This window comes from Chionomys nivalis, chromosome 15, assembly GCF_950005125.1.
Source record: "Chionomys nivalis chromosome 15, mChiNiv1.1, whole genome shotgun sequence".
NCBI classification, from domain to species: domain Eukaryota; kingdom Metazoa; phylum Chordata; class Mammalia; order Rodentia; family Cricetidae; genus Chionomys; species Chionomys nivalis.
The window spans coordinates 39,955,849-40,027,937 of record NC_080100.1 but is presented as its reverse complement, the minus strand read 5'-3'; positions in this window follow the sequence as shown (position 1 = coordinate 40,027,937).

The following is a 72,089-nucleotide window of genomic DNA, read 5'->3' as shown; positions in this document are numbered from 1 at the left end:
CTCACAATATGGGGGTCTACCAACTGTGGATTTACCAGCTTCCAAAATTCTATAATAATAATAATAATAATAATAATTTCTCTAACATTTCTAATACCTAATCTAAAATATTTTGTTATAGTAGCTTAAATTAGAGACACATTCCAGGCCACATTTGATAGGATTCCTATTTCAACATTCATAATTCAATAAGAAATGATTTTATCATTAACATGTTAGACTCATTTCTATGTTATAAGACTTTTGAGAATAGCAATCATTTCATATAGCGCCACTATGCAGCATAATGACTATAAATCCATGAGCACGTAATGATTTAATAATCTCATGAATTAATATTGCTTACATAAGTATACTCTCACATGGAAGACAGAAAGGCCAATAAAAATAGTCTCTTTATACTGTTCCCACTTTCAGAGTATCTATTCCAAAGCCATATCTCTTAATTTGTGTTTGTTTGTATTAATCCTATTCTAAAGAAATATTTGTGACATTAATTACAATGGCTGGTGATTTAATTCAAAGCTTCTGCCTTAACACTTTCTCAATTCTTGGGGGAAAAAAACCCAGCGATATGTTATTCAAATGTCCAAAACCACATGACCCTGCAGATGGTAGAATTTCTTTAAATGGCTTCACTAAATTTTGTCAGGTTTGCTAAAACATTTAATGTATTTTGTCTGCAATCCTTGCATTGACAGGCTGATGACATATGAGTTCTCTGAGAATTTCACATTATTCATTAAAGTGGATATTATGGGATTATGAAATTGCCTTTCTTTGTAAACATAATTCCAGAATATATCTCAGTGTTATCTTCACCATGTGTAAAAAAGAACATTTAGGAATTATTCATGTGAGCATATGCTAAAATGCATTGCTAGTCATTGATTGATTTTGACATGAAAGTAACATAGCCAATGCTCTCCATATTTACCATGGACCTCCACACCACTGATGCACAGGAAGCAAGACTTATTGTCTGGAATAAATGAAGTGGGGCTTTACTTGTGCTGTAATGCTGTAAGAATGCCCCTCTCTAAGTGCTGGATACAGTGTAAGAAAAATGTAGCAGTGATTGCATGGACAATTGTCCTCATTTCTGAAGATGACTGACCAATAACAGAAAATGGAGGGAACAGTAAAAGATACCACTCTTAAATAAGTATGAGAAGGTATCACTCTGTATAAAAAAACCAAGGGTACTCGAAGCATGGCCAGTTAATATCACAACAATCAGCAAAAAGTGAGTTGAAATGTCCCTACAGAAACAGGAAACCCATCATACATACCATAATGATCTGCCTTTCAGTCCAGACCAAAACAAGTGACTCCTGATAGGTAATCATGCTCTGTTGTCCAATTTCAGTTGCTTTCACAGATTTTAGCTTTTGAAATGCCCTGCGTTCCTGAAACGATGTACTTTGTGACAGATTCTATTATTTATTTCTCTTACATTCATGTTAAACATTTTTCTTTTTCTGTCTGGCTTTGCCTCAATAGCATACGATGTACAATTTCTTGATTAAGAATGTGTTCTGTTCTAGGGGGAAGGGAGGCAATGCTCTTTGTTCTCTTGATTTTCTATTACTGTTTGCAAAAAGAAAGTGTTCCAGTGTTTAATAATATTGTCCATAAGGGAAGAAGATATAATTATATTATTGACAGCTTACCATACTGACAACACTGTGTTTATGAAACAATCAGGGGAACAGGGTCTACCTGAATACATGGCAGAAGTGTGGTATATAAAATAGTAATGATATCCTAATAAGTATTATTGTCGAGGTTTTTAAAGTAAAAGCATGTGTTCATGAAGGCATAGCAGAAGAAATATAACAAAATACTAAGACATATTAATTCAGTGATTTCCAGAAATAAATGGCTATTCGAATACAAATATTTAGTGTCCATAAATATTTCCTTTGAGAAAAATTCATCTTGGATTATTTGCACTCTTGTAACCCCGTCACTTGAAAAGTAGATGTAGGACCATCAGGCAATGACATCTATGCTCAGCTACACAATGAGTTCGAGGCCAGTGTAGGAAACGTGCTCGGCTGTCAGGAAAAATAATCTTTTTTCTTTATTTGATTTGATAAACATGAAAAATTAGATAGCCTGGTCTCTGAAACAATATCATAATTTGTTGCCATCAATTTGATCTGTATTTAGAAGAAAAAGCAAAAGGAATGTTTTTATGAAGTTCACCGCTTTTATACCAAAGTCCATCACAGAAGACCTGGAAGATACAAGAAAATAGAGTTTTGAGAACGCTGGGGAAAGATTAAAGAATTAAAAAATAGAGAACTTTCATTCTCTTCCAAGGTAAAAGCCTCCTTGAGATTTTAGCGTATGATGTCCAAGCCATCAACGGGCTGTTCTCCTGGCTAGAAAACCTCCCCTGAGTTGCTGATAAATTTGCATCAGATACAAATCATTTCTAACATATCTCTGTTTGGAGGCCCATATTTCCGAGAGAAGCCTAGAAAAAGTGACTGAGAGTAAATAAGGCTGAACAAGGAGGCAGAGCTGTTGCTATAAAGTCAGTACACCAACTACATTACATGGAGATATGCTCACTGCGCTAGAAGCTAAGTTTAGCTTGGAGGCATAGCTTATTAAAACATTATGACTACAAAGAGGATCTTACATATAAGAACAGAAAAATAAACCCTGTATTACATCAGAAGTACAGAAAAAATAAAAATTCAGGGGCGTTATCATTTCCTGAGTCAATATCAACAAAACACACCCACTAACAAACAGGAAGAGCAAATTACACTTCTAAAGGTGACACATTAATCCACATATCATTTGACTAGAGAGTAAAGACAGTAAACTTAATTCCTGAAACAGAAATGCAGAAGTTTACTGAGGATGGCTTTCCCTTCATGTCTTAGAGGAGGCAGTGGGCATTATTGAAGATGATACCACAATTTCAGTGGTGGATGCAGACAATCATTGTAAAGAACTGCTCTCAGTTACTTAGCATGTGTGAGAAGCATTAGCTTGATGCTTATCTAATCCTTAAAGCTGCCCTTGGACAAGAGGTCTACTATCAATTCTAACTCACAGTTAAAAACCTTGATGTTCATAAAGTGGATAAGTTGTTCAGGATTACACAGTAATAAGCAATTGAAATTTTCATTTCTTTTATTCCAAGATTCTAGTGCAATCAATGTGTTTGCTATTGGTCACCTAACTAAAAAGTCTCTAATTCTCATAGGAAGCAAAGCAAGGGGAACCCAAACATGGAATGTTTATTTTGATTATTGGCAACCAAAGAGATGGAGGCAATTTTAAGAGAAAATTTCATAGAATTAAGATATGCTTTCTACATTTTTATGAAACTTAATAAGTGTGATTAACTTTCAGATTTTGGAAATTAGTTTTATATGAAAGCTTATTTTTTAAATAAAGCTAAAATAAAGATATACTGCTTGAGGTAACTATAGTTCAGAAATGTTACCTGTGTTTTATGCATTTTCAGTATTAAAAAGAATTCTGGGATTTGAACCTCAGATTGGAGAGGGAACTTTAAGGTGCAGTTGTGTATTTAGTTCAATGTTTATTTAATAAAAACTTTTGGAAAAATACAACATTGGAATAATTGTCAAAGTAGAAAAAGCCTTCTGTTTCCCACGAGGGAACGGAATGCTAGTCAGAGCAGAGGGATGTACCTACAAAGGTTTTGAAGACTGCATATTAAATATTCCTCTATGCCCACCATGGAAGCACCAGTTAAAGGCAATTACAAATGGCTTTTACTTCATAAAAATGCAATATGCTGAGCTCGAAAAGGTGATATATATTCTGCTTAGTTTTCTTTGATGAGGGATGAAGTGTTATTTTTCTATTTTTGTGTTCTGTTGCTTTTAAGGTGAACGCAAAAAATCAATTGGATTTCTGTAGAAGGGCCTGGATGAAAAGAGAAATCCAAATGTCTTAAAGTAGAATCAATTTGACATGGGTTATCTCCCTCTGAGTTAAGAATACAATTTTGCCATTGTGCTCAGGTATATAATCAGTTAGTAAGTGCTCCAATAACTCTGGTTGAATAACTAGGACTTCTTGAGAAAAGAAACAAAGCCCCGTGTTATTGCAGAAAATCAATTCTTTGGAACAGTAACTGGAAGTATACACTTGGAGGGATAGTTAGGGCAGAAGCTTCTACCTTAGCCTATCAACCTCTGGCTTGGACACCAAATGGGGAAGATAAGTCTTCCAGGACAAACGGAATAGGGTAGTTGCAAATAACAGAAGAGATTGTCATAAACACGCTCATACCAGAAACACACATGAACACATTTGCATATTTTCACAATGTCAGAACATGCTGAATAATAACAAATTCACATGCTAAATCAATTTCAGTGGCTATAATTTGACAAGGATCCGGATTTCCCTTGGTAGCTAGCCATTGTCAAATGAGTTCCTTTATGCTAATTTAATTACTAATAAACATTAGCATTTATTATTTCAAAATTAATTACTAATAAATGATGTCTAACTATTAGACACCACACTGTGATTGTATCTATTCATGTTTGTAAGAAAAGAATGGCTTTAAATGAGTTAAGGAGATCGCAGCAAAGTTCAAAGTGGTATTTCCGTAGGCAGAGAGCAAATGCGGATTAGAAAAGGGTAGGTGAAGTTGGTTAAACAAGATAATTATGAATGCAATTGGACAACTCATGTGGGTCTACAGGGAAGCAGAACTGAATCTGTAGAGTTGAGTCAAGCACCAGAAGAGCAGGATCATAAAGGGGAGGTGAAAAACAGGTCCAGATGGATAGAGAGATGACTGGATACTTGAGATGGATGCAAGCAGTTTAAATGGGGACAGAGATAAGCTGAAACACTGAGAACAATCAGGTATTCTCTGCCTATTTGTAATTATTGTATTCTTGGTACCTATTTGTCCCTTGATACAACTTAGTAATCAGATAACGGGTTTCTGAGACTATTGGCATCATAGTGTTAGTTGCCTTCTTCCTTATGGAAGTCCAGTACAGAGCGGTGTATAGTTTATTGATCTGGTATATCTGATAAATCCTTGAGCTTGCTTTTACTAATATAGTTTACACCTACTGGCTCGTGTGCTCAGTATTAACTTTGGAAAGTTTATAGGTAGTATCTTTCCTGTTTATGTTTAGAAATAAGCTGTTTATGAGTCTTATTATCTCATGGGGGATGCTCCATTGATGGTGTTATCTATGACACAATAAGATACAAAATCATCCTCCACTTTCACTATAAAGGGAAGTAAATGTTGCTTATAAAATGAAATTACCAAAGCAAATAATTTTAAACAGTGTAGAATAACTTAGAATGGGCACAGTCTGACCTCTGTGATCATCCTGAAGAGAAAGTTGTCCTTCAGTCAAACAAAACTGATTCTGTAAAAATTAAAACCAGCCTACCATCCACAACCCCAGAGAACCTAGATAAAAAGGGACCCCTAAGCGAGGTCTCTTGAATAAATTGGGAGTGTGGCGGTAGTGGGAGAGGGAAGAAGAGGAGAAAGGAAGAAGTGAGGGGGAGCAGAGAAAAATGTATAGTTCAATAAAAACTATTTTTTAAAAAAAGAGAAGGACAATCATGGGAACAACACAGTGATTTTCCTAAAGATGTCTCTCTTGCCAGAGTGACAAGGCAACTCACTTCAACATCTAATACAGAAGAAAAGGGGTTAATGTACTGATAAAAATAATTTTCACTGAAGTCTTTATATTATTTGGGTGGTTCCATAGAAATATTAGTTTGTTGTGTATTTTTAACATTTTGGCATTTAAAGGTTCTTCTCATTGTATTTCTTCTTTTAAAGTGGTCTTCTACTAAAGAATTCCCCTACTGGGAAAGTTTTGATTTCATTGTCCCTAGGACCTCAGTAAGATAACTGTAGGCAGTAACTATTAGTGGTGTTCAATAAAGTCACTTTATATGGAAGAAGTTAGAAGACGACTGCTTTGTAATCGATGACATGATTCAATATTAAGATGACAAACATTCCCAGGAGAATCCAGAACTAACGTGTCACATGAGAAATATCCCACTCTCTCTCCCTTTCTTCAGGAAATACTTGAAGCAGTGGTTGTCCAAGTCCACACAGAGAGCAGTCTGAATACACTAGGCAGCTAGCAGCACGGGAGAAATCCAAACATGGGGTTTTGTATCAGTGAGCATATGTGCAATGTCCCATTCTTTGTGTTCTTCTGAAGGCATTCTGAGTGACCCTCTGCCTAAACCAGCAACATCAGCAGCCCAACAGCATGGGCTTCTTCATTTTCTCCCTTAATTATTCTCCACTCCTTGCCAGGTAAACTGCTTGGCCCCAATCCTGTCTTGGATTCTGCTTTTGGAGAGTTGAAACCAAGGTATCATGAGAAAAACACTTCTAACACAGAACACACTCGGTGTTACTTCAGCACTGGTGGCAGCTCAGTGTGGTTCCCTGCTTCCCTTAGTCAGTCAGATTTTCAACTGACCTCAGCACACCAAATGGGCCAAGGGATCTGGACTACCCATGAATGTGACTCAAAAAAAGTAACACCAAAGGAAAGAAACTAATATACATGAAATTTCATACCATGCATGCGCGCATGCGTGCACACCACACACACACACACACCCTACAATCTATTTCCTCTTTGAAAGAGTGTTTTTATAAGGCATGATGTCTTCTATCATTTTTCAAAAATAATAACCAATATGTAATTCACTTTCAGCAAGCACTATTTTAAAAATAAAACCACAGAGCAATCTAATTATGAACATAAGCATAAAGGCATAAACAGCATATTAACAGACTTTAATTGATGTGGCATTGATGGTGGCACATGCCTGTAATACAAGCATGTAGGATGGGAGAATCACCATGAATTTGCAGGATAGTCTGAGCTACATAGTAAAACCCTGTGCCTACTTACCCAAAAGTGAAATTATTGACTCTAACTTACTTTAAGAACTGGGGGAAAAACCTGTCTTAAAGGCTCTCATAATTAACTACAATAACCAAAACTTCTAGTATTAAGATGCTTATAGTAATAGTACCATTCATGAATATTTATGAACCTATTAGGAAATGAGAATGAGAAAAGACTCTTTAATCTGATAAAGTGTATATGCTAAGACAGAAATAAATAGAAAAGGAAACTGAAAAGTGTGAACTCTTCTCACAAGAGTAAAACTTTAATAAAATAGAACATGAAGGATATTGTACTTAACAGTGCTACTTTGTGCACTGGTATATTATGAGAGCTCTCATAATGCAATAAAATTATGAAATGTTATATAATTCTAGAAAATAGAGATGGACAAGCCTCTCTCAAAGATGCTGTGATTATCCATCTTGATATTCCAAGAAAGGCTCAGCAAGTTGTTAAAGCAATAAAAAGAACTTAATGAAATTCTGCCAGGTAAATCAGCTTTTAAAACATACATTCTATATACCTCAAAGAAGCAAATCATAGACTGTAGTAGGAGAGATTCTATTCATAATAATAATCATAAAGTAGATCATTTCTCTAAAAAATAATTAAAAACAAATTAAATTAAATACATATTGAAAAAAACCACTTCTGCAAGCATAGAAGATGACAAATAAGAACATGAAAAATTATTTGCAAAAATGTCCAATATTATCAGTTATTATAATTAATTTAAGTAGGATCAAACATTTCACCAAGTATGGAAATTGGCAAATAACCACATGACAAATTGTTTACAAAAGTGTTCAACATTATTATTCATTAATAGAATTAATTTAAGATCAAAATAAGATGTGACCACATATTGGAATAGCTTAGATTATATATACTAAAGTGATGGCAGCAACTGCAAGCAACAGCTCATAGTAGCTGCAATGCTGCTACTGGGTTGCTGAGAACACAGGAATTTGGGGAAATAATCGATAAAAAGTAAAAACTTTTACTAGCAATACGGTTCCTTGGTGTTTATCCAGGAGAAAGAAAGGCATGCCCACAAAAACTTGTTAATGACTGAGTGCTTCTAACAGTCTCATTTGTAATCACTAAACCTGGGTGCCAGTCAAATATTTTAGAGGACATACAAATCTTTGTTATGTCCACTTAATAAAGACTTCTCGGAATTAGATAGATGCAAATTACTCTTACTTAAAACACCAGAGGGGATCCTAAAAGCAGGATGGGAAGTAGAGGAAGTCATATACACACATAATTCTCTTGATAGGCTATGCTGAGAAAGACAGACCAGTAGGGACAGAAACATAACTGAGGCTGCCTAGGGTGGTTTATCTACACAGACGGGCAAGGAAACTTTGGGATTCACTTAGTCTGTGCTGACCGCTATAGCTAAAATATAGTCTGTTTGTGAACAATTTGATTCTCACGTATCTAGAGACTAGAAAGTTTGGGATCAATGCAGTCACAGATTGACTTGTTTAGAGAGGACCCTTTTCCTATGTCTACAAAGAGCAGAAGACCTCCTCGGGCTTCTGTCCGTAGACATTAATTCCACCTGAGAGTAGAGATGTTATGTCCCAATCGCTTCACTGCCATCCTCATTTTCTAATACCTTCGCCTTTAAACAAGGATTTCAACATTTGGGTTTTGAGAGGGACTTAAAAGTGTTAAACATATGAGGCATATTCTGTTATAAAACTGTGGTTACCTGTTGTATGACTTCATGTTTGTCTAAGCAATTGTTCAATATATCGATAAGAAGTACATTTTATTTCATATATGTTATAATTTTATAAACTTGAGTTTAAAACTAGAAATTATTAAGGTATATATAAAATGTTCAAATATATAGAATTATATTTAGGTTTATACCTCACCAAAGAAGCTTCTGTTAGCAACATGTAGAAAGCATTGCAGGAAGCCACAATTGATCAAAACGCAGGGAACAATTGATGTGGGGTGCTCAGCTCCAACTGAAACACCTACAACAGCTCCTCTGAATTTAAGGCTCAGAGACCGCTATGGAAGAGAGTAGAAAAAGTGTAAGAGCCAGAAGGCAACACTAAAGTGTCTGGTGCCTGATAAGCTCTCTCTCTCTCTGTGTATGTGTGTGTGTGTGTAAGAGAGAGAGAGAGAGTTATAATGGCACATATATATGGCAGGGAAGCAGTGCCTAGAAAATCTTAACAAGATGTTGCCTACACAAGATATAAAATGATACCACCAATTGACATGTCAACATGGATGAGGAAATTCTCATAAGTTAAACGGTTTGTTTTATTTTCCTGCTCTCAGACCAGACACTCCATCTCTGCTCCCTTGATGCATGCTGTGAACTTCCTTCCAGAACTGCTTTACTCTTCCACACTCACCCACCAAGATAGACTGAAACCACAAAGACTATGATTCAAAATAAATCCTTCCTCTTCCAGAAAAAAATCTAAATTCCTATTGAATTAATCACAGAATTCAATACAATTATAACTAATTCATTTTGCAAATTCCCAATCTATTTTAATATTTATCAAGACAAGCCATAATAATAGTAATAAAATGTGTGAAATTTGATCACTGAAAAGTTGACAAATATGGGAAAATTAACCATTCAAGTAGGATCTTCATACATGTCACAGAAGAGACTAAAATCTGGGTAGATGTCTCAGTGTATAAAGGGTCTGTGCAAGCCTGAGTACTTAGGTTCAGATCCTGAAGGCCCATGGAAATGCAGATGCATTGACATGTAGACTGTAGTATCAGGTGGGGGGAACCAGCAGGCTAGTCATTCAGCAAGGGACTCTTCAAAATTTCAGGTGGTGAGTAAGAGAGGAAGACATCCTGCATTGTCCTCTGACCTCTACACACATGTACAAATACATGCAGGCCCACCAGTATAAACATGAGCACACAGAATCAAACATGCTTTCACTTATACACTATACACATATACATTAAATAACAAACAAAATGAATGTGGAAATATGATTAAACAATAAATGACACTGAAGTAATACATTTCCATTACTAAAACCATATAGAAAATTACTATGTACATAACATAGACTAGACATGAACAAAGACAAGCTTTAAAACTGTATTTTAAATTGATATTATTATTATAATAACCTTTGAAGTTAATTTTAAGTTTAATTTATTTAATTAATTTAATTTAATTTTAAAACTTAAAAATTTAATTAATTTTAAAATTAATTTTTAAAGAAAAAGATGGTAACTTTTTCTTTAAAAATTAAAAGATTAGTAACTCCAAACTAGCATCTAATTTTTACATATTTAAAAGGCCTGTTTAGATAAAGAAAAATTGGAAAATAAAGTCAACAATATTATAGAATATAACAAAATCTTTCAAACTTCTGTCAGTGAAAATAAACCATACAATAGAAACTGAGCAAAAGCAGTGGGTTGGAAATTCAAGAAGGATGTAACAATTTGGAAAATAAGAATTAAAACAAGATTGGTTAGTAAACAAAAGCAAAACAAAATGAGCAATCATTACAAAACGTTACACCGATAAAAACTACAACTACAAAATTTTAAGAGGATGTGAGAACGTATAACTCACACACAAGAATGTGAATCAGTACAATAAATTTGGAGGAAAGCATGCAAACCTGCTTACAAACAATTTTACAGTTCAGCAGGTCCATTATCAAGCACACTCACAACTGCAGAATATCTCACAAATGTATGTAAGAGTATTTATATGGGAGTATCCATTAGCATTGGTTATAGCAAGGAAAATAAAACAATTCAAACACCTAGCAGCAAAAAAGCAGAGATTTCAACTCTGTGTCATGATATAAAGACATAGCATAGAGGTGCCCATGCACACACATACATATATATTCATATATATAATATTTTAAATATGTAGATATTTATATAAAATTTAAATAATTTTTCTATTAACTATATAATAGAAAAATATTTTTAGAAAATGAAAAAGATTCACCACTGTAAAAAAAATGATTTACTGATAATTTTTAAATGTGATATTGAATAGGCAAATTAATCTAATTGGATTAATGTGCAAAAAATATTAACATTAAAAGCAGAGTAAATGATTTAGCATTTTTCATAGGTATATACATGTGAATGTTTTCTTCACTTGCAAAATTGACTTTTTCCACTTGTTTTAAGATTGACTTTCTTAGTCTTGTTATTTTAAGCGATAAATGTAGGCAGTTGTAAGTATGTAAATGCTAACCTTGTGTTTAGGAACCCTTGTTTCCTGTGGGTAATGGAGATTTTGGCACATCCACATTTCCCCACTAACTTCATAATTTCTGGAGTTTCTATAGAATGTAGCATTCCAATGGAAGAAAAAGAATTATAAATTAACACTGCATTTCAACATAGGAAATTAGAAATTGTGCAATGTTCTAAAATTAATGATAGTCATTTTGAGAGAATGAGCAGATAAATTGTATGTGTAGGAAAATGTGGAATTTCAACTTTATTCCTGTTTTTATTTGTTTATGAAAAACAACCATAAAATGGAACACTGACCTAACACAGTGGGACAAGTAGAGACAGTGCACAGTAAATTTTTATGACATTGTATTCAGTTCCAGTTAATAATTAAAGTAATCACAGTGGGACCTATTATTGGAACAGAGATTACAATGTTACTTTTTCTGATTATTGGATTTTTACCATTTTATGTTAAAACAAGTTTGGTAAAGTCTAAGGAGATTACTACGTTCAGAAAACACATTTCTAGTCCCACTGTGTTAGTGAGTCTCTGAAGTCACAGAGCAGACAGAGTTTTATATATACATGCACACACACACACACACACACACACATATATATATATATATATGTATGTATTGTATATCCCATATATCTATATATGGGATTATTAGTGCAGATTTCGGGCTGTGGTCCAGATAGTACAACAGCGACTGTCTCCAAGTGCAATGGCCAAGACTCTGGTAGCTGTTCAATCCACAGATGAATTATTAACAGTCCCAGTCAGGTGCTAGAGTCAATTCTAGACAGCTGCTGGTCTTCAACAATACAACACATTGTAGTCTTGAAGAAGGGGGTCCTAATACCAGGAAAGGATGACTCAACAACGGATAGGTAAATTTGCCATTGAGAGCAAGGGCAAGCAGTTCAAAGAGGAAAGTTCTTTCTTCCATCTTCTTTCATATCATCCCCCATTTCATTGCTCAAGGTTGGTTGTATTAAATGTCTTTTATTTATTTGGGTTATAATGTAATAACATTAATTTCCCCTTCTTTCTCTAAATTCTCCGGTATACACCTCCTTGTTCTCTTTCAAATTCAAGACCGATTTTTCATTAGTTCTTGATACATACATAGATGATATTAATATATATTACTAATATATACATCTGTGTGTATATTATGTGTGTAACTTATATGTGTTATACATCTGGGTGTGACCCAAAGTTCTGGTTACTCTTCCCACCTCAAATGATCATCTAAGAAAATCCCTCACTGGTATGCCCAGCTGTTTGAGTTTTACTTGATTTCAAATATAGTACAGCTGACAACCATGATTATACATCGCGCAAACTTTGGACACCTTTGTGCAAGACGATACTTCCTAACATAAAAGACAACACCAGAGAATGTAACTAAGGACATTTTTTTCTGGTTTTTGGGCGACTTTGTTGTTTGGGGTCCTTTCAAAGAATTTCTTCAGTTTGTGGGAAATTGGAAATAAATTATAGTTCCAAAGATACTTAGCATTCATATAGTAGGACTATTCTTCAAATGAAATTATTCTATTCTTGAATTTTTACATCAAACAAATAATGCTAAAGAAAGCTATAAATTCCTAGAATGAAATGACATAAAACTCCATAAAGTATATCCAAACCACTAGCTATAAAGTAGGCAGTAAATATAACTATTGTACTCTCTGTTTTACAAAGTAAGTTGAAATGCTGTTGAACATTATGTATCCTCAACGTAAAATGTGATTATACCACTAGTATCATGAGTTTTAAGCATACTTACATCTATATTCCCCCAAATTAAGGATTCCACAAAAATTCTTTGCAGATGGCAAAGGTACTAACCATGAGCAGAAACACATATACATTCTGCAATGCCTATTATGTGTAGGTGATCTAACTGCGACAAAACAGTACTGCATTGCACAAAGAATTTACAAAACTTTTTGAAAACAGTCATCTTTCCTTCCTGAGATTTGTTAAGAGAAGGCCATGAAAACTGAGAAAAATTAAAGATGTAGACTTGAGTCTTTTTATTATGAAACAACGAATGATTAGGATTGTATACAATATTCATAGCTACTTTGCCTCACATTTTAATATATGTATATATATATATATCACCCATTGATAACAGTTAGTCATAGAAAAAATATTAGTAATGCATTTCGTAAATACTGTTGATACTTTACATGACTGCTAAGTTTACACACCATATAGGTTCTTGATAGAAAACACTTCATGTAAATAGATCATGTTACTATTGTTCTTTCTTTCTACTTTAAAAAAAAAAAGATACACCATTGAGAACGAGTAAGGTGAAGAGAGAGAGGGAGAGAAACAGAGGGATAGACAGAGAGTGAGGGAATAAGAAAGAGAACATTATTCTCTTTAAGGAATATAAGCTTTAAATAAAAAAATTATAGACTTCTTAACAATAATGTTTTATAAGGATCACTTGTAGTTAAAGAAACTGTTGTCTACTGAAGTTGTTGAAATGTTTTGTTTTAACTTTAAGTTGACAAAAATCAGCATAGATGAGAACAGCATTACATTCCCAGCCTCTACAAAGAGGCATTGCAATAATAAAAACTTAGGTTAAATGTAGATAAAACTTTTAGAGGCCATGCAAAACACAGTGCTGTTTATTCCTACTATAAGAATTTACCACGTCGTCTAACACTGCCTTTGAACTTGACTTTAACCCTGGCTGCCTAGAGTCCTGTCTGGGTCTGTGACTCTATAGCAGCCAGTGTTGATGCCTGAGGTTCCTGTTTCCACAAGTATCATGACTATTCCCAGGGTCTGGACCATCTCCTGGGGCCGTGTTGCTGTCTAAGGGCTATGCTGTTCCCAGGGCCATGCTGGTCTGGGTAAACTCCACCACCACCTGGGGCCATGGTGACAGCCAGATCAGGGCTACTGCCCCGGACGCTGTCTGGGCCTGTGGTCCTATCACAGCCGGAGTCTGTATTGGAGTCCACGGCCCATGTTGCTACTGAGAGCCATAAGATGACTGGGCTCAGGCCAGTCACCTGAGTCCGTTAGTGTCCGAGGATCATGGTGTCTCTAAGGCTGTACTGATCTGAGGAGCCTGCAATGCCACCTGAGGTAGTCGTGACATCAAGACTTGACTGCTGCCAAGGGCCATGCCTGGGTCTTTGGTCCTACTACAACTGGGGTTTGTGTTGAAGATCCGGGCCTGTGTTGTAGCAAAGATTGCAAGGAACTCCAGTGGTAGGGCCACAATCATGGCCTTGTTGGTATCTGGGACCCTGCTACTGCCAAAGCCATTCGGATCTGAGTGGCCTGTGCTTCCATCCGGAACTGGGATGTCATCCAGGCTCAAACTTATGCCAAAGGCCACGTCTGGGTCTGTGGTCCTGTTGCAGTTGGGGTCAGTGTTGATGTCTGTGACCCATGTCACTTTAGAAGACCACAGGGATCACGTGTGATGAAATCAGAGGGCTGTGCTGAGCTAGTCCTATCCTTCACTGGCTTTGAGATAGCTAAACACTGCAGCAAGAGAGCTGGCCCGACGCTTATGGGAGAACTGTGTCCATCCGCCCTACACACTCTCAGAAGAGAGGACCCTGCTTCTTACCACTGGTGAGGGAGAATTGACCCAGATGAGAAGGCCGTAGGGGAACTGGCTCACTCCCTTGCCTAAGGGGGGGGGGGGAAGTGGCCACAATAGCCTGGAATGTTCAATACAACCACCACCCAGGCGCACAGCTGGACCTGATGTTGTCCCACTCTAATGTCAACCCCATCTAGGACTACTGGAGTTCATGAAGTAACTGGTCCTATGGAATCCATGTGGTTTGTATGACTCAGGAGCTCACAGGATATCTAAAAGGAGTTTCAGTGAGGATCCAATGATGATGGTACCAGAAACCACAGGCACTGAACAATACCAATGACTCATTGCAATGAACATTGGCAAGTAAAGATAATTGAACAAGGAAGTGTACTGTGTGACACACCGTTGCTCCCAATGCCACAAAGAATAAAGAGGTGTTTTAGAGGCGGGAAAGATGGAGGAATGAAGAGGTTGTTTGTTTTACTTTTTTTGTTTGTTTGTTTGCTTGTTTTGTTTTGATTTAGTTTAATTTTAGAAATCTTTTGTGGGGATGCAGCAGGGGTGAGGGGAGGACTGGAGGTAAGTTGATAAGGAGTCAATAAAGAGACTATATTAAATAAAAAAGTGAAGTTTGTGAAATATATAGTAGTTCCCACAAAACCTGGGGAGTGAAAACCCTCAAGCAATGTCTCAGAGCCCAATACACCCGTCATTGCACTCTTGCAGATAATTAGCCGAAAATAAGCTGTTTGAAAATGCTGACTATGCAAAGAAGAGACTTATTACCGAGACATGTGAAATATAACTTAGTGTTACATATGAGTAAGACTCTCTGCTAAGCTAATTCATACTGAAGGGATAACAGACAACGGCAAAGCCCTGTGTAAATTTGATACAGAAAAGGTCTTTGCTGTAACTAAAAATGTCCAAATACAGTATGTGCGGTGATGTGAAAATATCTGAAATTTATTTTGAAAAATATAACAATGACATCAAATGCAAAAAAGAAACATTTTAAATACTTGATAGAAACTTTTTTTTCATGTTCTGTAGTTGAAAACAACTTCACATGCCTAGTTTTCTCTCTGCTCTAGACTTGATTTAATTTTTTACTACTAGAAGATGATGCATTATGGGACTTTTGCAGCTTTGCAACCACATCTGGATTCTTCAGCTAAGATTTTGGTGATATCTGTACCATCATAATAGCTTACTCTAATGACATTTCCACAGATTCAACTTGGTTTGAGTTCTTGGTTTTTGGCCAACTCAAAATGTGATCCCAGCAACTGAAGGTGGAACAGAAGGATCGACATTTTATTCACATATAAATTCTTGCCAGAATAGAATATCTTGTCCCTTTGGTTTCTACATAAAAAATAAATAAATAAATAAGATGGTCTGAGCTGAACGTACTTCATTCTCAAACTGAAACATCCCACTAAAGTTTCTCATATAATGCATGGGCTGTATCAAACTCCTTTTTTTCTTTTTATTGATTTTTATTGAGCTCTACATATTTCTCTGCTTTCCTCCCTGCCTCTTCCCTCCTCTTCAATCCTCTCCCAAGGTCCCCATGCTCCCAATTTTCTCAGATCTCCAAACACAAATGTTGGCATCCATGCTCAGAGAATCAGACTCAGTAGGATTAACATTTTTTATTTCTAGCTTGTTTGCAGATATTTCTGAGGGCTGCACCTGATGTAAAGAAAATTGCTATTGCTACTTATTCTTTTCTTATAGGAATAATACATGATTATTTTGAATTTTAAGATGAACATATTATTGCTAACATAGTCATTAAAGGCAGTCCTGCTGTGAGCTTTTAATAATGATAATTTGCTGTCTTAAACATTTTTCAGATTCATTAGCATTTTCACTTGTTCATGTCACATTTACCTATGCTGGATTTGTGAGTCACACATCTGTTTCATTGCCCATTTAAATCCTAAACACTCTTCAACAGTAAACGCAGATATTTTCTTACCTATGAATATCTACTAATGCCAACTTGAAGAAGGTATTAACCTCCTTCTTCTAAATCCAGAATTAACTGCAGATATGAAGACATTAAAGTTTTTATTGTCATTATATGTAGTTGATAAAACCACATGCCCAAGGTAAACCAAAGACCCAATATTTCTGTTATGTTTTATAGAAATGTCGAGTATAAATCATGATGGCTTACATGCAGCAAAATTATAATTAATGTGCATTTGTGCTCACACTTGGAAATCTATTCTTAAAAACAGTAAGTAAGCAACAGAGTTCTGTTTCCAGCAGGATGACATGCTTTATTGTCTCACCATGCCTGCTCTCTTCAAAGCTTGCTTTTAAGTTCCACCCAGCTGAAATTGCAGTGAACTCATCTGAAGCAGACCCAGATAACATTTCATCTGAGTTACTTCTTAAACTTTTACCCTCTTAGGGACTCTTGGGATTTCAAAAGGAAACAATTAACTATACTAGCTGCTTTTCAATTTGCAGCTCCTGTTTCCCACTGCAATTATATAAGCATCTGCCTCTGTGCTTAGTGTCTGCCCCTTCCTTTTGCTTCCTGGCAAAGAAATGCAGTTTTGCTCTTCTGCACTCCCATTGTTCTGTGCTTTTTCTTTGCTAAACACCCAAAGCAATGGAGCCAATTGGTTGCTGAATAAAATCTCAAAATTTTTGAGACAAAATAAGTGATTTTTGGAAGTTAATTGCCTTAGGTATTTATTTTGTTGACAATATAACTACACATAATACACTGTAATGACATTCCCCAATTATACTCTCTCACCCCAACTTCCAGTCTTGCTGGTCTCTTTCTTCTTCCCAGCTAGTTCTTCCCATATATGATTGTATCTCTTTATATTTATTTATTTTTCAGAGTTCATGCAGGCAGTCACATCTGGATTGTGTTCATGATTACAATACCATGACATGTCCAGGAGGTGTGTTCCACATCATTCAGATTACACAATTTTTTCTCACCTTCTTCCATGATGGACTTTGGAGTGGGTGACACAGATATTCTATTTGGGGACCAAGCACTCCACTGTCTTATATTTATCAAGATTTTGACCTGTTGTGGATCCCAGCTTTGACTATAGCCTACTGTTGAAAAGTACTTCTTTCACTAAGGCTGACAGTTGTGCTTGTCTGTGGTTATAATCATGCATGTCTAGATGGCAGATCAACTACCTATTTGATTTAACATCAGTAGGAGAGATCCTATAGGGCCTCGGACCTCCCTACGCATAAAATTTGGGGCACTTCTGTGGTGCTAGACATGTATTGCTTCCTGTGGATCAGTCCTCAAATACAGACATTAAATCAGTTAGTTATCCCAGGATATTCATGTCACTGGTATACCACTGAGAATATCTGGCAAAATGGTTTGATAGTGTTACACCCAGTACATGCTAGGACTGTGAATGCTAGCTGGCAGGAAAGAAAGTTCTCGCCCTGTCTCTGCTTGGTTTCTACATGTGCTGTCTCCAATATGTGTGGTATCTTCAAGAGTAGGGTCTTTCTATTTAGTTCTGGTGGGCTTCCAAGTGCAATAGCAGCAAGAATATTGTTCTGAAAGCCTTTGGTTGCTCTTAGGCATCCCATACCAGTGACGAGGATTTTAAATTGAAGTATACTGCAATGCTCACCATGCATGTAGAGTGCTTCAATTTAAGCTTCTTTATTTAAAATTGTATTTTTGGTAGCTTAAAAAGCAGTAGACTTTTATGTGGACGTTTCTATCCTCTTTAGTTGAGATAGACTTACCTTCACACATCTACATTTCCCATATCTTCTAGACCTTCATGCCTTTCCAAACCTCCCCTTTCCTATACTCCTCGCTCCTACTTCCATAGAGCATATATTCGTTATCCTATGTCCCCTTCAATTTTTGTTTACCTCATCCCTCATCTCTCATAACATTTTTTGTTACCTGATTTCTACTGCCACTCTAACTTACAACTTGATACATAACAACAAGCCTGAGATTCTCATGTGACAAAGACCATATATGTAATGGGTCTCCTTTCCCCTTTTGCCAGTACTTTTCATAGTTTATTTTCTTAAAAAAAATTTCTACCATAGTGAAACTGGATTTTTCCATGATAGAAATCACAAGCCATTTATATTTCCTTTTTATTTTCCACTCTGTACCAAGTGGCCAGTCCCAGTGTGGCAACTGCACCTGCTTATTCAGATTTGAAAGAGGATAAAGTCATGATGGAAGGCATCTTTCCCCATGTTTGAAGTGACTAGTCCTCTTTTTAGTTAGGTAGACTGAAGTGCTGAAAAGAGTTTATGCACTTGTTGGATGAACAGTCATAGGTTATCAATTCTTTAAATGACAGTGTCTGACAAGAGGAGTTGTAATTATCTAAAGAGTTTGTGTATTTCTTAGAGCAAGGATAAGTTAAGTCTACTTAAACCACAGTAGTGCCAACCTATTAAATAAGAAAGGTCTATGCAAGGCAGGTTGGTGGTTGTCATCCATGCTGCCAGGAAACAAGTGGCAAAATTAGCAAGAACATTTCAGATTCCAAAGAAGTGTTCCCTTCTCTTCCTTCAACTTCCTGCTGCCAGGGATGTGTTAAGGGGCAGAATCTGTCTCATGGATACACTGCCCCAATGTCTTCAGACTCTTCTCTTAAATTATCTTTAAAGCTTTGTTCCATTGTGTTCCTGTTATATAAGTAAAGTCAAGTCATCTTTGTTCATAAATTTTAGATCAGATCACATCCAAAAGTTGCTAATCAAGACAAGCAAAAGAAATATCATAGAGAAATTAGAGAAAATATTAAATGAATAGGAATATGTTTTTGTCTAATCTATTCACTTCCTGGGAACAATACCAGCACCTCATGCTTTAGTTGGGTACTTTTTCTCCAAAAGGATCATTTTGAATGGGAACACATCATCTGAATGCAACTAAGTTATAAAACTCTTTTTAAAACACCTTGATTCTTTGCAATAACAAAGTCACTTCTTTTTTACTCTACTAGTCACTGATACACAAACTCCACAAATTTAAAAATTATAAACTACTGGCCTATATAACCAAGTGGTCTGAAAGTACTAAATGCAACCATTTATAAGTTTAAATCTTTCTCATCCCTTGCAGACTGGCTACATCATGAAATATCATCTAGATGTCACAGCTATAAAAGGTTAGTTGGCTGAATTGCCACACTTTATTTAGCTGGTATCAAATGTATGTCAATGTTTTACAGTCTTGTTCACTAGCACTGAAGGGTTCAACTCCATTTCAAAACTGCAAAATTATATTCTTAAAAAAAGATAGAATCAAACAGGATCTTAGTCATCTCCTCTAGTCTCATGCATAAAGTTGCTGTACTGCTTACATTTATGTATCAACATGCCTAAACCGAGGGTACTCAGACATTTGTTTAAATATTATTCTTGTACATCAGTGAAAGCATTTTTAGACAAGAGTAACAGTCTTATATCAATTTTAACTGATACATGCAAATTTTTCCAGTTGAATTAGGTAACAAGATCAGATGCGTATGAATAGTGTTTGATGTTTAAATCCAGTTAAACCTATCAATCTCGTCAAACATATTTCAGTTCTTCCTAGTGAAGTCATCCCAAACTGTTATTCTAGGTTTCTGAGATAGATGCTACATTGTTAATATCTATCATGAGACTACTTACAATGGTGCATCATCAGAACATTGAGATGCTTTCTAATCTGTACTCACTGATAAGCCTTTCCAAGTACTTCTACCCCTGTACTCTCCACTCCAGTCTCCATATCTGTGAGATCATCTGTTTTGGGGTCTATATGTGAGTTTTTCTGTCTGGCTTATTTCCCATAACATAATTGAATTTGTAGACTCAGTAAGTGGATTGCAAAGGTTAGGTATGAACAAGTATATGGAGAATGTTCATTTCGCTCTTCCTGAGACTGAGCCTTTCCCTGCTTTCAAATTCAACTTGAAAGAATGCAATTTGGTTCCTAGGTGTCTGCATTGTTGGCTGCATATCATTGACAGAGCTCTCATAATTGTATATGCTAATTCTTTAAGACAAATCTATTGAACATACATAGGTAGGTAAATAGTTGCATGATAGATAAATTATGGATGAATGATAGAAAAAATAGGTAAATCATTGGTCTCACATTTTGGTTTTATATTGGTTTTTGATACATATATCTAAATGTATTTTATTTACTGTATAATCTTTTGGTATAAAGCTGGAAAAAGCAAACCTATAGCTACCATTGTTCAATCTAATAATTTTAAGACATAATTTCACAATGAATGAATGACTCTTTTACTAAATCTTTTGGGATGTAGCATACAGCTGTTCAATTGGACTTTTTCTTCACTTAAAACCACACCCTAGCCGGGCAGTGGTAGCACAGGCCTTTAATCCCAGCACTCAGGAGGCAGAGGCAGGTGGATCTCTGGGAGTTCGAGGCCAGCCTGGTCTACAAGAGCTTGTTCTGGGACAGGCACCAAAGCTACAGAGAAAGCCTGCCTCGAAAAACAAAAAAAAAACAAAAAACAAACAAACAAAAAAAAAACCCCACACCCTAACAGACCCTACCAAGTACCAAGAGTAAGCTCCCAGTGGCTTCTTTCCTTCTTGGCATACTTAGTTGAGTTTCACCATGCAAGGAGCCTGGCTTCCCATAGCTGCCACTACTTATAGGGTTGTACCTGAAGCCATTCTTTCCCATCCCCACTTTGCTGGATTGTTCTGCTTTTCTTCAGTAGAGACCTGCGGTAGGCAGTAATGATTTCATGTCTGGAATGTTAGAATCCCCTCACTCTTTATTGGTCCTTCACCAATATACACTGCACCATCTGTTACTATGCCATCTATGTGCTCAGCTAATGTGGTAACATCCAGCTGCAAGTATGCAGTTAACTTATAGTCCACGAAGATTCAGACATTAAACAGACAAATGAGTAAAATTGCAAATTGAGGAGGTAACATAACAGGAAAAAGCGACTGGATACTGTCAGTCATTTGTTTTCTTTCAAAACAAGGATCTCATATTAATGTGGTTAGGATAAATTAGGAAAAAGTGATGCTAATGAGGAACTTTGTGTAGCTCATCTCCTCAGATGCCTCTTACTCAAGGATGCCACTAGGCCACAGAAAAAGAAGAAAAAAAAAATCTCCTTTGCGGGCCTACTTGAGGACCAATTTCAATTTCTGACGACTTCACCTTTAACTACCAACTATGTCACTTATTATTTTATTAGTTGATGATCTTTCCATTGTGTCGTCAGGTGGTCAGTGTCGGAGCTAAAAGCACTTACTCTTCACTTGTTTTGTACTATGGAAACAATAGATTCCATTAATTTATTTAGCATTTTCTGGCATCACATATTCTCCAACGAATTGTGATTTGTGTCTCAAGACTCAGTAAGAACAATGGCTCACAGAAGAAACGCATTGTGCCTTATTTCAAATACAACACTGCCTATTTCATTGTTGCTTTCACTCACCCTTACTGACTCTAAAGCCTAATATGAGAAGACACCTTTATCATGAACTATACAGATTAATTCAATACAGCAATATAACCAGCCCCTTCTATAAGCATTATTAGGACTTTGCAAAATACTGTTAGAGGAAGAGCATGTATCTATGAAGAGTCAATGTGCTTGGTTGTACTTCTTTCTTTTTAAAGCAAGTGAAAAGTTAAAGATAAATAGTTTTGAGGTTGTATTCCTCTACGAAGAAATCCAGCCTTTCCAGGGCCTAATTGCTGGTCTCTCTGTTCAGATGGTTAAATTCCCCTCCTTTATCTTCATTTTCCCTGTAAATAAGTTTATATATGGCCATGATCCAAACTCACAACTTTCACAAGAAATGCAATTACAGCATGAGCGATGAGCACCGGCAGGAGATACAACCCTGTAATAAGCCATATTGAAGGCGGAAGATAATCTGACTTCTGCATTATTTAGTCTAGAAAAATATTTAACTGACAGTTAAAATTCAACTAGGGAAAATTTTCAAATCCATCCTTCAACCCACAGTGTGAAAACACAGATTCACCACGGAACAATTTCACTGTGATATATAATAGAATTTAAAAGAGTACCAACAATGACAAATTTCACACTTCCTTTAATGTTTGGTCCCTAAAGAAGATAGCACAAATCTGTAAGAATAGAGTGAAATCGAGTCAAGAAGCTTGTTATAAGTGATGAAGTCTTTTCTTGAGGTTGTTCCTGTTTCTCAAAAGATAAAGCCCTTTTGTTGGAATCCAATGCACTGCAGTCCTCGAGCTAACAATTTCCGGTGGAAGCTTCAATCACAGGGAGAGACCGTCACATTCTGTGAGCTCAGAACTAGATCATCTCTGCAACCTTTCTAACGCCTCGGTTTCTGTCCCTCTGGGCAATTTATCCAAGGGTCTCGATAAATGAAACAAAGCTGGGTGTTGGGTTTTACAGGAATCACAAACCACCTGCAATTAATCATATAGCCGATGTATTCTAAAAAGCCATTTGAAGAATTTAATCTACCAGTTCTCTGACACACAGAAGGACAAAAATAGGCTTATATTAAAGCCAAAAGAACCTTAACATAAAGACTCTGAGGGAAAAAATTCTTGGGCAATCGTATCTCTCTCTTTAAACCAGAAATAATTACAGGCAACCCATGACTGCTATGAAGAGAACCAGCTCCAGAGGTGAATCCCCTTGTGGGCTGTGAAGTGCACAGTGCAGTCTTGAAATTATATACACACCACAAAGAGAAAGGTTGTATTTATCTATATCTGTATTGATAATTGTGCATGTATACTCACATGCATACATGTTAATTAATGAAAAAGGGACTAACAACTCGAGAGTGGGAAGAAGGAAGGGGTCTGATGGACAATAGACAGGAGAATTGGAAGGAGTAAAGTGAAGTAATTCTCTTTCTGTTAAAAACATATTGAATATATTTGAAAGACATGTAATTAAATTATTTATTCAGTAGAGATTGAAACGTGTTTCAACACTTCTTTATAGCTGTTGGGAAGTAAAGAAAGGGTAAGGAATAAAATCAAAGACAATGAGTATTCATGTCAGCCTGTGCTCACATACTCAGAGTCTCCCTACCCCAAAGGAGCCAAGGCGGACGTTACATGGCCCGCTTTAACCCATCATCTCTCTTGAAGTCACAGCACAAGAGTGCCCTTCTCCTGGGGTAAAGCTTTGGTTCTCATCTGCAAGCCAAGTCAGTATTTTCAAAACACATTTTAATTCATTCCTGAGTGGTTGCACCTGTGTATTTAAATGATTTAGATATTTTTGAACATAATTTTTCCTCTTAGAAAAAGTTAATCTTGTCCATAATTTCTAAGAACATCAAACTGAAAAAACTTCCCAAGAGTATGTAAGTCTTTTTCTTATAAATGGATAACTATTAATTTTTCTTTTCAGGCAAATCTTTAAACCTTTAAGGACATTGTTTTCCACTTACTAAAATCACTAATCTGACTTAGATCGTTTCCAGGGTCTATTTTGACTTTAGTATTCAACCACTCTCTAATCTTACTGTTGGAACTAGTATTTAATCATTTTGAGTATCAGCATGTAATTTAAAGTTCAAACAGCATCTATTTTTAATGAGGTCAGTCATAAGAACAATCCATATCTTCTTTCCAGAAGTGGAAATCTGAACAAGATATCAAGTGCATTAACTTTCTTCCTTTGTTTTGCTATAAAAGTTTGAATGAAGTGGCTTCAAAATCAGCGAGAGAGAAGTGGCTTAATTGCCACAGCTGCCCACCGCAGCCACTTTGTCTCCTTGCCTCATGTTTTCTCAGTCTCTAACTTAATATAACCTTGGCTGGATCACAACTGTGCTGTGTGCCTCCTCGTTTATTGGCAAATAACACTTTCTCACTATTTTTCTAAAAAACTAAAAATGAATAATAATTCTTGGCATCAATTAATTTAATATTTAAAGTAGGAGTTTATAAACACATGCCTCTGGTTTATAGAGCCATGATGGGATAGAGGACAAGGGAAATTGTTAGCGGATTATAAGTGCAGTTCATTATACCACAGATTTCTTTTTTTTTTTTTTTATAATCACTGGTAAGAATCCCTTTATTCAATAACAATGCCCAACAGTCAAGTGGGCCAACAGGTGAAAAATTTATCCTCTGATCCTCAAGGAAAAACACAGCTTTTAGTAACTCTAATCAGAAGGCTCTGGCAGGGAAGAGCAGCTAAAGGCTAGGACTCCAAATGGTCCCAACAATAAAAGAACATGTCTGTGAACAGTCTTACATATGTTTTACCTCTGTATTCTATCTATGCCTGTATGGAGAAGAAAAGTAAAGAACTATACAGTAAGAGATCACTGACTTCAAGAAATTTTAATACCACATGAAAAGCAGGAACGCTGCTCATAGGCAACCTGCAGCTGTCATACTCTGAGAATGGAATACTACATATGGACAACTTTCATCTGTCATATTCATGAAGGCATTGAACCACTCTACTAAGAGATAAAGATGAGGCTAGAGAATAAAAAAATAGGATATGGCTTCTGTTCCTGGTTTCTATTTATATCAAAGGGCACAAAGACATCTTGCTATTTCTTAAGGAAGGTCTCAAAAAGAAAATGTCTCTTAGTTGCACTTAGAAGGAGGATGGCAGTTTTCAATCCGGTCAGTAACTGAACATAAAAGGAAAAGGAGAGGCAAATGGGGGTCATGGCACCATGTTTTCCACTTCTGTGTAATGGAGATATGTATTTATATTTGAACTACAGTGGTAGATGATTAAAAGCCTTGGTGGTTCATTCATCAGAGAGTAGTCTTATTTGTTCTTTCTTGGTTTCTTACTGCATTTCTAGCATTGTACTAAGCACTGAAAAATAGTGTAATTAAAAAATATATCATGTGACTATCCTCAATGCATGAAAATATGGCATGGATTAGATTATGCAATTTTAAATCTCAAATAAACTCTAAAAATGCTATGAATAACTCATGTGAAATGTCCAATTCCTAACTGAATTGTATGAAAAGAAGTAAAATTGTGGTCTATGACGTCACATGCATGGCTAATTAATTTTCAATAAAATATCTCTTAAACTTGAATAAATATGATCTGAATAATCAGATGTTATTTCTATGAGCCATGGAGGACCTAAACAAGCACCAAAGATGGACCTTAAGCCTTTACTTATTTCTTTTTTATTTTGAATTTATAATGCTGAGGAAGCAGGAAATTTTAAGCATTGGTGAGCTAAGAGTCTGCCCACCTGTCTAATTTTCTTTCTGAATACCTCTGAGACTATTTTTGGTGGTTTTTTAACTTCATCACAAGAGGTATAGCAGCTAATATTTACACATATTTGAAGGATAACTTTGAATGGGAACACATCATCTGAATGCAACTAAGTTATAAAACTCTTTTTAAAACATTGATTCTTTGCAATAACAAAGTCACTTCTTTCTTACCCTACTAGTCACTGATACACAAACTCCACAAATTTAAAAATTATAAACTACTGGCCTATATAACCAAGTGGTCTGAAAGTACTAAATGCAACTATTTATAAGCTTAAGACTTTCTCATCCCTTGCAGGCTGGCTACATCATGAAATATCACCTCTTCTAGAGCTATAAAATGTTAGTTGGCTGAATTGCCACACTTTATTTAGCCTGGTGCTTGGTAGTGGATTTCTGCATTTAGTTCTACCAATTACTGGATGAAGGTTCTATGATGATAGTTGGAGTATTCACCAATCTAATTGCAGAAGAGGGCCAGTTGCTCAGCCTTAAATCTGGAAGGAAGGGCTTGATCCTGCCCCAACCTAATGTGCCAGAATTTGTTGACTTCCCATGGGAGTCCTTACTTCTTGGGAGGAGTGCATGGGGGTGGCTGGGAATGGCTGGGGGTAGGGGAGGGAGGTGGGAGAAGGGTGGGAGGGAGAACTCTGGTTGGAATGTAAAATGAAATTTTAAAAATGTTAATAAAAATGTGTATTAATGAGCATTTTACTTTCTATGATTGAATGGTTGTAATATGCTTTTCTGTCCTCTTTGCTGTGTGTATGTATAACTGCATCATTTGCCCACGTATGTATGATAATGAGCTTGTCAATGATACAATAGAAAATAGAAAAGAATCCTATTCTGCTATAAACTCATGGAAACATTTTAAGGCAATAGCTTCTTGGCAAGTCAAAAAACCTGCAAATGTGGTATCTATGAACAACAACAGAATTATATCCAGCTGTAAAGAAAACTGAAATTAAGAGATTAGCCAGTAAATGAATGGAACTAAACAATTTATGTTGAGTGAGGTAATGTGGATCCAGAAAGACAATAGTCACACGTCCCTCTCTTATGCGGATCAAAATGTGGAGTGTCTACAGAAGCCAGGAAACTAGGAAAGGACCACTGGGGAGAGAGGGAAGAAATGATGCGCAGATAACAGAACACAGGTGATATAAAGTGAAAGGGAAATAATGGGGAGAGAGGTTCAAGTAGGGAGAGGGATTGGCAGGTAGGTCAGAAAGGGGGAAGGAAAAACAACACTAAGGATGTTGAAAAAAGCCATATAGAATACTATTTTGTAAACTTTCTAGCTGTATTCATATAAAAGAGTTTAGTAGGAGTTACACAGATAGTAATGCTCCTCCAAGAACCCTTAAGTTGCCAAATAAAAAGTCCAGAGCCAGGTTTGGGATAACTTCTTAAGTGGTGGTAGGAGGTTTTCCCAGAGTTCCTGCAAAGAACTCTAGGCTATCGTCATTGTTTTTTGGTTGTTTACCAGAATTTGAGGGGAATCTTCTATTGTTGAATGCTCCAAACATTCTGGTCGAAACAAATGAAGTCATCCAGTTGGTACTGACCCAGAAGCTTCCTCCTTGCTGCCTGGCTTTCAGAGTACTGGAAGGTACATCTAGGTTGCTAAAGGGCAGTTTTACCCAACTGTGATCCATGTATAATAACAAATGGTGTAGCAAGATATGTCCAAAAGCACAATAGTGTCACGGGAGTAACCAACCACTTCCTTATCAGATTTAAGGTCCTCTCTCCTTAAATCTGCCCAGTACTATAAATCTGACCAGGAATCCATGACTGGTGAACTAGAGGCCCAAGGGATGACTCTACTGCAATTCGTTTGTTAAATTGACATAATGTCAAATAATGCTCTAATTTTCAGTCTCTATAACTATACAGTAGCACTGTTCTCAGACCTTTTCAGAGATATTTTTTTCTCCCATAGATGGTGCTTAACACAGAAGCTCATAACTTAGCAAACTGCAGAGCATAAGTGTCTGCAGAGTGTTCAGTCATGTATGGAACACCGTATCTAACCCCTTCTCTCTACGGCTCAGGGACCATCATGGGTCAGAAAGACTGTGAGAGCCTGGGTCAGGGTGGAATAGGACAAATGGGAGAAATGGGTATCAAGTTAGGCTAAGGAGCAGCTTGAGGATCTCAGAGAGGGTAGAGAGTGAATGTTATTAGTATACACTACAGTATTAATGCATGGATTAAATTCTCAAAGAATTACCTTTAAAAATCTACCATCATACACCTCAGAAAAAAAGGCAGCGAGAGTTTAACTATGTTGATGATAATTAATACATTCTCCATTATAAAGGAACTCATGGATCAGTGAAGGTGTTAAACACAAAAGAAAGATATGAATTTATGGATATCTAGTCATCATGGGAGACATATACACACATACATTCTTTTTGAATTTTTCAAAAGTCAGATAAATAAGCAATATATTTATAATTAACATTGAATTTTGGAACTGTGTGAGTTAAATAGGTCAAATTTAAATGATGCTAACCCTCTACTTTCCTACAATATTGTGCTCACTTTCCTGTAGTGTTTTATTTACTTCCCAGAGCACTGAGCTTAAATTATTAACATGATACAAATGCTGCTGCTGAGCTATAAGTCTGGAGCTTGTCATGAAAGAATTTAAACATATCTGGGAATAATGTTTCTAATGTAATATCTCGCTAATTAGCTATATAATACTGGTAAGAAGCAAAATAGGCATATCTGTAACCTCAAAAATCATCAAATGAAAGAAGGAAACATTATATTAAAGATCAAAGTTATTGTGGTTTGAAATATGATTATTAGAACAGAATGGATGCTTCATGATTAAACTACTTTAAATGGCTTTAAGTCTGCATAATTTCACCTACTTTCTAATTCTCTAAATCTTTTTTGTATGTGTCTTCTGCTGTATGTCTGCACTATACTGCTGACAAACAAAACAGCAAATGAGAAAGCCTAATCAGAAAAATAACATATTTAAAGAATCAAATAATACAAATTATAAAAGTATATGTTTCAAAATTTTATTTGAAATTTTATTTTTTTCCTTATTTTAAATTAATGAATTTATTTATTTCTTAAAGATTTCTGTCTCTTCCCCACCACCGCCTCCCATTTCCCTCCCCCTCCCCCAATCAAGTCTTCCTCCCTCATCAGCCCAAAGAGCAATCAGGGTTCCCTGCCCTGTGGGAGGTCCAAGGACCACCTACCTCCATCCAGGTCTATTAAGGTGAGCATCCAAACTACCTAGGCTCCCACAAAGCCTTTACGTGCAATAGGATCAAAAACCCATTGCCATTGTTCATGAGTTCTCAGTAGTCCTCATTGTCCACTATGTTCAGCGAGTCCGGTTTTGTCCCATGCTTTTTCAGACCCCGGCCAGCTGGCCTTGGTGAGTTCCTGATAGAACATCCCCATTGTCTCAGTGTGTGGGTGCACCCCTCGCGGTCCTGAGTTCCTTGCTCGTGCTCTCTCTCCTTCTGCTCCTCCTTTGGATTTTACATTTAAATTTATTTATTTATTTAGTCAGTTAGTTAGTTTTTTGTTTTTCAAGACATGGTTTCTCTGTAGCTTTGGAGCCTGTCCTTGAACTAGCTCTTGTAGACCAGGCTGTCCTCAAACTCACAGAGATCTGCCTGCCTCTGCTTCCTGAGTACTGGGATTAAGGGCATGTGCCATCACCACCCAGGTGAATTTATTTGCTTTTATATGAACACATATACATGACTGCCATGACTTGTATTGAGGTCAGAGGAAAACTTCTAGGAACTGCTTCTCTCTTCCCACTATGTAGGTTCCAAGAATAGAAATCAGGTCCTCGACTTAGCAATAGGCAACTCAACCGAGTGAGATACCTCACAGATCCAAAATTAGAATTTTGATAGGTAAAGCAAATACTAGGTTAAGCATCATTGAAATAAGAATCAAAAGAAGAAAGTGATGGTGGCACGAACCTTTAGTACTAGCACTTGGGAGGCAGAGGCATGTAGATCTCTGAGAGTTCTAGTCAAGTCTAGTCAAAGTGCATTCCAGAAAATTCAGAGCTATGCAGAAAGACTTTGGGGAGGAAGACAGACAAACAGACAGATAGACAGACAGTGAATCAGCAGAAAAACAGATGTTAGACCTGAAAACCCACAAATTATGTACAGAGTCATACCATTTGTAACCTTTTATTTTAGTCTAAATTAATCCTTTAGTATTTCTAACAGCTGTCTATATTATTATACTACTGTTAGTTATTGCTTTAAAAGAGAAAAAGGTATTTTATCAGTCTAATATAAAATTATTTATTATTCTAAATTCCTATTTAAAAATTAAGGACTTTACCCTCCACGATATTCTAGCATTCAATATTATGAGAAAAGCAGCTAAGAATAGTATGATTTAAAAAAATATGTGATATTTGGCACAGTTTTTGGTTCACAGCAAAACTGAAATAGATAATTTCCATTCACAGCTCACCTGGACACAAGAACTTCCCTCATCACCAACATCCTAGCCTGAACAGTACATTTCGTATAATGTATGGTCCTCCAGCGGCTCATCACAATCACCCCAAACCGACAGTGTGCATCAATGGTCCCTGCTAAGACCCTCTGTAGCTCTAACAAATGTGTGGTAGAATGTATCCACTACTAGGGTGTCATAAAGAACAGACTCATGGCTCTCAAGATCTTCCACATTCTCCCTGCGCATCCCCCTCTCTCCCAAGCCATAACCCCCTCAGAAATTTTTGAACCTCCTTGGTTTTGTTGGATCCAAGATGCCATGTAAGTGAAATCACAGAATGGAGCGTGATTTCTTTTTCCAACTGGAAAAAAATATTTTTTTTTTTTTTAGATTTTTTGTGGCTACTGTGCTTTTACTCTAAGAAATTTCTCAGACAATACTGATTATTAGATCTTTTACTTTTTTTCTCCTTACAATTCATTGATCATTTTGACATTCATATCTGTGGTGGTTTTTTTAAAAATGTCCCCCCATATGCAACTTTAGAAGGTGTGGCTTTGTTGGAGGAAGTGTGTCACTGGGGGAAGGGGATGAGTTCTCCTATGCTCAATCTATGCTCAGTATCACAGTTGCTTCTGCTGCCCACAGATCAAGATGTAGAACTCAGAGATCCTTCTCCAGCACCGTGTTTTTCTTCACACCACCACTAAACCTCTGAAACTGTAAGCTAGTTCAATTAAATAAATTTTTCTTTATGAGTTGTCGTGGTCATGGTGTCTTTTCATAGTAATACAAATTCTAACTAAGACAGTATCAAAGTCTTTTATTTCAATATTTTATCACTACTGCCAACTTTGAACAACCTTTTTGTTCATCCCGAGACATCAATTATTTGGATTTTTTTTTCAGCACTTACTTAGTTTTCTATCTGTATCCCTTTCTCTAATTCCTCTCCCTGCATCCTGGATGCATGCCAAACTCATCTGCCACAGTCTAGATTTATTTTCAAAACTTTAAAATGTATTCTTTGACAACTTCACACAATAATATATTTTATCATATCCACCCCTATTATCTTCTCTTACCTAGCCTCAGTTTCTGTTGAACCTCTTTATTCCCAATAAGAACCTCTCCTGCTTTTTTAATTTTTTTATTTTTTGTAATTAACTGAGTTTAAATAGGGTTGGTTTGAAGGATGCTGAGAAATGATTATTTACTGGAGCATGGCCATTTTACCAGTGGCTACACCACTGAAGAAAATGAGTATCCCTCTCATAGCAACCACTCATGCCAATAGGGGTGCAGCCTCATGAGCCCCTTGACCATCTAAGATGAAATGTTTAGGGCCACATTTTGTGTAGGTCTTGCTGTAAGAAACTGAAGCTGCTGTGAAGTTAATCTCCTTGAGTAAAGACATGAGATTTTGTTCGCATCAGTATTTGTTGCCATGGTATTGGCATTTTCATCGTATTTCTTAACCCTAATTCCTACAGAGGAATATAAATATATCAAGGCAATCCCTGTACATACAGTGAGTTTTGTCCTAGAAAAGAAACTCCAAGTTTATGAAATGTGAACTTGTCATAATGGACAATGGTTATGTTGATATTGTGTTCAAGAAAGAAACATTAACTTGCTGTACTGAACAACTGAAAAAAAAGGAAAAAGCTATTGTCCTAGAAAATATGCTTATGTAGCAATGCTATTTAGCATAAAAGAATTTTAATAAGATTTTTGCAAGCAAAGAAGTTACTGGTCTGCTTACAATAAATGCAATGCAAAAAAAAAAAATCATTCCAGAACAGGTACAAGTTACAAATCAGATACAGGTAACAATGCCTACGCAAAGATGACTAAACGGAATTGCATTGTATTCATCTCTCCGCCTATTCAACACTGTCCAGAGGTGAGTGGCTCATAGCTGATTAGGATATATAGATTTTTAATATATATGATATATAGCTCACTGTCACCATCAAAAGCCCCCCCCCAAAAAAAAACCTTCTTTTATTGATCCCCATGGTGGTGTGTATCTGTCACAATACATACTATGTGCATATTCAAGAGAATAGCAATATGGAAAGGGCAGTACCCTAAATGGGAAAACTCAAAACTTCCTTAAAGTTCTCAGCTTAATTCTCACCAAAATTATATTATATTATAGTCTTTATATTATTTTATATTTAAATAGTAGTCATAACTGCAAAGCAGTTTGAGAAAGTAGGCATTTTTAATTTGGACACTTTCTTATTAATTGTTCAATGTTATTTCTCCCTCTATAATGGGCCTCACTTTGTGACCTAGTCCTGACCTGGAGAGCTGTGAGGATCCCAGAGATCCTGGATGAGTGATCATGCTGCTCCCACTTCCTTGGTCTTACCAGCTGGTCTTGATGTTCAGTGCGGCAGAACAAAGCTCACTGCTTTCACTGGCACAGGTAGTGTTAGTACATTCTTCTACCCAAAGTATTTGCAAGGGGGAGAATCATTCTACTTTTCAGAAATACTGGAACAGGGACAAAAATAATTAATGATTTTCAAAGTACAAGTCTGTATCAGAAATGGAGTCAGATGCCAGTGTTATAGCTGTGTTTTTTATGTCATTTCCATTGCTCAATCTAATCATTGTCTCCTTGAGATAATCTTTTAGAGGAGCTAGGTTTTTTCATCTTCTTTGTTATGTCTAGATCTTGACAGGAGCATGGAAATCACACTGTAAATATTCTCTTCTCTACTTGTATTCTTGTCTGTGGCATTAACTAGGTAGGAGCCACCATATCAGCAATTCCAGGAGGAAGGAGAGCCTTTTGTCATCACCAGAGTTGTATTTTTGAGCGGGAGTTTTATGTTTGTTTTTATACACTTGAAAGAAAAAGAATTGGTGCAAATTCCTTCATTATCTACAGTTGTAACATCTCAACAAAAATATCCTGTAATCCGAAGATGACCCAGAAAAGAGATACATCTTTATATACAACGATTTTTCCAGACACATTCCTTGTTATAATAGTTTCAGAACAGAATCTTTGGGGTATGAAAGATACATATTTGGTTTCACACTCTGGTACTTGTTTGTCTTTAACATTAGACAGGTTATTTAGCTTCTCGGACTGATTCACATTATCTGAAACACAAAGGCATTACATGGCCTCTCTCATGTGGTACTAAGTATAAACAAAAGTACATAAGGATTTTTTTAGCCCATACCTTTTACTATTTGGCAACAACTATATGTCAGCAAATTTTAACAAGTTTTCTGACACCAAATTCCTGCTTAGCAAATGATAACTACAACTCTAGCTTATCCTAAAATAACATGCTAGTGTCTACAACTTGCTTCAGAACAAATACACAATATCTACTTCATTCATATACATATATATATATATATATATATATATATATATAGCTCTAATACATATTACTATTATATTGCACCCAAGATTCTTTGAAACAAAGGAATGGATTTAACTGAACTAATCTATTTTAGATTCAAGTATCAACTAATTACTATTTCTCTTCCCTGATAACTAGTTGGGCATGACAGAAGGTGCCAGATGAAAAACAAAGTTTCAATGTATAAGTGGGTTGAAAAATATACTTTATCTTAGCCAAAAGGCTAAAAAAACAGAGAGAGAGAGAGAGAGAGAGAGAGAGAGAGAGAGAGAGAGAGAGAGTTGCATTGCCTATTTACCTTCTACAATAATGAACAAGACACCAAATCAAGCTGATTAAACAAATTCACATAAAAAAGTAAATGAAATCACTCCAGTATAGGCTCTGGCTTGAACACATTTTGATGAGTGAATAAGTAGCCAGTTACGGTGGTACGTGCTGGTAGGATAAGCTCTCCAGAATAAGTGCAACTTACCATCACGTGCAACTTACCATCACGTGCAACTTACCATCTTTCAGATGGTGTCTTTACAAAGCTACTCTTGACAATACACACACCATCTTAGAATAACATTCCCCAACAAACAAGTTTTAAAGGACAAATTATATACATGTAGGGTGAAATTGAGATTTGTTTGTAACTATTTTAGTTGTTATTTTAAAAACCAACATGAAATGAATTTGGCACTTTATTTCCCTCTTCCACTAGTGCTTAACGTTTCTTGAATTGCTTTATAGCTGTTTAGAGCCAAGACAATCTTCTAGATCAGTAGTCATGTCTTACATGCATAACAAATTCCATGAAGTACCCAGTACAAAATTACAAAAATAGCATTACTGATGCAATGGCTGAAGAAGGAAGCCATAAGCAGCTAAATTCACAATGATGGCAAAATTTCTCCCACCAAGAACAGGTGAGAAAAAAAAAGCAGCAGATTCTGGGAATAAACTCTGCCTCAGAAGTGAGCCCAGAAGGTTGCTCTACTTCCCTGACATTAAACTATTTCCAGACCAAAGTGATTTCTATGCATATGCACGTGCTTAACACACACAGCCTTGCCGCCTGAAAGTGGAATGGAGAAGCTCAGTTCAATATTTACTCAATAATCATTCTACCAAAGAGAAAATAAAGCCACCCAAGTGCACTGAGAATGCCAGAAAAAGATAGGGGGTCGGTGAGAAGTTCAATAAATACAATGAGTTCATTCTACTCACCCATCCAATTCATCTCTCTCTCTTGCTAGAGGTGATTCCACACTGCTGGTTTTTCTCTTGGCTTAGTCATTCTTAATAAGACTTCTGACACTAACATTCCTGGGGAAACCGTGATAAATACCTATGTTATGCAAGGGCAGAGTATGGCAGAAAGCAAGCAAAAATACTTTAATATGAACTAGAAAATGTAAAGATAAATAAAGTTTCTTCAGTATGTAGTCAAGAATACTGAAATGATACACGCTGGTCTCAATTCAAAGACATTGTGATTCTGATTTGACCAGCAGCAGGTCAGACTTTGAATTTCATATAATTTAAATGGTGTCAACATATATTGATACAACTAGTATCAATAATCAAAGTGATCATTTGATAGCACAATTAATGAGAAGTTATTTGCATGTATATTTTGCTTAATTTTTATTTAAGTGCTAAATTATTTTCATTCCACCGAATTACTTAAAAAAGTGACAATTTTTCTATCAGTACTTTATTCATACTTTAAGTTTGTAAAGGTTTGGTTAACCTATAGCAGTCTGGTCCCTGTTCTTCATGGTAAGGAATCAAGATAATATTCTTAGCTCATGGCAGGGGAAATTTATAGTATATCATATGGAAATAATTATATAACAAGAAAAAAGTGAAAGGCTGAATGAAAATGATTGTGGGCAAACAGCAATAAATGGTGTCATGTGGCCCAAGAGTTATGGGAATAACCAACCACTTTGTGATTCAATTTAAGGCCCACTCAATGAGATGAAAGCCATACATATCACTACAAAAGTGACCTAGACTAGATCAGTCATGAGTCTAGGGAGATAGTAATAAAATGACTCCTGATGACATACCATTATAGCCATAGATCAGTTACTCACTCAGCCCTCATCAGAGTAGCTGCTTGCAATAGACCGCACTTAACAAAGAGATTCACAACGGGCTAGTATGCAGAGTGAGAGACTTTGAAGTACTCGATCCTAAATTGAATGTCTTTATCAAAGGCTCAGGGGTCTATGGGAAGAAGAGGATAAAGATTTTAAGAGGGAGAGATGAAGAATGAATCCAGATAACACTGCCTTTCAGACACACTAGGACTGATTGACACACATAAGAACTCACAGGGCCTATGACAGCACAAACAAAGACCTACTCAGGTTTTGTTGTCAAAGCAGACAAAATTCCAGCACTGATGGGTGGAGGTGGATACAAAGTACCACTCCTAAACAAGAAGCTTTTAGAAATTTGTATCTTCTAGGAAATAGAAAACGGATTTTTCGACCAGAGTATAATAGGGTATAGCGACCTCACTCCAGGGCAGGCCCTCAGCCCAGAAGTTAGCCAACATAAAATGGACTTCTTATTATTTTATGTGGTTTTTGTCTTTTCTTGTTTTTATTTTTGTCATATTGATTTTCTATTTTGTTTGTTTTTATTTTGTTGTTGTTTATCCTCTTATTTTTTTATTGAGAAAGAACATGGAGTTGAGCTGAGGAAGAGGATGGGGAGATCTAGGATGAGTTTGGAGAGAGGAAAGAATATGATCAAAATATATTATGTAAAAATTAAATAAAAATTAAAAATAGCGTCATGAAATGGAAAAATAAGGACATTTGTGACTAAACCTAGAATTTTTTTTACAGTATATTATGATTATAAAGAGAATCTTTGCAAATTATGGTAATTGCTGAGATCCTCCATCCTGAGTTGTTGATTTCCCCTTCCTTCACACATTTGTCACTGCAGTAAATGTAACTGTCGCTGTTTTAGAATCTATGGCCATACTTTATCAGTTCTTCTAATCTTTGCATAAATTTCTTTTCATCAACTTTGGGCCTTAATGCACTTTTTCTATCCTCTTCACCCAAGAACTCTTCAGTGTAAGGAATTTGTTAGTTTCCTGCACGCACCCGTTTTTTACAAATCTACCAGAAATGCAGTGAGCTTCCGCTTCCTGGCACTGAAAGTCAGCATCCTGGAGGGATTAAATAAAACCTTCTTGTTTATGGGCTTGCAGGGCTAGAAACTGTTGCATGCTCTCAGCCATAAAAAGATAGTTCTGAATCTGTATGTCAAATTCATATTTTCATAACCTCCTCATTTTCCTTTCTGACTCCCACCAAGAAAGTCATCTAAAAACAAAAACAAAACAAAACAAATACCCTCTACAGCCAGCTTCTTCTCATGCCAGAGATTTCATGCTTGGGCCTGTTACCATTCTCTCTTCCTCTCTCTCTCCCCCATCTCTCTCTCTCTCTCTCTCTCTCTCTCTCTCTCAGAAAGAAAGAAAGAAAGAAAGAAAGAAAGAAAGAAAGAAAGAAAGAAAGAAAGAAAGAAAGAAAGAGAAAGAGACAAACATACAGAGAGACAGAAAGAAAATTCTGCCATCGTATATGGCCTGGTCCTAGGAAAATAAGCACAGTCCCTCTAGAATTTCACTGTAATGAAACATACAAAACTGTAATTCTCAAGAGTTTATAACTCAGACTCACATCAGTCGATCTAAGACAGTTTTTCCAAAATCTTTTATGTTATCAGAGACAGCAGAAATAGAAAGGACAGAGAGCTGTGCTTGGAATCAGAATGAAGTTAAAATGACGTAAAGCTCAGGTTTAGAATATGCTCATAATATTCTGATATTATTAAACTATGATACTACAATTATGAATAAATACAGAATTTCTAAAAATTAATCCAACTATGAATATATAATAATCTAACTATATATTTATGATATGTATAATTTGACACATCAACTTGTTCTTTCTTAAATATATAGCTTTATGATACATTATAATATTATAAACAACAACTAATCTAATATATCATATTTCATATATATATAAAACCAATTGCTGTCTCAAATTTTAGGAAACTGGAAATGAAATATAGAATCAGATTTTTTTATTTAATTTTAAATCCTATTAGTCCAAAGAGATTTCTCTTATGCATAACAAATCACTGCTAGTTCTTATCTTTTGCTTATTGGTAAAACTTTTTTAAAATTCCTGAAAAAATGGAGAGTAGAAATATATGTAATATTGTATTTTAGAATGTAAGTTAATTATCAACTATTGACTGACTTTCATCAAATTTTCACTTGAAGAAAAATCAACTTGAAATGCAGATCACTTTAAAAGCTGCCTGACAATTATGTAAAGTGGAGCTAAAACTATGAGTCACACAGAGCAAAGATAGAATATTTTCCTCTCTTCTTGTGATGTATTGAGTTGCTCTATATAAGATTGTGAAGTAAATAGATATCTAAAGAATATTCTTAGAGCTTTTCCGCAAATGAATAATTACATTCCTTGCTAATGTGGGGAACATTGGAAGATGGAAAGGTTGAGGGGAAAATCACTGGTTGTTTCAGATTCTACCTCAGAGCTCTTTCCTACATAACCTCAGATACATTTTGAAGGAATGATTAAAACTGATACCACAAATAAGGATCCACATTTGAGAGTTCTGATCTCCTGCTGGACTCTAAAGCCACTTATGGGGGTTATATTATATAACAGAAGACCCGAAGAACCTGGAACTGTACAGCTAACATACTGCCAAAAGCCAGCGAACCAGAAAGGAGTCAGAGAAAGATGTAATCACTGTGCACAACCATGAGGGATGACAGAGTTTAGGTACCAATGTGGGACAATTGGTAGCATGGAAGATGAGTATTAGTTAGTGGCTGAAGAATGGATAAAACATGGGAAAGAGCTGGAAAGAGGAAGAGCTATGAGATGATGTCTGGAGAAGTTTGGAGGATATAAGTCTATTTGTAAGAAAGAAAGATGTTGAATAAAAAAAATTATTTATTTTTAGAGAAGATAAATGCTAGTCTTTGGGATTAAAGTTCATTCTTTTTGAGAAAAATATTTTAAATCTCATAGAATCTTTCTCTGTCAGAGTGTTTAACATGCTGGAAAGTTATTACTCATTAATGTTAGTGGTTCAAATTTTATGACACTGTTGGCTGATATATATATATATATATGTACATATATATATAACAAATTAACTATAATTGATGAAAGGTGTTTGACTAATCTGTTCAAATTATAATTTATATAATCTTAGGAAAAATGTTTGTTTTAGGAAATAACTGTATATTATTCAAGTTTCAACAAGAGAAGCAAGGTCATCAGACAATGAGGGGATTTATATGCATATTTATAATGTCACATAACCATAGATGCACACACACACACACTTATGGACATTCTGGAATATTTGTAAGAACAGAGGATCAATATTAATGGCTGGAGCATGTATAAAGATATTCACAGATGAATAAAGAAATTAATTCATAAAATGTTGCTCTTCACAAGAAAAAGATCACAAGGTTTTGATTGCTATACAACAAATTACCTCAAAGTATGTAATTAAGAGTTTTAGATATAGTTTAATTGTAGATCACCCACATGGCATGTATAAGGTCCCACAATTGATACCTAGCACTAAACACATACACTCTCCCGACACGCAATAGTAAGTTAAAACATCAATAAATACAGGTCAGATATTTAGAAGTGCATATAAACCTGAGAGCTCTGTCTAGGCATGCCTGGTGAGTTTCAGCTAAGAATATTATTCAGATATGCATCTTTTGAAAGCTTGAATGGAGTTAGAGGACATGATGGCAAGATAGTTCATCCCCATGGTAGTTAAGGGGCTCTGGTTGTTGACAGGGGTCTTCATTATAAATGTCTCCATAGATCTAGTTAGGTACAGCCTGGAGCCTAAGACTTGAATAATTAAAACCTGTAGAAAACATGAGTAACAGAAATCAGGCATCATTAGGGGCCAGACTGAAGGACAACTCACATATCCAGCATAAATCCCTTGTCATATTCCAGGCTCGTATCAATGCACAGGAGAAATCTCACAATTGATCTTGATTGCTTATTTTATCTCTGTAAGGTTGTTATGACTTTTTTCCATAATTTAGTCTATTCATGATTCAATAACCAAATGCCATAAGTGAAGTGGCTTGAATAATAAAAATGTATTTTATTTTTGTATAACTTTTGAGGCTTAAAATATAAAAATAGTTGGCAGGTTTGGCTTTTCATACTGTCTTTTTGCTGTGTCCTTCTGTGGTAGTTCTTGAACTGCATGTAGCAGTTCTTGAACGTCCTCTGTAGTAATAAGAGCAGAATGTGGTGGAGCGGCGGGCTGCGTTCCTGCCGCTCTGGCTCACGGCCGCCTGGCTAGCTTATGCCCCGAAATAATTACACTGAAACTATATTCTTTTAAACACTGCTTGGCCCATTAGTTCTAGCCTCTTATTGGCTAGCTCTTACATATTGATCTAACCCATTTCTAATATTCTGTGTAGCACCACGAGCTGGCTTACCAGGAAAGATCTTAACCTGCGTCTGTCTGGAGTGGGAGAATCATGGCGACTCCTGACTCAGTTTCTTTCTCCCAGCATTCTGTTCTGTTTACTCTGCCTATCCTAATTCTACCGTATCAGAGGCCAAGCAGTTTTCTTTATTAATTAACCAATGAAAGCAACAGATAAATACAAGACCCACCTCCATCAATCCTCACCCCCACATAGGAACATCAGTCATATTTCAAAAGAGCATATTTCCCAAACCTCAGCTAGTCTTGTTCACCTTTTAAAGTGTTTTCTCTCAAAATATACTTACTAGGAGTTAGGATTTCACATATGAGTTTTGGGGATACACAATTTAGGTCATAATAACCTTACATCTGTATTAACATTTCAGAGTATACAGGATCCAATTCTATATCTATTCGAGGGATTAGGAAAGTCAAATATGTCAAATAATTTGTTAGTATGAACAAGTAAACTAAAGTTTAAAAAATGTTGCTTCATTATTTATAGAGAAATTATATCTTGTTCTTCAAAATATGTAAATGTCATTCAAGGACTGAAAAAACTTTTATGTCATAGATTTTGTGAGTGTCTTGGTTTAGCATAAATAACTCCATGCTCAGAGTGAATGAAGTTGAAATCAAAGTATTCTTGAGTTTCACTGTCAGTGAGAACTCAGATTCCTCTTTAACTCATTCAGGTTGTGGCATATTTTGGGAGTTAAGAAATTATGGTTTCTATTCTGTGCTATGTAGGTGATAGGATTCGAGGCTTCAGTCAGGAGCAAGAGGCTTCCCTGAGGATCTAGACAAATGGTCCTCTAGCAACATGGAAGTGTATTCCTCAAAGCTGTCAAAGAGAATATCATGCCTCTAAAAAATCTATTACAGCAATAATATCTTAGCAATTGCACCGTCACCTTGGTCACTTCCTGATTCTCAGCTATTTACATGGGCCCATCCCCATCAAAGGCTCTGAAATTATGTTGAGCAAGATTGCCAGGAAACAAGAATGTTGGAGGTAATCTTAGAATTATGCCCACTATCACACATACAAATGAGATAAATTTGAAATATGAGACAATAAAACTTTTAACTGGAAAATGCCAGAAATCAAAGCTACCAGGAGAGAGAGAGAGAGAGAGACAGAGACAGAGAGACAGAGAGACAGAGAGAGAGAGAGAGAGAGAGAGAGAGATTTCAAATAAATTCATGAAGGAAAACTGAAAGGGCCAAAAGATCAAGTCAGATTCATATAATGTTTTCCTAAAGCCCTCTGCTTCCTTAAGTCTTCTATCCTGACTATTTTAAAACTCATCACTATTTCCTGCTTTTCCCCAAACAGGCTAATGAAACTTGAACTCTGCGCTAGTTGGAGAGAATTTTTTCAAATGATGGGCAATATTTAAATATGACATTTAAATCCTACTCAAGAACTGAGAACTGCCCACTCCTCATGTAGATGCTCTACCTATGTAGAGCATAGGTATTGACCATTATTGACTTTTGGTCTAACTCTAGGCTACTGAGTCCACCATGTCCAATTCATGTTCGATTGTTAATCAGAAACAAGAATCCCTGGATTGTAACTGACTACACATGGTAGTTGAACTTGATCAATGTAATGACTCTTAATTTAATTTAAAAAAAAAACAGCGATTTATATGAAGTCTTTAAACACTGTACCTAAAAAATCAGAATGTTGCTAACAAATCCTGTGGAATAGACTAGGAAATTTCTAAGAATCTTTTGGCTACAGCACTATTTTTATTAAGTCTCCAGAGTCTATTATATCAAGAAAAGCAGAGTGGTTGCTTTCTGAGCAAATGTAAAGACAGAGAAAAATTAATGTTTTCTAAAACATGGCCATTCCCACATATTGTAATCTCCTAAATAGAAGATGGAAACAAAACAGAGAGAAGCAGAGGTAAGAAAGAGCTCTAACTATTGGAAATCCTTAGCGTCTCTGATCCCTTTTATTTCCACCAGTTTCACTGCAGTCACTGATAAACTTTCCCCATTAACTGAACATAGCCAGTGTAGAGAGTCCTGTGGAATACAAATGGACTGAGCAGGGAGCTGTATAATCTGTAATGTTTGGGGTCAATGAACAATCAAGTTAGAAATATCACAATATAGTAAAACAATGATCTGGGAGGAACCCAGGAGAAAATGTCCTTAGGATAAAGAACAGATGGATGACCTTGACAGGGTGGAGATCAAAGAGTCAAAATTTGAGGCAAGAAAATGAGTTAGAGCTTCGTGATACCTTATGATTGGTTGAATTGTGGCATATACAAGCGTATCAACTAAATTTTAATTTGTACCTTGGACACATTGTTTCTGAGAGAAAAAAAATATTACTAATCCATTGACCAAGCTGTTACAGAAGCTGACACCAAAATCTTACCAAAGAAGCCACACTTATCTAATTTTCACAAGTCCTTAAAGAATACTACATCATAGTCCTGTCATATTTTCTTTTGAACTCATTCTCTTCCTGAGTGTCCCTTCTTATACAAGATTGGTCATTAAATAAAATCATATAAATGATACAAATATCTCTCTGAATCTTTTCAGGTAGCTCTTCTACGAGACAGTATTTCTATTGGGGCTTACTTATAGGCCTTTCCTACATGTAAAGTCAAATATAAAGAATTAACCAATAGAGAAACTAAATATTGATAGGCAATATTTTAGATACTTTTTATTGCTGTGTTAAGATGTATGACCAAGGCAACTTAAAGGGAAGTGTTTATTGGGCCTACAGTTTTAGAGGGAAAGTCCATTGTTGGGACCAATTAACTCCTGGCCTTCAGCTGTTCTTCCCTGTCAAGAGCCTTCTAATTGAAGTTACTAGAAGCTGTACTTAGCTTAGAGGATCAGAGGATGGGATTTTCACCTGTTGGCCACTGACTGCAGTGTATTTAAGCCTCCATGGCGCTATTAAAGAGGGGTTTTTGGTACCAGTGATTGAAGGTCTGTGTGTCGGTCTGTCTCTGCGTTTGTATTCTCAACCTCCAGCCCCTTGCCCGAAGCTCGTGAACTGGGTTCTAACACATAGAGCACAGACAGGGGCCGCGGTGCGCAGCAGTCCATGACTATCCTGGTGGGAGCCATGAAAACAGGCTGGGATGGCAATGGGACAGTAGCTGAGAGCTTACATGTTGAGACAACAGTGAGGCAGAGAGAAACAGAGCTAACTTGGAATGGGGTAGATTTTTGAAACCTCAAAGACTTTCCATGACACACTTCTTCCAAAAAGATCAAACCTTCTAAATCTTCCCAAACAGCTCAATTAACTGGAGACTAAAATTAATACAAGTAACCGTATGGGGGCTAGTCTCACTCAAACCACCACAGGAAGCTCCATATCTAGTACTTAAATATTAACTACAACAACCCGTCTCTCTCTAGTGTGTTAGTTTAGATTCATGTTCTAGTTTAAACAATAATTAGAAAATTGTATTCTATTATTATTCAGAGCACTACTTATTTGGCTACCCCTTACATATTGCATGTATGTTTCTAAGTACACATTATTTTTAAAAACATTATCTTCTGAAATATTATGGATCAACTTACATTCACAGTAGCAGAGCTAAAAATGCTTATTGGTATGGACATTCATTAACACCAGGATTTCCAGTTTTACAAATATTGAAAAAGATCATTATATCAAACAGCTCAACAGAATAAAAATTAGTTAACAGAAAATTAATGTAACTATCTGTGTTTGAGAATATTATGACAGGGTAGCCAGACTTTTCAAAAAAAACCTTGACAAAAAAGGAATTCTAATACGCTAACTAGTTTTGTATAATTGACACAAGCCAGAGTCACTTGGGAAGAGGGACTTCTATTGAGAAAATGTCTCCATGACACTTACTTGTAGGCAAGTCTGTAAAGCATTTTATTGATTAACAATTGATATGTGTAGGCCCAACTCACTGAGGAAAGTACTACCCCTAGGTAGGTGGCCTTAGTTGGTATAAGAAAGCAGACTGAGAAATCCATGAGGAGCAAGTCAATATGTAACACTCCTCCATGACCTCTGCATAGTTTTTACTTCCAGGTACCTGCATTCAGTTCCTGACCTAACTTCCCCTAGATAATGGACTACAAGTAATAAGATGAAATAAACCCTTTCCTCCTAATGCTAATTTTGGTCACAGTGTTTTTTATCATAGCAAGAGAAACCCCAAGATATCCAACAATAAAATATTTGACCCTTAAAAATTCTTTTTATGAAAATCAGTACACTCAAATAGTAAAAGCAGTTGCCATTGTAAACCTCACTTAAAACTGCACAGAAGATCATGTACTTAGTAAATAAGACAATTTAATCTCAATATTGGTATAAAAGAAATTATAGACTTATACAAACTGAAAGACATTCCCTCTTTCTTATAGAGTACAATTTAATGCCACATATGTGCAAGATATCCTTAAGTTGTAGTCAATGGCATCTCAATATAACTATAAGAAAATCACGATATGAATATAGGAGATATTCTAAATTTCATAACTTAACGTCAATATTCAAGAATAGCTGTGAAAACATTTCCAAAACAAAACCTGCAAGTTCTACTGAGAAAGCCGAATAACTTAGCATTTCGGTGACATATGAATAGACAAGTGAATCTACTGAATAGAACCCAAAAGTAGGCCAAAATTCATGTGTAAATTTCACGTGTGGTAAAAGCAGCATCACAAACCACAAAGCATGGGACTTTTAATAAGTGATGCTCATGAAACTAGGTAGCCATCTGGAAAATACAAAATTAGATCCACATCTCACAGAATGTACTCAAAAGGGATTAGTGATAAAAATATAAAAATTTGAAGCCATATGATTTCTAGAAGGAAACAAAAATTCTTCTTTAAACTATATATAAGACTTTCTAATAAGAATTCACATCTGAAAACCAAAAAAGATCAATAGATTAAATGTATGATTTTTATGTTGACAAATTATTTTTATTTCAAAGTATAAACCTGACAACAAAGCAGAAAATATTTGCACAAAATGTAAAGGAATCTTTATAAACAAAGCAATAAATAGACAAACACTTGTAGACAGAGGCTGTTTGTTCATTTCCTGGTCACCCAGATCCAAAATAACCATATAGAAACTATATTAGTCACAACACTGCTTGGCCAAATCACTTAAGTATATTGCTAGCTAGCTCTTATATCTTAAATTAACCCATCTGTATTATTGTATATTTTACCAAGAGGCTCATGATTTACCACAAGGTTCTGGCGTCAGTCTCCTGCAGCGGCTACATGGTGTCTCCTTAACTCCACCTCCTTTCTCTTCCTCTCTCTACTTGGAATTCCCACCTTGCCCTATTATGCCCTGAAGTAGGTCCAAAGAAACTTCTTTACTGACCCGTGATATTCACAGCACACAGAGGGGAATCCCACATCAACAGCTGACAGAAAAACTTGACAGAGGAAAAACACATGGACAGTTAATTCTTTAGAGATTTATTTAGATGGCCCTCAAATATATGAAAAAATGTTCAATCACATAGCATAAATTTTTAGTAAGTAATATTACTTACTAAAAATTCACAAAGCTAAAAAACTAGAAAAATATAAAAACACATTCTCTTTCTGAGATCATGGGAAATAAACATGTAAATATTATTAGTAGGAAGAAAAATTAGTACACTTTAGTAGAAATTTAGAGGTTAGTTATTGAATAAGGCACTATAAAGAGCTATATAGATCTTCCAAGAAAAGGGAAATAGAATAGGTACTTATGTATGGAACGTGAGAATCAAATGGAAAAAAGAGAAAGAGAGGAATGATGGAGGAAACAACTAAAATTAACAGCAATTTAAGGGGTAATATGAAAGCCTAATGCATTGGAAGTTTATATATGTGTGTGTGTGTATGTGTGTGTGTGTGTGTGATCAAAAATAAATATTTGTAAGAAAATATTTTATCTATAAGTTAAAATAACTTTGGATATAGATGAATGGATAGATGAATAAAAACAGTTTTTGGAAACCCACAAGCAAAATTAGTAATAAACTAACTGCAAAATCTCTAAACACTTCCTCCAAGACACTCAAATACTTCGATTATTTAAAGTAAAAATGTAGCTTTTTGGTAATACAATTTAGGTATCAACAAAGAGGTAATTCAGAAATGGCTACTGACCTTCTGAACCCCTGAATATTAAAAAATTACACATGCATACTATTTTGCTGTGATTCTTGACAAAATGCATCCTCTCTTCCACTTGTCAGAATGCTGCCAGTTAAGGGACATTTTCCTAAATGACAGCACTCTTTAATATATTATAAACCATGAGAAAGTAAGAAAGACTAAGAAACTAAAAATAAAATGTCAATTAAGAAAATATAAAACTAAATGTACTGTGTAATGCAACGGAAAGGGAATGTGTAGGAGAAACTGATGGAATCTAAATAAAGTCTATAGTTCAGTTAGCAATTATGCCAAAACTTTTCTTACTCTTGGTGATAGAAAAAGAGCACAATGTTCGTCTAAGATGTTAACAGAAGTAGGAAGATGAGGGGCATAGGGATGTAGACATGATTATGTGCAACTTCTATATAAGCATAAAATTATTTCAACTACATAATTTAACTAGAGTTTAAGAAGTTCAGCTAAAATATTTCTGAAACCCCCTGTGAGTTAGAATGTCAAGAACTGATTCTAGGCGATGGCATGCTTCTGCTTTTTTTATTTGGAAGAATGTCTTCCTTTAGAGGAAAGACTAGTTCTCTTTCCTGCCCCCTCAGTTCATCACCATCAAGTTCAAGAAAAGATTTGAATTTTCAAATCTTTTGAAAAATTTAAAACAAAAGTTTTAAAAATAACTTTTGTAAAATTGAGACAATTATTTGTCCAGTCTACTGATGAGGGATTTCATTGGTCAATAAAGAAACTGCCTTGGCTCATCTGATAGGGCAAAATTTAGATAGGTGGAGTAAACAGAACAGAATGCTGGGAGGAAGAGGAAGTGAGCTCAGTTGCAGGGCAGCTCCTCTCAGAGCCAGATGCGATGAAGCAAGCCACCAGGTCAGACATGCTGAATCTTTCCCGGTAAGCACACCTAGTGGTGCTACACAGATTATTAGAAATGGGCTAAATTAATACGTGAGAATTAGCCTAGAAGAGGCTAGATATAATGGGCCAGGCAGTGTTCAAATGAATACAGTTTGTGTGTTGTTATTTCGGGTATAAAGCTAACCATGTGGGAGCCGGGCGGGACAAAAAGCAGGCCCGCAGCTCCTACTACAGCCTACTAACTGCTAAGCTGCAAAATTCAAATATCAAAATATATCTTAGCATGCTATTAGTTTCCCAAGATGTTAAGAAAACCATCAGGGACCCCCAAAGAGGAAAAAAAAAGCAAAACAAATTAAATTTATGGATAAAATACAGCTTCTCCATGATTAAAGTTTGTTTGTTTATTTATTTATTTATTTATTTATTTTGGATTCTTTGCAGTCGTTTTAAAATAAGTCTTGTGACTGGGATTTAGCCATGAAGGAAAGAGCCAGTGAGTCTCAAACACCAGTAGGTAACACATAAGTTAAAAGCAATTACAATGACAGTGCTGCAGAGAGAGCCAGGGATGTTTTTATGAAAAGCTTCTTTCTGAAATGCAAAATATATGGCACAACATGTACGATATATAAGTAGAGGCAGGGTGATGAGATCAGGAGAATTCTAGGAAGGAGGAAGCCCATTTCTCCCATTCCTGCCCAGATTTCAAAGAAGCAACGTGTGAGCTGCCCCATTGTGAAAGGTACTGAGCCACATGGCTAACATAGATCAGAATAATGGGTTAATATAAGTGATAAGAGCTAATTAGTAACCCAAGCTAATGGGCCAATAAGTTTATAACTTATGTAGAGCTGTGTGTGATTTTCTTTGGGATTTGCCAGCTGTGGGGTACTGGGCAGGACAGAATTCCCAACAAGGCATCCCTCATGTTACAATATGTCTTATAGCTCATTAAGTAAAACGTGAAAATAGTTAAGTGTACTGTCAGTTTAGACTCTTATCCAAAGCTGATAAATAAAGAACTTGTGACAATTGTATTGCCAGATGCTACTGTCAGAAAACAACAGCAGAATCAACCCTCTCTTGAACAAATCCAGATTTACTCACCTAAAAGATTTTTTAAAAAATTAAAATGCAGACTTCCATTACACTAAAATCTTTGTCAAGCTTGAACTGCACACTTGCAGACAGTAACATGTGAGTGATGACAGTCATATTCAGGAAGCACATGATCTTAGAGGTATGTATTACCATCTGGGAGTTATTCACTACTATGCCTACAAATAATCCAGGTGGCATCATAGATTCTCAGTGTTCTTTAAAAGAGTACACTCTTGCAGCAGCTGGACAGATGCCAATTGTTGTGGATGAATGGATTAGAAATACAGTTGGTATTAGATCTCACACTTAACGATACTTGGAAAGAAGAGATTTCTAAAAATTTTTTAGAAAAAGAAAGTTTAGATGTTTTAACCATGGTAATCTAGGTCATCTGAAAAAAATTGTAGGCAAAGCATTTCTAGAAACAATCTTTTTTTCAGAATGAGTTCAAATAGTAGGCCCAAGCCTTCTGGAATATGTAGATATGGCAAAGGCCAGCACTGGACTATCATAAAACAGGCCAGGTAACCCTAGTCACTGGGAAATGCCTAGGGGCCTCATACAGGCCACATGTCAAATTTGTCTCAGTCTTCCCTGTCAGCATTGGGGAAAATCCTCCAAAGAACAATTAAAAGATTTAGTGCCTGTTGTGAAAAACCATACTGCTCTGGATAGCAGAACACCTTCAGTAGATAAAATAAGATTTTCGGTAGAGACCATAAAACAAGTTTTTTGTTGTTGTTGTTGTTGTTTTTTTTTTTTTTTTTTTGTCAAATTTCTATAAGTGATCGAAGACCAAAGTCAAAAATACAAATAAATGACAGGCACAGATGTAACACTAATTTCACTAAAATCTCGGTATCCAGATTGGCCTCTCCAGGAGGCAAATATTCATTTTCTAGGAATTACAACTTTATCTCATGTAAAACAAAGTACAAGATGGGTCGAGTGTATAGGGTCAGAAAGACAGTTAGAAAATTAAAGCTGCTACCACACTGACTACATTCATAGGGTTTCAATCCACAGTGTGGTAATGTCTTTATAACTCACAGTAATCTTCAAAAATATAAAGGAACACATACTCGAGAGAGTCCCTGTAAATGTGACTAATGTAGTAAAGCTTTTGCATGTATCAGAAGTCTTCAAATTCATGAGAAATTATACAGTACAATAACCTTATAAATATAGTCAGTGTGGTAATTTTTTATTTTATTATGGTAGTTTTTCTACAAGAATAAGCTTTTAGTGTGCAATCAATCTATTTAAAGCCTTTTCATATAACAGTACTCTTTGATTATGTGCAAAACCAATATCGAAGAGATTCTAACTATAAAGAATTTGGGAACATCTTCAGCCAGCATACATTATTAAGTTACACAGGACTGTTGATTCTGGGGAAAAAATGCTGACACTATCAGCAATCGGTCCAAGCATTATAGTACCCTTTATTTTGTTTGAACCTGCAAACTCATATGAAGAAAAGCCCTACAAATTTAAATAATAATGTAACTCTTTTAGATTTCACACTGCCTTTCAATTAAATGAAATATCTAATCCTGCTGTAAACATTTATGGATATGTATTTGTGCCTTTTCTGTTGTTGTGATATAACATGTTTTAAAAATATGAATATTAAAATACTAATACTAGAGAATGTAAGAAACATCTTGTGCATATTCAAAGCAGGATTTCTCAGGTTGATATGTACTAACGTAGGATAGTCAGCGATAAACTCTGTATCTCATAACATAGCTTGATATGCTCCTGATATGTGTATATCATTTAGTGTTCCATTTTCTTCTTCATGTTCCCATTACTTTTCCATTTGCAACTTCATCTTGAAATACTGCCTTCTAAGCAGATTATGCAAAGATACCAGATAGTGTACCAGCAATGAGATTTATTTTTAAAAAAATCTTTTGTGTGTGTCTGTAATGTGACTCAGAGTTTGTAGGACATGGCAGATATGTGGGGACTAGAAGACAACTTTGTGGGATCGTCTTTTGACCATCTTAATATGGTGACCATGGTCAGGTTCCAGTGTGCATACCAGAGACATTTCACACTGAGTCATCTCACTGATGCTCAAACAAGATGAGTTGAACATTAACATCAGTAAATTATTTTCCTCTTTTCAAATTGCAAATGTATTGTTGTTTAAGAATGGAGGAAAAGAGGACAATTTGAGTAATAAATCCCGTTATGATTATCATGGCAAAAAATAAAGCTTTATATGGCTAACATATGAATTTATGGGAATGTAATTTGTTACAACCATGGAAAATCCAGATTAACATTCCTCCAATCTCAGAAACAAACCATAAACATAAAATTTTCTCCTGAAGAAAATAAAAAATAAATCATCAAAACAGTCACTGACATTTCAGGTTGTACATAAACAAGGCATAGTAGTTGTTGATCTTTCAAATGAATCAATAGCCCTACTTTTAAGATGGTTAACGGACAAATCTGTCTGGATAAAAAATGGCCTTTGATATAAAAACAATATATGCACTAGAATAGCTGATACAGGAGAAGCTAAATGTTCAACATATTGAATAATTAATAGTCCATGGAATTCTCCTATATTTAAATAGAAATCTGGAAAACGGGAATGGTAACAAATCTAAGAACTGCTAATAAGGTGATCCAGTCAATGAGTACTACTTTACAGCCTAGAATTCCCTTGCCTTCTTTAGTACCTAAAAAGGTGGTGTATTAGTGATTGATTTAAAAAGCCCCCCCTTTTTTACTATACCTTTACAAGAAGAGGATAAAGAAAAACATTTCCCTCATAATGCCCAATTAAAATAATTCTCAGCCTGTTAAGAGAAATCAGTGTAAAATTTTTCCACAAGGGATGTGAAACAACCCTATCTTGTGTAAATATTTTATAAAACAACCATTGGAAATAATTAGCAAACATGTTTCTCAACCTATAGTTTACCATTATATGAATGGTATTTTACTAGCTGATATATATTGACATAACTTAGAAAAAATGTTTGAAGAGATGAAGAGAAGACTTTCTCTTCTTGGGGATTACAAATTACACCTAAAAAATACAAAGAGGGGGTTCTATTAATTTCCTAGGATATAAGATAGGTTTATAAAAAATTCAAATACAAAAAGTACAAATCTGGAGAGATCAATTCAAACTCAATTATTTTCAAACATTGTTGGGAAATATTAACTGACCACTGACCACAATTGGATTGGCAAGTCAAAAACTAAATAATTTAGCCGGGCGGTGGTGGCGCACGCCTTTAATCCCAGCACTCGGGAGGCAGAGGCAGGAGGATCTCTGTGAGTTCGAGACCAGCCTGGTCTACAAGAGCTAGTTCCAGGACAGGCTCCAAAAACCACAGAGAAACCTTGTCTCAAAAAAACCAAAAAAAAAAAAAAAAACTAAATAATTTATTTCAAAACTTACAAGGTAATAAGGACTTTTATAGTCCACAAAAATTATCAGCTGACGCTGAAAGAGAATTGACTTTGGTAGAAGAGAAATTACAGTACATGTGGATCACTTGAATCCAGAGGCTGATTGTATCTTGGTCAGACTACCTTCTATTAATTCTTCTAAAGGAATTCTTATACAGAGAAAAGATAGCATCTTAGAATGGATATTTTTTAACACAAAAATGAGTAAATTATTAAACACCTATGTTGAAAAGTTTTCTGAATTGATTCTGTGAGGAAAATTGAGACTTTTTCAGTTTCCAGAAATAGACCCAACAAAAATTGTATTTACTTGTACTAATGCTGAAATTGTCATATTTGGGACAAACAATGAACATTAGCAAGAGATTGAATTAATTTCATGGTGGAGATTAGAAACAAATATTTCCAAAGCAAGAGATTTCAGCTAATCAAAAGAATTAATTGCATTCTTCCTAACATTGTACATAGAACTCCAATTTCTGGAGCTCCTAAATTCTATATTTATGGAATAAATCAGGAAATACAGAATATAAATCAGGACATTTAAGTGGCTCAAGGAACTTATTCTTTTCAAAATAAGAATTATAGACTATTCCCATGTTATTCTTAGATTTTTCCTGAACAGCTTAATATAGTTACTGACTCTCAATATGCAGAAAGAGTTGTTTTACATATTAAAACTGCTGAAATTATTCCAGATGATTCAGGATTAACTGTTATTTATTCAATTATAAAAATAATCAGAAATAGAAATCATCCCTTGTATATAAGGTATATCTGATCCCATATAGGTCTAATAGAAATCATCCCTTGTATATAAGGTATATCTGATCCCATATAGGTCTACCTTAGCTCTTATGCACAAGGTAATGATGAAGTTGATCAGGTAGGGGTAGGAAATATGCTAAAAGCATCAGAATTTCATAAGAAACAACATGTTAATAGCAAAGGTTTGAAGACAGATTTTTCTATTACTTGACAACAAGCCAAGGAAATTATATGTAACTGTCCCTCTTGTTCTTTGTATAACTAAACTCTACCTGAAGGAAGTAACCAAAAATATAGTCAAAAAATGAAATTTAGCAAATGGATGTTTTTCTATTTGCAGAGTTTAAAAAATTGAAATATGTGCTCTATACCATAGATACAGATTCAAGATTTCAATGGGCAACTGCTTTATGTTCTGAAAAAGCTGATTATGCAATTACACATTTATTAGAAGTTATGTCCATTATGGGATAACCTGTACCAATTAAGACTGAGAATGCTCCAGCATGCATTTCTAGTAAAATGAAACAGTTTTTGCATATTATAACATAAAGCATATTACAGATATGCCACATAATCCCTACAGGGCAAGCAGTTGTAGAAAGAACAAATCATTCTTGAAAAGATAATTATGACAGATAAATTACATAATGCTTTTAGTTGGGATGGTCCAGTCCAATGGACCATTTCAACCTGGACTTCAAGGAAGCTGCTTGTTTGTTCCCAGCTCCTCAGCACCAAAATAACCACACAGAAACTGTATTAATTAATCACTCCTTGGCCCATTAGCTCTATCTTCTTATTTACTAACTCTTACATCTTAATTTAACCCATTTATATTAATCTGTATATCACCACATAGCTGTGGATTAGCGGGTAAAGTTCTGTCCTGCATCTGTGTCTGGTGGGGCTACATGGCTTCTCCTGACTCTGCCTTCTTTCTTCCAGAATTCATTCTAGCTTTCCCAGCCTAGTTCTGTTCTGCTCTGCCATAGGCTCAAAGCAGTTCTTTATTAACCAATGGTAATCACTGCATACAGAGGGAACTCTCACATCACCTCCCTTTTTCTGTATAAATAAAAAGGAAGGTTTTAACTTTAACATAGTAAAATTACATATAACAAAACAGTTATCAAGCAAGAATGGCAGAGGTCCATTCATTGTCTCTGAGAGCCATTCTCTCCATCTGACATCCAGGGTCAGGTGGCAACAGGTCTATGCTACCACTAAGCAAGTTTTAACACTCTGGTCACAAGCTCCATTTAAATGCTCCATAGCTGGACCTTGTCAGAGTTTGTGCTGGCAGTACAGCCCAGGAAGCTGCCATTTCAAACCACGCATCTTTTTCTGCTACCGATAAATCAGGAAGATCTCTTTTAAAGGAGCCACTGCCTTATGCCATGCTTAACTCTGTTCTTTTTTGTCTAGAATTCCTTTTTAAGTTTTTTTGGGTTTTACATGGATATAGTTGACCATGTTGGAACACCAATTTGTTGTGAGGAGGGTGCTTGTTTGTTCCAAGCTGCTCAGTACCAAAATAACCACACAGGGTAAAGTTCTGTCTTGTTACTGCCTTCCATTCACATATTCACCTCTCAATAGATGAATACATACAGTTAGCACTCACAGCAGGGGAGTTCAGAGTAGTCAGCTCTCAGTCCATGAAATGGGGGCAGAGCATCAGGTAACACAAAGGAATAGTCTAAAGTGTACATGAAAATGCTCCCAATGTTCCTCATACATTTCTTTCTTTTCTGGGTGATTAAAATGTGAGTTTCAATGCCAAATACTTTGCTTCTTAATTTAGGATTTTTAGCTCCCCTCTTCACATCTGCATAAGTAAATACGTCAACATGACAGTGATTTTCAAAAAGCTTAATTTAGAATAAAAACATAAACTATAAACAGGCTTCCTTTGAATTTCATAATTTTAAAAAGTAATATTTATCAGTCAAGGCCCTGTGGAATGTCTATGTGGGTATGTTTCTGTGCTGGGATACCAACAAAAGATAAGACCACAACCTGGAGCAAAGAAGAGTGTATCTGGATCACCCTGAGAACAGAAAGAGGCAGGAAGCAGTTGGTAATCACCACAGGTAAGAAAGTTGCCTCCTGGGAAAGGTCCCTAGGGAAGATTTTGTTCCCTAGGTTTGATGTAGCCTAATGAGGATTGATCTAAAGGAATAATTTTCTTGACCTAATTCTCCTAGATCTTCTGGTAAGTACCTGTGGAGTAGCCTCTCATTTTGGCTGGATTCACCAGGATATTGGCAACAAATGTTGGCTCACAATCAGTTCCAACAGCTCATCCACATGGAGCAGAAAGTAGCTTGAAAACAAGGAAGAAAAGCTGTCTTCTGAGGAGACAGACATTCCAGACTCAGAAAAACAGAGGAACACCTGTTCTCTACAGCCACACTGCTTCCCAAAGGAGCAGGTATCCTGACCATGAAAGTCCATCTTCTGTTTCCAGCCACTGTGTCCTAACAGTCAAGGGACACAAGTGAGTGACAGGGTAATTATGCAAGTGTGACATGAACTCCGGCTTGTCTTCAAAGAAGAAAAGAAGAGACAAATTCCTGCAAAGCATTCCTCCAGATTTTATTCTGATAAGATATTGGATTTAACTAAGCTTTTAGAAGTATTTTTATGTCCATCTACTGAACAACACAAAACGAACCCAATGGCATCTTAGGGGATTCTTTGTCTCATGATGTTTAGTAAGGGCATTTGTTCATTCATTATTTATTTTGTGTATATATTATGGCTTTCAGTTTTGCATTTTTATGACATTTCTGTGTGTATGAACATATGTATCTCAATATCTAAATATGTTTCTTATGTATTTTCTTTAGCTCTTTTTCTTCTATTTTTGGTTAGTTTGTTTGTTTGTCCTAATCTGATTTGTTTTTTTCTGTTAATTTTATTTAATTTTATTATTATCATTCTTTAGATGTCCATTGTTTTCGAATCAGATAGACTAAGACTGTGGAATTAGATGGGAGTGACTTCTTGGAGGAGTTGGGGGAGAAAAAACTGTAATCAGAATATATTGCATGAAAAAAATCTATTCTCAATAAAAACAACAAAAATATTTTTATTTATTTCTTGAAAAATTCATACATTCTATTCTAATCATATTCACCCTCCCCAGCTTCTCTCACATTTATGGCCCCTTCTCTACTGACCCAACTTTGTGTCCTCAGGTTTTCAAAATTTCAGTGCAATTTGTGTTGCTCGTTTCACTCAACCAGAGATATAACTGTTTTACATTAAATGATGAAGTATCTAAATACACATATATACACATGCATGCATGCATGCACATGCACGTGCATACACACACACTGAAAATATTCCTTATCAGTAAAAGACATTGTCTTGAGATTATGTCCAAAAGAATACAATATTGTTGCTAGATCATCACAGAGACACTGGCTTTCACTGGAACAGGTCAACTGAGAATAATTCTGGCTTCAGTTCCTGGGATGCCAATCAATCTGTATCCCTTTTTTTAGACTCTGTAATTGTGCTTTTAAAGCCAACTAAAAGTCTCTTAGCAAGAGGTAAATTTCAGTACGATAAATTAAACCTGAGCGGTGAAGATGTTCATGTACACAGTTATTCTCAGAGCTTGAAAATAAAGACATCACAAATGGTCTGTAGATATCTGTCAACATAGTGAGCCCACTGTGGGCTGGTATTCTATACACAGTACACTTCCGAATGTCTTAAGTTAATTCTGTCCTTTGCATGTTATGAGTGGAGTATAGACTTTATCTGGTGACTTCATTTTCAAACTCAAAGTAGTCCTCCTTGGTGGTGCTCTTTCTATTGTCTGTTGGCAAGGGTCTGCTGCAGAGCTGGGAACCCTGCATTCTGAGGATGGTCTCACACTTGAATATAACTAGAAAATTTCAAACCAACCTGACATAGTTTCCAAACTTTGCAGCAGTGGCAGCTCGAGTATGCAGATGATTGACTTATTTCCTTCCATGGAAGACAATCCCATTCTTCTTTCCTTGACTCTCAGTTGATATCTGACAGGTTATTTGGGATCTATGCGTCAGTGCAGAAGTCCATCTTCTTCTGTTTCTATTTTTGCTTCTTACATGGCATAGCAATGTACCAGAGAACGGCTAACCCAGGAATGTCTTGAAAGGACGTATTGAAGAAACATATATTACTGTGTAACTTGTATTTATGATAGGTGTTAGCCTATTGAATCAAATAGTCTGATCAGTCTCAGTTCTCATTTTTTATAATTCAAAGAAATAGAAAATAACTACAGTGAGGAAAAAGCAGTCACCTTCATGTATAAAGCACACTAAGTAGTCAGATGTACAACTGAAAAGCAAGTGATGATCTTCAAAACTCAAACTATTTTCTAATTTCAGAGCAGACCAAAAAGTAATTTACCAGTACAAAGTATAATCTATGCAGAAAATGAAACAGTTGTAAGAGAATGTTAACAGGACTGTCTCAAAACAATTATAAAATAATCACTGCCAACTATTCAAGATGTTCAGTGTGATCTAAGCAGGAGTTGCATGAGAAAAAAGATGTGTCATTCCAGACACACAAAAGCAAAAAGAGAAAAAAAGACAGACACTTTAAATACAAAACAATCTCTTGAACTCATGAGCAGTGGAAAACACACAGCCACTAAGCAGTACTTGTTAAAACACAGCTGCTGTATTTGTTATTTTCACATTGTTATGACTATAACACCTGAAAGAAACAAAATCAAGGTTTGTGTTAGCTCATAGTTTGAGAGAGTTTTAGTTCATCATTGTCTTAGTTAGGGTTTCTATTGCTGTGATGAAACACCATGCCCAAAAAGCAAGTTGGGCACCCCTTCATAATAAAGGTCTTGGAGAGATCAGGGATACAAGGAACATATCTAAACATAATAAAAGCAGTATATAACAAGCTGACAGCCCAACATAAAATTAAATGGAGAGGAACTCAAACCAATTCCACTGAAAACAGGAAAAAGGCAAGGTTACCCACTCTTTCCATATCTAATTAACATAGTTTTTGAAGTTCGGGTTTGAGCAAAAAGACAACAAAAGATCAAGGGAATTAAAATTAGAAAGGAAGATGTCAAACTTTCATTATTGCAGATAATATACACAAATGCCAAAAAAACTACCAGGGAAGTCCTATAGCTGATAAATATCTTCAGTAATGTGGCAAGATACCAGATGAACTCAAAAAAATCAGTAACCATCCTATATAAAAATGACAAACACAGGAGAAAGATCATAGAAACATCATCCTTCACAATGGCCACAAATAACATAAAATATCTTGGGGTAACACTAACCAAAGAAGTGAAAGACCTTTTCAACAAAAACTTTTAAGTCTTCAAAGAAAGAAATTGAAGAAGATACCAGAAAATGGAAAGATCTCCCATGCTCTTGGATAGGTAGGATCAATATAATAAATTTTGCCAATCCTACCAAAAGCAACCTACAGATTCAATTCAATCCCTATCAAAATCCCAACACAATTCTTCATGGATCTTGAAAGAATTATAATCAACTTCATATGGAAAAACAAAAAAACCTAGGATAGCCAAAACAATCCTGTACAATAAAGGAACTTCCGGAGGCATTACCATCCCTGACATCAAGCTCTAGTATAGAGCTACAGTAATGAAAACAGCTTACTATTGGCATAAAAACAGACAAGGGAATCTAATTGAAGACCAGGAAATCAATCCACACACTTATGAATACCTGATTTTTGACAAAGAAGCTAAAATTATACAATGGAAAAAAGCATTTTTAACAAATGGTGCTGGCATAACTGGATGTCAACATGTAAAAGAATGCAAATAGATCCATACCTGTACCTGTGTGCACAAAATTCAAGCCAAAATGGATTAAAGACATCAATATAAATCTGACCACACTGAAGCTGATAGAAGAGAAAGTGGGAAATAGCCTTCAAAGCATGGGCACAGGAAACCATTTCTAAAACCCTAGTAGCACAGACACTGAGAGCAACAATAAATAAATGGGCCTTCTGAAACCGAGAAGAATCTGTAAAACAAAGGACACAGTCAATAAGACAAAAAGACAGCCTAGTTAATGGAAAAATATCTTCACCAACCCGACATAAGACAGAAAACTGACCTCCAAAATATATAAAGAACTCAAGAAATTAGACATTAAAATTCCAAATAATCCAATTTAAAAGTGGGGCACAGAACTAAACAGAAAAATCTCAACAGAAGAATCTCAAATGGCTGAAAGACACTTAAGAAAATATTCAACATCTTTAGCCATCAGAAAAATGCAAATCAAACAACTCTGAAATTCTTTCTTACACCAGTCACAATGGCTAAGATCAAAAACACCAATGATAGCTTATGCTGGACAGGATGTGGAGGAAGAAGAACACTCCTCCATTGCTGGTTGGGATGCAAACATGTACAACAATTCTGGAAATCAGCATGGCAGGTGTTAGGTTGGGGGCTTAGGTCCCAGCCCCCAGGCCTGGTCTGGACTTCAAATCCCAGCAGGCCAGGTCCTGACCCCTCCCTGGGGGTAGGGTCAGGACCACTCCCCAGGGTACTTAAGTGATCCCCCAAAAGAAGAACACGTGGTCCCCCTTTCTTCCTCCCCTGGGGTCTCTTTTCTGCGGCTTCCCGTTTCCCCCTTGGGGCCACCCGAGAGCGCAGATCTCCCATTAAACCTGGATATTTCTTAATTCGGCTTGTTTTGATTTGGCTTGATTGGAAATTTTTGCGTCATCAGAGAGCTCTGTTAGGAAATATTCCTAACAAATGGAGGTTCCCACTGAGCTAGGGCAGGTCCTTTCCATGTGGCAGGCCTCTTGTTGAAAGGTCCCTAGTCTGCAGTTCGAGCTCTCTACACCACACTTAAAACTGGCTTCTGGGTTGCAGCAGCTGCGTCTTGGTGAGTCCCTTTTCTTGTCTATGCTATAGGGTTTGGGGGGACCCATTTGTACTTATTTTTGTCGTTTTCGGATTTTCATTTGAAGTCGTGAGCTCACGCTGGGAATTCGAGTCAGGTTGCGGTCAATCCTGCGGGACCGGGGTTGGCTGAGGTGGAGATTTGTTTGTATCGGGATGCCGGCCTTTCAATCTCCGTGACCCCTTTTGGACCTGAGAGCCACTTTGGAGGACGCTCTGAAATGGACTTAGGCCCAGGCCTTACCAGCTGCCCTAAAGTCAAAGGAAGGGGGACAAGGGAAGTCAATCACAGGGCTCTATCAAGTGTGACCTACCTAAATGGTCACATGGCACGATATTGCACTACACCTGCTTCGAGGTTGTGCCCTATCTGCCAGCAACCTAGACACTGGAAATCACAATGCTCCTGTGTGGGCTTGTCCTCTATGCCAAGCCACGGAGGTCCGGCCTCATCACCATCGGCAAGTGAAACTGTTCCAGCCTTCAAACGTCTCAGCCTTGCAGAAGAATGACGCTGCCCAAACGTGGTATATCCCGTAACCCTCTCTTAGCCTAGGGTCATGCTACAAGTGACAGGTAAGTCCATTACTTTTATTCTCACTCGGGCCTTAAGTTTCCCTCACCAATTTCAGCTATGGGGGTAGACGGGACCTGTTCATCCCCACTTAAAAATTTGCCACTGCCCTACATTCTTGTAGGACATTTTTTTTTTTCCTCTCAGCGATACCAGCTTGCCCAGCACCCTTACTGGGTAGAGATATCCTTAGCCGCTTCCCCAAAGCTTTGTTCCACTTCTTGGAGTCCCTTTTAACCCCGCCCATCTCCAAGATTCTATTTTACAGGTTCACTCCTCCTGCCAGACGTGTGCCCAGGCCAACCCACAAGGAGCTCTCCACATACACCAGCTTCGTGGACACCAACCGGGCAAAGATTGACAGGATGGACAGAAGTGTTTCCAGTCTCCAGGGAAACAGCAGATGCGGTGCTCAGAGTCATGGAGCTCGTGTCAGAAACTCTCAACATCTCCTGGACAATGGGACTCATCAAACAACCAAACAAGCTCTCCACTAAATTCAGGTTGTCTTGGCCCTCGCCTCAGGGCCACCCCATGTTCCCTTATGGCCCTAATGCCCCTAAACCTCCCCCGCTCTCCCCAGGGGACAGAGTACTCCTTAAACAGTTAACTTCTAGATCTCTCGAGCCTCCATGGACAAGACCTCACACGGTAATCCTCACCACACCCTTGGCTGCCAAGGTCTTGGGACATCCATGCTGGTACCATCTCTCCAGGCTCAAGCGGGCACCTACTCAGGACACTTGGTCTGTCCAGCAGACAGGAACTTCTACCTTCCGGTTTTCCAGGATGCCGCAATGAAGGGCCTACTTGCTCCTCATTCTGACACACTCATCTTTATCTAACAATTTTTTCCCAGACACCTGCCTTCTCATCTTCCCCAAGGAACAGCTGCCTGCCTTCTCCGGGATGACAGTTCATGGGATGCCTTCCCAGACACACCTCTCGCTAAACATGGACATCTGGCTCTCCCCATTCCTTACTCAGCCCCGTGCCTGCAGGAAGTAGCCAGATTTGAGTCTATGCCCTTTTCCCAAAGAGAGCCTAAGTGTTTGTCATAATTACCATTCCAATTTTCTGTCACCCCTATAGCCAAAGAGTCTGGAATGTTAGGTTGGGAGCTTAGGTCCCAGCCCCCAGGCCTGGTCTGGACTTCAAATCCCAGCAGGCCAGGTCCTGACCCCTCCCTGAGGGTGGGGTCAGGACCACTCCCCAGGGTACTTAAGTGATCCCCCAAAAGAAGAACACGTGGTCCTCCTTTCTTCCTCCCGGGGGTCGCTTTTCTGTGGCTTCCCGTTCCCCCCTTGGGGCCACCCGAGAGCGCAGATCTCCCATTAACCTGGATATTTCTTAATTCGGCTTGTTTTGATTTGGCTTGATTGGAAATTTTTGCATCGTCGAGAGCTCAGTTAGGAAATATTCCTAACAGCAGGTTTCTCAGAAAACTGGGAATCAACCTACCTCAGAATCCAGCAATACCACTGTTGGGCATATACCCAAAGGATGCTCAATCATACTCCAAGGACATCTGTTCAACTATGTTCATAGCAGCATTATTTGTAACAGCCAGAACCTGGAAACAACTTAGATACCCCTCAACCAAAGAATGGATAAAGAAAATGTGGTACATTTACACAATGGAGTACTACTCAGAGGTTAAAAAAAAAAACAAACAAAAAAAAAAACAATGACATCTTGAAATTTGCATGCAAATGGATAGAACTAGAAAAAAGCATCTGGAGTGAGAACTCATAAGTGGATACTAGCTGTAAAGCAAAGGATAACAAACCTATAGTTCACAATTCTAGAGAAACTAAGTAATAGGTGAACCCCAAAAGAAACATATATAAATCCACCTGAGAAGGGAAAATAGAGAAGATCTCCTGACAAAATTGGGAACATGGGGGTGATTGGAGAAGGGAGGCCAGAAGGGGAAGAGGAGGGGAGAAGGGAAGGGGGAGAAGTTGAGGGAATGGTATAGTTAAGATAGTGGGACAATGAGGGAGAGCAAGGAAAGAGATATTTTGATTGAGGGAGCCATTGTGGAGCTGGCAAGAAACCTGGCACTAGAGAAATTCCCACAAGGATGACCCCAGCTAAGACCCTAAGCAATAGTGGAGAGGGTGCCCGATCTGGCCTTGTCCTGCAGTCAGATTGATGAATATCTTAAATGTCACCATAGAACCTACATCAGCAACTGATGGAAAAAATGGGCAGAGACCTGCAGTAGAGCACTGGGCTGAGCTCCCAAAGTGCAGTTGAAGAGTGGGAGGAGTGAGAATATGAGCAAAGATGTCAAGACCATGATATGTACACACACTGAAACAGTCTACCCGAGCTAATGGGAGTTTACCAACTTCAGCCAGACAGGGAAGGAATCAGCATAGAGCAAACTTGATTCGCTGAGTGTGGGTGACAGTTGTATGGCTGGGGCAGATTGTGGGGCCACTGGCAGTGGCACCAGGACTTATCCCTATTGTTTTTACTGGCTTTTTTGGAACCCATTCTCTTTGGATGGATACCTTGCTAAGCCTAGATATAGTAGGGAGGGCCTTGGACCTTCCCCAAAGCAATGTGCCTTACACTCTCTGAGGAGTGGATGAGGGGTAGGGTGGAGCAGGGAAGGTGGAGGGAATGGGAGGAGAGGAGGGAGTGGCAACTGGGATTGGTATGTAAAATGAAAGAGAGTTTGTTCCCCCTTTTTTTTTAAAGCACGTTGGGGAGGAAAGGGTTTATTTGGCTTATACTTCAGCATTGCTGTTCAGCACTGCAGGAAGTCAGGACCAGAATGCAAACAGGGCAGGATTCTGGAGGAAGGAGCTGATGCAGAAGCAACAGACCAGTGACGATACTATCCATCATGGACTGGTCCCTACCCCATTAACCACTAAATGAGAAAATGCCTTACACCTGGATCTCAGTGAGGCGTTTCCTTAACTCTAGCTTGTTTCAAGTTGACACACACACAAAAACCAGTCAGTACAATCATGGTATATAAAGCATAGGTGGAACAAAGGAGGAAGCAGGAACAGGGGCCAGGTCTTACTTTCAGATCCTCATCTAAAGATACATCCATCAACAAGATACCACCTCCCAGAGCTGCCATATCCTCCCAAAAGAACGTCAGCATTGAGAAACAGCATTCAGGTAGTGACCTATGACCCCCATCCCAGACTCAATTCATTATACACTATTGAATTGCATTGCTCAGGCAGATAGTGTGATCCATATCCTCACTCTTTTCTACATCTAGTTCATTACAGCATACCTTTGAAACCCTGCCCATTATGGCCTAAAGCTTTTACTTGATAAACTGACAAAAGTAATGTCTTGAGCTTACAGGGGGCTTGCCTCATTCTTCCTTCCTTCTTTCCTTCCTTCCTTCCTTCCTTCCTTCCTTCCTTCCTTCCTTCCTTCCTTCCTTCCTTCCGTCCTCTCTTTCCTTCCTTCCATTATTTCTTTTGTTCTCTCTCTCTCCTTCCTTCTTTCATCTCTTCCCCCTACCTTCATCCCTCCCCCTGCCTCCCTTCCTCCCTTCTTATTCTAAGATCTCTGTGTTTGCTGTGAAGAGCACCTATGAGGTACGGAGTCTGCTAATTACCTTTTCCCCATTTCTGTTAGCCCCTTAGCCCTTTCCAAGCTCCTTCCCTCTGTCTAGCTTTCTCACGTTCTCGTACTATTGCAGTTGTCTTTTCCCATGTCCTCTGGTTTTCTTTTATATCAAAGCAGCACTAATATGATTTTCTTTTCAGGACTGAGAAAGAATTTATGGAAGGAACGTAACTAAGTAAATAATACTCAAACATTCAAATACATACTTTGAAATCTCTAAGAATAAGAGCAGAATGTGCTGACAGGCAGCCCTGGAAACATGCTTCTCTTGTTTTACCTGGAAGTGAGTTCTTAGACTGTCATAGAATTCATGTCTTCATCTATGTGAACCCAACTAGGTTCCTGTATAGTGGACTTCTACTCTTGACATCACCTTTACTATCTCAAATATTTAACCCACTCTACAAGTGCCTTAAAAATGTTCCCTTTACATATTATACAGATCTAAATTACAAATTGCTGTACTTTCATATATCCTGTCTATTACTATATTAACATTTTATTAGAATAATTTTTGTCACTAATTATATAAGGTAAAATAAAATAAAAAAACTTGGCCTTGCTGGTTGCAATATTTCTGTGTGTATATAATTCCAGAAAATGAACACATGCTTCATCGTTCTCACATACAACATCATCATACATGGAGAGTGGCCAACATTACTCTGACTGTCCATAAGCAAAGATTGCTCACCATGATAGGTAGCTTTTCTAATATGTGGCCTTTTGGCTTTCTTTTTCTATGTGAAAAAAAAATCGCAATTCCTAGAGAGCTTCTTTTAAGACATCCCTTGCTTCAGCTGAAGCCTTTGAAAAATTCTTTTTGGTGTTTCACAGAAGACACTGGAATGGAAAGAGCAGTTTTTATACAGTCTGAATTTCTTTAACTTCTTCATAACCTTGAATAGGCTTTCATTTCAAATCTTCACCATCTACTTATTTCCACCAAACCATGGAGCAGAAGGCAAGTGCTGTGGGTAGTTGAAATAAGGTCACATATTAAGCCAATTCCAAACAGGCACTGCTGGTTTTTAAGTCAGTTGCAGAGAAACAGGTAATCATCTCTTTCGTGGAGTTACCGTGTCTTTTACACAAAGCGATCTCTAAAAGAGAGACTCCTATTTTAAACTAATAGAGGGATTTAGAATTGTGTCCAGTCTGTCTCACAGCGGAACAGTCACCCTTTAGAAACGGTAGTTATAAATGCCTTATAGTTAGCCTATGAGCACAAGGTGACTGGTGAGCTCTGCCATAACCTATAGAGTATCAAGAAGCCGCATTTGACACTTAAGATCAGGATGATCTTACATTTTCTTTTTTAATTTTTGTATGTCAATAGATTCTGCTTTAGGATTATTTGAGTCATTATTTGGCTCTTAGTACTGTTCACTTTTCTAGATGAACACAATTAAAGAAGCAGCTTAATTATATCCCTTAATACTTGCAATGCCAAAACTGTTGCTGTCTGAAAACATGTGACTTTTCAAAATGCTACAAGTTTGTGTCTAAAGGGACTATTAAAGGAACAATTTGAAAGCATGTAAATAAAGCACGGTTTGGACTACAAACAGCTATTTTATTTCAAAGTACAGTGGAGACAGAGAGGTTATCACAACTACCATGGTGACAGTTTATTACAGACAGGCTGCCCTTGTGGTCGTTAATCTCAGTTGTCAACTTGATAGGACTTGGATCACTGTGGAAATCAACTCTTGGCACATGTAAGAGGGACTTTCTAGATCAGGTTATTTGAAGTTGGAAAAGCCATCCCAAATGTGGGAAGCACAGGTCCTTTGAGCTGCAAAGAAAGGAGCAGAGTAGCAGCAGGCATCTCTCTCCTCCTCCCTGAAGACAATGCAACCAACAGTCTACTGTCCCATCACCACACGTTACCAGCTCTAAGTCTTCTTTCCTTAAAATGATTTTGTTCAGTCTATGTACAGGGCTCAGTTGTGCTTGTATGTTTTATTCCATGATTTCTATCAAAATCTAGCAATGGGCATAACACTCTTAGGATACATTTTTAGCTTGGAATTGTTATTAATATTTATTAGTATCTGTCTCTGAGTAAGGTTTAAAGAAAACTGAACACAGATGGATTTCAGCATTATAGTTTTTCTGGATAAAAATCAATATCTCATTTTGTATCAGGCAAGATATTAATTGCAATGCTATTCCTAATGACTTTTTAAATCACAGAAATCCATTTGATTCACTTTTTTCTCTATAATTTTCCAGTTAAGTATTTACCCCATCGAAGAACTAACATAGACAGTAACAGATCATAAAGACAGTGGAATTTGATATGGGATCTCCAAATAAAAATTCTAAGGCAGAATGGAGAATTTATAATGAGTACTTATTTTAGAATTTGGAATAGATTTTCTTCCCTCTATATCTCGAGTGCCCACCTATCATCTGTTAGGTCACTATATATACATTTCTGCTAGCATTGTTGTCAATATCTGTGTGATTAGTCTACATACGCATTTTGAATCTGGATTACCTTCCTCAACCCCTCAATACTTAATGTTGAGACATTCTAGCTAAATATATACCACCTATATTTTATTTAATATGCTCAATTTACTTGCCAAGATAAAGCCCATGCTGTTTTTAGATGATTCTCATGAGAGCACATTGCCTGTTCAAGAAATGTACCTAGTAATTCAACTCGAAATACATGAGAATCAATTTAAAAGCACTAAAATGCATGTATTTAGAAATATTTTAGAATTAATGTATAAATATTATTATGAGCATAAAAATGAACAAAAACTTAAAGTACAGCAAGTCGCTATAAGTAGGAAAGGGGAAAGTTAAGAAGAATAAATGGTAAAGCTTAGAATGTCATGGAGGGTCATGGACGATCTGAGCTTTCAGTGTCCCTAGAGACATGCGAAATCCACTGTGGTCTAGCTTAGGGAATGAGTGATTCGTATTAGTTCAAATGGCTGGAGACACTTAAGTAAAAAGTAGAGCTACTAACTAAAGGGATGACAAACCAGAAAAAAAAATAACGCTAAAACAGCCTTGTCTAAAGATGGATAGAAAGGAAGAAAGAAAATAGAAAATAAGATCTTGTCAAGGCACTACTAACCTTCAATGTAGGCTGAGGTGAATTTGTAGTCATAATTTAAAAACTATGCTGAAATTTTCTAAAATAAGGCTCAGTTAATTAGCACATACTAAACTGCTAAAAGCACAAGTTAATTCACAATTCTAAAATTCACAAAAGAAAAAACAATTTATCATAAGAATATAGAAAAAGTATAAATAATGGCATCAGACAAGAGACATATATCTCAACACATAGAGAATATAAAATCAGATGCACAAAAGAAAATTTTTATTAAAAAAAGAAGTTCAAAGAGAGATGTGCATAAAATTAGTAAGCCTGGCTGGGTGAGGCTTCCATGCACCACACAAATATATTTATATGCAAAAGAAAACCTTAACAGAAAATCCCAGTGCACTCTTCTGGAATCCAAAAACTTCTTTCAACCTAAGCCTTCTGGAGAGGAAAAGTCTAAAATGCTAGGACAAAATATATAAGCATCTGTCTAAGCACAGCACGGCAGTAGGAGTGTGACTGTATGAAATGCCAAAAGAACAGTCCAGATGTACAGTTCATTTGTTCCTGATGAACTTTTTACAGCTGTAAGGGCCATGAAGAAAGGCCAAGAAGGTGAGAAGAGCCTTGTAAGGCTTGTGGAGCTGGAGATATAAAAATCCTGCCTTACTCCATGCCATAGAAAGACAAAACCAAGAAACAGATAAATGTGCACAAAAAAATGAAGCTCAAGCTCTGATTTAATTGGTATCTTAGCTCTTTCTTGAACATCTGCCAGAAACAGTGGTAAATATTCTATAGAAGATGATAACAAGACTTCGAGACTCACATTATACTTCAAGTTTTCATGTAAGTGCCCAGCGTTTAAACAAAAATCACCAAAATTGTTAAATAATAACTCAAAAAATAAAAGAGAAATGAATAAGAATATAGCACATTCAAGTGACTGGTGCCAGAATATTTACAATGTCTGGGATCTAATCGATAATTATTAGATATGCTCCCCTAAGAGGGGGAATATGTAGCCACCTCCAGGAGGAGAATAAAAAATTCCACTATAAACATAGATCAGTACCTTACCCTGTCATCACCAGAGAATCTTCCTCCTGCAGCAGATGGGAATAAATACAGAGACCCACAGTGAGATATTTTGCAGAGAATGAGAGACCGTGGCACAATCAGCTCTAAAGGGGATGTCTGTTGTAGGGGGCCACTTGGTCATTCCAGCTACTTGACAGCTCAGACCTGAAATAATCACCAGAAACTATATTAATTAAATCACTGCTGGGGCCATTAGCTTTAGCTTCTTATTGGCTAGCTCTTACATATTAATTCAACCCATCTCCATTAATCTGTGTATTGCCACATGGCAGTGGCTTACCAGCAAAGTTTTGGCATGTCTGTCTATGGCAGCTGCTCCATGGTGTCTCCCCTGACTCTGTCTCCATTCTCCCCACATTCAATTTAGTTTTCCCCACCTGTCTACCCTATCAGGCCAAACCAGTTTCTTTATTAACCAATGGTATCCACAGCACACAAAGAGGAATCCCACATCAGATGTCTCCATGGAAACCTTTCCTTAAGGACTCAGGAAACTTTCTGGAGGAAGAGGAGGCAGAAAGAGTTTAAGAGACAGAGAAAATGGAGGCCATCAAGAAAATAAAGCTTTCAAATAAGCAGGATCGATGCCTGTTTAACTCACAGAGACTGAGGAACCGTGCACAGGATCTTCATGGATCTGCACCAAATGGGGTCCTAGAGCTGAAAGTAGTGGACAAATGCTCCTATCCCTAATCCAGAAGCTATCTCTAATTGGTAACCACTTAGAACTGAAAATTTAGTTTTCTCCAAGAAAATCTCACTGGGGAAACAAACTACTCTTAAGGGTAGGCTGCTTGTCCAACAGTAGATGGTCAACAAGAAAGAAACCCAATGGCATCTTTGCAGGTCTCTTGTCTCATAGCAATGTGTCAGGACTTTTTTATTTTTCTTGATTTAGGATTTTTTATTTTATTTTACTTATACAGTTTTTTCTTTCTTTTTACCTAACATGTCCTTTGCACATATATTATGACTTCTAGTTTAGTTTTTTATGGGATTCCTTAGAATACAGAAATGTGGGTCTCTGTTTCTGTCTGTTTCTTGTGCCTTTTTGGGGGCTCTTTTCCTTCTGTTTGTTTGTTCTATTCTGATGCAATAGTTCTTGCTTTATCTATTTATTTAACTTTATTTTGTTATTATGTCTTAGAAGCTTGTTTGTTTCCTAATGAAAAACAGAAAGGAGATCAGATAGGAGGGGAGGAGAGAATGAACTGGGAGGAGTAGAGGGTGGGAAAACTGTAATCAGGATATATGGCATGGAAAAAATCTATTTCCTTAACATGTATCACAATGCCTGGACTTCTTCAATTTTAATATTTTAATAAGAATTTAATAAAATTTAATAAAAAATTTAATATTTCCTTTGTCACTTGTTTCTACAAAATTTTATTAGCATGTGTTAAAGAATATTTTGTTTTGAAAATGAAGAAGCTCAATAGGAAGAAAGAAAGAAAGAAAGAAAGAAAGAAAGAAAGAAAGAAAGAAAGAAAGAAGAAAAGAAGGAAGGATGGAAGGGAGGGAGAAAGGGAGGGAAGGAGGGAGGGAGGGAGGGAAGGAGGGAGGGAGGGAGGGAGTAACCTTTCGCTTTCAAGAACTGACATAGGAAATCTAAAGGGACACTGTTCAGAAAGAGCATCCTTGAACCCTGAATTATACATACTTAGAAGCCTAATGAAAACAAAGTCTATTCTCAGATGCTCACCAGAGTAAAACTTTAGCAGCATAAACTGGAATTTACTTTCTTTTGCACAAATATTCTCATTTAATACTTGGGGATGGGGTGTATACTTTCGTGTGGTGTGCATGTGAATCTGCATAATTGTAGGCATGCAGACTCATGGATATGCAAGTTTACCTACAAATTTATGCTGGTGTGTGTGTGTGTGTGTGTGTGTGTGTGTATAATATGAAAGTTGATATCAAACACCTTTATCATTCTATACTGTATATATTTAGGCAGATTCTCTCACTGAATTCAGGGGGAAGTAGTTTTTTAAAAAGTCTGCTGACTCTTTCCTAACTCTGTCCAGTACATATTTTCTAGAAGTATATTCTGTGAGAACTGCATATATCCTACCTAGATAGTCATGATTGTTAATCAAGTCATTGTTGTCTTCTTTTTTCTTTTTTAAATTAAGAATATTTTAATACAATCTTTTCTCATTTTACATAGCTATCCCAGGTCCCACTTCCTCACCTCCTCCCACTTCCTCCTCACCCAAGCTCCCCATCCATGCCTCAGAAAGGGTAAGTCTTCCCTTGGGATGTCAAAAAAGTCTGACGTTTCACTTTGAAGCAAGACCAAGGCCCTCCCCCCATGTCTAGACTGAGCAAGGTGTCTCTGCAAAGGGAATGTGCTTCAAGACGACAGTTCAGGTCCTAGGGACAAATCTTGGTCGTACTGTCAGTGGCCTCACAGACTTTCCAAGCCTCACAACTGTCCCCCACATTCAGTGAGCATAGTTTGGTCCTATGCAGACTCCCCCACTATCAGTCCAGAGTCAGTGAGCTCCTAGTAGGTCAGATGAGCTGTTTCTGTAGGTATCACCATCACAGTCTTGATCTCTTCCATGCTAATTAATCATCGTTCTTCCTTACTCTTTCAGTAGCTTCTTACTACTTGTTTGAGCAATTCAAATCGCAGAAGGATTTCTGGACTCTACTCTTTATCTTCATGCTTCTACTCCCCTGAATTGAGACACTAATTTGCATAAGCTTTTTGCCCACTCTTCATTTTCTTTGTGCTTTTCTCTATCACTAAAATCCCTTCTGGTCACCTATTACAAAAAAAAAAAAAAAAAAAAAAAAAAAAACTATAAAGTTAACTAAACATCCTGCCAGTGGCCTTTTGGACAAGCTGAAAGCATTTTATTTCATTCATTCCAAGTCACTGACTCAATAGTAGTAAAGATCTATTAGGAAGGAACTTTCTCAATGTCAGGAAACACATTTCTCTGAAAAATTGTTTAGTATCTATTACAACACTGTGTATAATGATTTAAATTCATTATTAACTTAATACTTAAACGGGCTTTGCTTTAGGTTGTGATTACAGAAAAATGTATAGCTTGAAACAACACTTTTGACATAGGTTTCACATAAGAAAATTTGAATTAGTCAGCCTGTTCCTTAACTGCAATTTTCTAAATGAATGCCTAAGATGGACCTTCAGCCTGAATGTCTATTGCCACATTTAGCACTCTACCTTATTACAAGGTATCTTTCTGTCAGCGTCTGCTTAATGCACACAAAGATACAGCTTTGTCTCTGTAGTTCAATAACAAGTAAACACAGCCAATACTCCAGAAGCTCGGAATAAATTTCTGCTAAAAATCCATAGCACACATTACATAGTAAGAGAATTTGTAAAGCATATCTACCCCCCAGAGATGGAATGTAATTTTCTACACTCTTCGGTTCATATCTATTTGCAATGGAGAGATGTGCATAGATCTATCATACTGTGACTCTCTCTGGTCACTGTTGATTTCAGTTACTGAACTGATAAGGTTCACAGACTTGGTTTTAAAGGATGGAAAGCATGTAGCCTGCCAAAAGATAACTATTTATCCAGGGAGCCTTGCAGTCACCAGATAACATCCATTTGCCTGCGGTCTCCCACAGTCTGATGACTCTGCCACAGGCGGGAAAGTATGGAGAAGGTTGCAAATGAGGACTGCCATTACTTCCTCTCAATATTTCAATCTTCTCACCAGTTTTAAAGATTAACTTTTATTATTTTATTTAAGTTTGCGATGTAGGGGACGTATGTGCATGCTAGTGCAGGTGCCCTGCCTATGGAGTCACAGCAGTCTGTGAGCCACCTAGCATGGGTGCTGGGAACCCAGTTCGGGTCCTCTAGAGAGCAGTATGTGCTCTTAACCCACCCAACCATCTCTCCAAGTTCCCAACCCCCAACCCCCACTTGACACCACTACAAATTTTAAGTTACTTATTAGGT